Raw genomic sequence first — 72,089 nt, 5'->3', positions numbered from 1 at the left:
ACTAGATATTTTTAAAATAAACATGCAAATAAAATAAATTATAGATTGTGCTATAGACTTTATTCCCCAACTAAAGTTAACAAAGGATTAGATAAACTACTTATCAAGTAAGTCAATACTATCAATTCTAATATGCAAATGTTTCTTAGGATCTCAGCTTGTTCTTATCATTAATTGCTCTGAACATGGGACCATTATCAACAACCAACAAATTTTGAATAAGAAAACAAGACCCTTCTTCAAGAATAGTCTAAAAATGTTTTCTTTCCCATGAGCACGAATCTTAGAGCACTAAAAGAATATAATAAAATAATGTGTTAAGAAATTATAATGTCAAATACTTATAATATCAATTAAAATATAATATACAAAATAATCATAATAATTTAACACATGATTCATAAAGTATACCAAATAAATGATAAACATAAAATATTTATAATATCAATTAAAATGTTATAAAAAATAATCATATAATAATTTGAATAGTATTTAATTATTGTAGTATAGATAGCAACATGAAGGATCACGAATTTCAATAAAAAAATTATTGTATTTTTTGATACATAAGAAGAATGACTAACTAAATTAATGAAATTGAGTCTGATACACAAATTAAAGTAGACAATTACCTTCCCATTGAAAAATATCATTTCTAATGATCTAGTTATTACTGGGTTATAGTATTTAGGAACTCATCACAAACGTATCAAGAGAACCTTAATATGCTAATTTCACTACTAAAAATTCTTCTTTTACGACGCACATTCTAAGATCGTCTTAGAATGTCACACGATGGCAATTATGTAATTAATGAAAATGAATTTTTTTTATGGCGCACATTCTAAGATGGTTTTACGGAACCGTCTAAGAATGTACGATGGTGTAATTAGAAGGAACAAAAATGACGACCGTTTTATGTGTAAAAACGTCGTTGTTTTTTTCCCGTAATCACAGAATTGCCACTGTGTGTCCTTTGAAATTCCTTTCATTTCTCCCTCCACTCTCTCGCACTTCCTCTTTGACTCACTTCCATGGCTTGAGGTTAGTACAACACACTATATGGTTTCATACGCATGATTGTACTTTAGCGTAGAAGAAGACCTTTCACCACTGTTATTCAACATTCGAAGACATAAACTCACGCACTAATCACTACTACACAAATCACACACACATAGTTGCAAGAGAAAGAGAGCGAGATTCCGATGGCGACTCTAGATTTCGACGTTCCTATGGTTCCTACCGGCGAGCCCTCAAGTAACGTCGGTCCTTCTTCCAAGAAGCCCAAGCACTTCGAGATCAAGAAGTGGAACGTCGTCACTCTCTGGGCTTGGGGTATTTACTTTTTTCTCCCTCCTTAAACCCTAATTTTTCCGATTTTTTTTTTTGAAATTCACTTTTTCATTTTTTTTTTGTAGACATCGTTGTCGATAACTGTGCTATATGTTGGAACCACATCATGGATCTCTGTAAGAAATTTCACTTTTTCCAATTGAAAACAGTTCTTTTATTTGAAGCATTTCGTTCCGCTTCTTGAAAATTCTGGTTCGCTTATTTTAGGCATCTAGTGCTACTAGCGAGGAATGCACTGTGGCATGGGGTATGATCCAAACCCCTCTTATTTCTAATTTGATTTTATGTAAAATAGCTTTTAGAATCCTTTATGCTTATCTGTCTTCTTTTTAGGGTTAAAGAAGATAGATATAAGGTGTCAGAATATTATAATTTTAATTTAAATATATATATAGAATTTATATTTAAAATATTGTTTAGTTAGAATGCTTCAGTCTCAACTGCAAGGTAATGTGTTTGGAGTTGTTGTTCGTAATTAGAGGTTAACTTGTTAGTGCAATGCTTAAAGTGTGTTAATCATGAATATTTTATAAAGTAACTATACTTCCCTTACAGGCTTTAGTATTTGAGTCAAATCCATTGTTTGAACACATTAAGTTATAATCTTGAAGGAACACAGCTTTTTTATCCTTCGATTCTTCCTGGTGTTGTTTATGTATCTTGTGTTGTGTAAGGTTGTTATTGGGCTATGGTGGCTGCCATTGTCTCCGTGATCTTGTTGAGTAAGGCAAATGGGGTGATTCACTATTAGGGTTAGGCTTGGATGTAGTTGCTAGTCTGAGTTAATCTTTTAATATTTCTTTGTTTAATATTATCTAGGACACTTATTTTTCCTCCTTTGTTGTATTTTCCCCTTTTTATATCTTTTTTCATTTCTTCAATTGAAGCAAATTCAGTATCTTATGCATACTGTAGCACTACACTCTACACTTAGTGTTTTCTTTCTATTGGGCTCCTTAACCTTGGGTCACTGCCTCACTCACATTGATGTGGCTTTTTAGGTTATTAGATTTGGTATCTTTTTTCATTTCACTCTAATTGATGTGGCTTCACTCACATTGATTTGTCTCTACCTGGGCCCATCTAGTAATTTCAATTTAAATTGGGCCCATCTATTAGGGATGGAGCAATACTGCAAGAATTACGATGAAACCATAAATTTTACCTTTTTAGGTTAATTTAGGATTTTTCATTTGAAGGTACTAATATAATATTTATTTAAAAGGCTAACATCTTCTATCATATTATCAACTACAATTATGTGTATCAAAATTTAAAAAAAAATACACATATTGTTATTTCATTTTGTTTTTTTTTCTCAAGAAAGTGAGGTAGAGGAACACTCAATTTTTTGCATCAATTTCTAATTCCACTCTTTACTCTTCTACACTCACTTTTCAATTTCTCTGTAGGGCACTGGTCTTTCTCCAAAGGAAATTGAGATATGCGACTTTTTTGGAGGTGGCATTGCTTCCTTGAATGTTACTGTAGTTGCTTTCATTGTTGTCCATCATTTTGGAGGTTTCTTTTTCCCCTCATTAGTGTGTATTAAAATAAGGATTGACTTATTTTATTTATAATTTACCCTTCTTTGAGGCTTATGCCAACCCTATTTCCATTAGTAGGTTAAACTATTTATTTCATCCTTATATTTCTATTCCCATTTTAAGTTTTAGTCTCTATATGAGAATGTATAAGTTTATGCATGTCTAACTAAGTTCTGGTCTCCTTCACAAATACAGGAAGACTTTCCTGCAGTATAAAATGGCTACGAAAATTTTTTGGGTGATAAAGGTTGTTTCTTTTTGTTGAATGCCCTGTTTGGAAAGGAAACCAAAAAAATTGTGTTTATTGATTATGCATGTAGTTTGTATTTGCAGCCACCTCATTCAATCTACCTCTTGCCTGAGTACGTGATCATCAATTCAAAATTTATTTATGTGAAGGACCACCAACAAGGACAACTGGAGTATACCTAGCTTATGCTTATTTGGTGATCTCTTTATGCATGGGTGTTCGAACCCGGCAAGTGCACCGGATCGTGAGAGTAGTATAAAACGGTAAGAATCGAGTATCAAACTCTCGAGGAACTTGTGTTATTTGGTAAAACTATATTCGGCAAATTTCCCCATTTGGGGTCCTTTTGCAAGCTTATTCCCCAAATGGGGTCATTTTTGAACAATTTCTGCCATGGTGCTGTTTTCTACGTGGTCTGCATGCAAAATGCATGCAAAACACAAGCTCCATTGGCGACTTCGTGGGCATTGGACACGTGGAAGGCCAACCCGCCACTACTACTGGCGACTTCACGTGGAAGCGCGTCCCGCCAGGTCTTCTGGCGATTTCAAGCCTCTGCTGAAATTGCAGCTTTGACTGGCGATTTCCAAGGGCTACGAGGCTAGGGTGCAGGACGCACGGAAGCCATTTTCGAGGGAGCTGCAGACTGAAGTTGCAGAGCAGGGAATCGCCAACAGCACCTGCGATTTTGGTGAGGTCCTTAAACCGCCAACAGCACCAGCGATTTGGTTTCGTTAAATCCCCCCTTCCCCCGTAGACCATCACGCGAAAAAAAGGCAGAAAGAACGTGTGAGTGTTGTTGTTGTTCGTGTGTTGTTGTTCGTGTGTCTTAGAGCATCCAACAGGAAAGAAAAAGGAAGCTAGAGGAAGCTGTTGGTTCTTAAGTTTGAGAAGCTTTCTCCCAAAACAAATTCAATTGTAGTAAGTTTGTTTAATTAAATTTTTTTTATTTATATTCTGATTATAATTAGTAATGTATGTTATTAGTTTTGTATCTTAAGTTAGTTTTAGTTAGAAATAGTTTTGTGCAATAAATTTATTTTTAGTTTTAAATAATATTAGGTTTAGGTTTAGTTAAATATATTTATTTTATTTGTATTCTGATTATAATTAATAATGTATGTTATTAGTTTTGTATTTTAAGTTAGTTTTAGTTAGAAATGATAAATTAAGTTTAGTTTGATAATTATAGTTTTGTACAATAGATTTATTTTTAGTTTTAAATAATATTAGGTTTAGTTAAATATATTTAAATTTTGTATGCTAATTTAGGTTTATATGATACATTGTATAAATTTTTTATGTTAGATTACGTTACATTAGTTGTAGGTTTAGTTTTAGTGAAATATATTTAAATTTTGTATGGTAATTTAAGTTTATATGATACATTGTATAAATTTTTTATGATAGATTATGTTAGATTAGTTTTCTATATGAGATTTATATGATATTAGGTTTAGTTTTAATTTTGTATATATATTATGTTAACTTTTTTTGGTAAATATATATATTACGTTATATATTACATTACATTAAATATATATATTATGTGAAGTTATAGTTAGTTAGTTTTTGTAGGTAAATATATATGTTACGTTATATATTACGTTATATATTACATGGTATTAAATATATATATTACTTTATATATTTATATTTAGTTAGTTTTATTTTTAAATGGTAATCTATGTTATTTATTTAAATTTGTGTTTACTTAGTTTTAATTAAAAATGATAAATGATGTTATTTAAAAAAATTGTGTTTAGTTAGTTTTAGTTTTAAATGCTAAATTAGGTTTAATTTGTTAATTTAAATTATTTAGTGTAGGTTTAGTTTTAATTACAAATATTTAAATTTTCTATGCTAGGTTAGTTATATAATTTTGTATATGTATTATATAAATTTATGGCTATAAATATATATATATATGATGTTATTTTTTAAAATTTGTTTTTGCATGTAATTTATTTTATTTACGGAATAGATTTAAATAATTTTTTTATATATTTAAATAAATTTTTGTATATATTTAAATTTTGTTATATATTTAAATAAATTTTTTATATATTTTGTTATTTATTAAAATTTAAATTGTGTGGGATATATAATTAATTATTTTATTGTAAATGTAGTTAGTTTTATTTCTTTATAACTAATGTATAAATTATTATGTGAATTTATTGTTTTTTTTTTTGCAGTATCAATGGCATCTTCGTCATCATCTTCATCAAATATTAAAATTAAGTCTGGTCCGATTGATTGAGACGTACTATGGATGCAAGCTAAACATGTTTGGAACGGGGAAGAAGACCACAAATTACACATAAGACGAGTTGTCCCCACGTATCAAGGGGAAGAAGAAATTCCAGAGGAAATTATTCCTCTTCTTCGGCAATGCGGTTTTTATTGGATAATCAAGATGGGCTATTTAAAAATAAATGCTTCATTAATTACTGCTTTGATTGAAAGATGGAGGCCCGAAACACATACCTTTCACATGAGATGTGGAGAGTGTACGATTACTCTTCAAGATGTCTCAGTATTATTAGGTATGCGTGTTGGCGGGGCACCATTAATTGGTCAAACGAATCTTGATTGGGCTGAATTGTGTGAAGAATTATTGGGAGTCAGACAATAGGAAGGTGAACTCCAAGGCAGTGTTGTTAAATTAAGCTGGCTGGCTCATCATTTTTCACACATCAATAACCATGACGGGAACGCAGAATAATTACAAAGGTTTACCCGTGCATGGATTCTTAGGTTCATAGGAGGAGTCCTATTTGTTGATAAAAGCAGCAACAAAGTTTCCCTACGGTACCTACAATTTTTACGGGACTTTGAGTAGTGCAGCACTTATGCATAGGGACCTGCCGTGCTTGCCTATTTATATAGAGAGATGTGCAGCGCCACCGATTACAAAATAAAATCAATCGGAGGTATGTGCATCTTAATCCAAATGTGGGCATGGAAACGATGCACGACTTTGGCTCCAAAGAGGACTCCTCCCGTGATCCAAAATAAGCCACTCGGACACAGGTTAGTTGTTTTAAAAATAAGATTTCATTTGAATAGGTCTAATAATGTAACGCGTGTCCACTGATGATTTCATATTTTTGTTAGGTGGTTGCGACGTGGAAATCAGCATATTGGGAATGATGATCTGATTGTATTTCGTCGCAAGTTGGATATCATGAAACGACATGAGGTAAGAAGATCATAATGAATTCGTTAAACAATTAATACAATGTCATGTTTAAGTGAAAATTAACAACTTTGTTATTGTATGCAGTTTCTGTGGGAGTCTTACACAGCAACTGTTATGTCGTCGTTGCCTCTGATATGTTTGGTTGGTAGCGTAGCATGGTGCGCGGTGGTGCCACTAATTTGTTTCCATGTTGTTGAGTGGCACCAACCCGATAGAGTGTTGTGACAATTTGGGATGCAACAACCTATTCTCGAATGTCCTTCGCAACCACTAAATATCCATGGACTAACACTGAAAGGCAAACAATCTGAAAATTGGTTCCAGCTGTTGGCCCCAATGATCAGCCGATGGAATAATCGAGCTGAGTTTAGGGTCGACGTGTATCCTCGACAGGAGGGCCTATTGAGATTTAACTCCGACTACATGGTGTGGTATAGGCGAAAAACAAAGATGTTTGTCGACCCAAACAATGCTAACAGAGCTATATTGGTATTAATTTATTTTTCAATTTTTCACTTCAATTTATTTTTTAAAGCATGGGAATTAATGTGTCAACCCTAATAATTGCAGGCTGAAGTTGCGGAGACATTACAGTATATGGTGTCACCGCAAGGGAGGAACACATGGAAAGTGGATGATCTCGTGCCTTATGTGGAGAAGATCACGATTTTATCAGAAGAGCAAGAGAGAATCACTGAGCCAGCGGCACATGGTCCAACATCAGAGCATCGATTCCCACCGTAGCAGTTTCACATGCTTCAGTCAAGTGTTGAAACTCGGGTTTTGACAGACGAAGGGAGGTTGTGGAAGCGCAAGAATATGACAAACAAATTGAGGAGCGTGGCCATGGAATGTATTACATGCCACCAACATTTGCGGAGTATCCTTCACAGATGTATCAGTATTCGTTCCAAGGTCATCACACTGATATGTTTGCAAGCTCACATTCGTTTGGTGGTGTTGCGGAAACACATCCTCATTTTTCATGGCCGACTATGGCTCCTGCACAGCAACATGATGCCCCAATGGCCACACCTGACGCCCCATTAGCTCCGCAATGGAATGTACCCGGAGCAATACCTGATATGGGTGACTTATTAGATGTTGATTTGCGTCAGGAGTTCTTTGCTGAGGCTGAGGAAGTACAAGCGGCGAGGTATCGTGGCAGAAGAAATCCTGATCGTCAAGCGCGAAGATGGGATCGACCATGTGGCACATCCTCACGTCACCACGGACATGATAATGAATGATTTTAATGTCTCTGCTTATATTTGTTGTTTTATGTTTGTGATTTGACTTTGACACTTAATGTATGGTATCATATTTATTAAGGTTTACACTTCATTTGTTTAAACAACATCTATATATTGGTAGTAGTTCATGCTCACGTAACCACAAGCTGCAATAATGTGTGAACATGGATAGTGAAGCGCAAAATACCTTCCGCATTGACAATAATGACCATTCAAGTTAACAGCCCATTTTTGTCTACCACATTGCGTAATAGGATTGAAGGTCTCCTCAACTTCAAACCTTGTGGAGTGGATATCATACACACGAACGACGTGCGAACAAGCTTGTTCTTGATTTTTTCTAAGTTCTTTAACAAGCTTTGAACAATATACTTGTCCTTCATTTAACTGTTTTTGGGCTTGGCGGCCACGCTCAACAAAGTATTTTCGACACCTACTGTACATTGATTTGACCAACGTTGTTATGGGAATGTTGTGACAATCCTTCAAAACCTTATTGATACATTCTGAGAGGTTGGTTGTCATGTGGCCATATCGACGTCCTTCTCTATCATAAGCCATCATCCATTTTTCTTTTTAAATGCGATCAATCCATGTTGCTATGGATGGACTCAGTTCACAAAATTTTTCTAGATTTTGATCAAAAATGTGCTTGCAAGGAGTGTAGGTTGCATAAAATTAGTTATGAATAAAAATTTTAAGTATATATCAAAGTTAAATAAATGTGACCATGAAATATGAAATCTTACCCAATTTATTCAACATATCTTTTTGTTTGGCATTATTGAATTTCCGATTGAAGTTGCTTGCTATGTGTCGCACGCAGTAGACATGATAACCGTGGGGAGGTTGCCAACCAAGTACTTCATTAGCGACAGCAGACTTTATACTCGCGTGTCGATCAGATATTAGACAAATACCATTTTTATCTGTGACGTGTTCACGCAAGTGTGTCAAAAACCATGACCATGCTGTCAATGTCTCACCTTCCACCACCGCGAATGCTAGAGGAAGGACACCACCATTTCTATCTTGTGATGTGGCCATCAAGAGGGTCCCACGGTATTTGCCGTACAAATGTGTCCCGTCAACTTGTATGATTGGCTTACAGTACTTGAAAGCCTCTTTACATTGGCCAAAAGTCCAAAAAACTCTATGAAATTGACGATGTTCGCGACTAACCGTATTCCCAACGATAAAATCGTCATGTAGTATTTGAAAATGTGATCCAGGGGAATGATTTTGCATGTGTGTTAGCCACGATCCAAGTTTCGCATATGACTCATCCCAATCGCCATATTCAATTGCAATGGCTTTTTGTTTGGCCAACCAAGCTTTTTTGTATGACACCTTGTAGGCAAATTCACTGTTAATCCTCTCTTGAATCAAAGAAATTTTTATTGATGGATCTTCTCTGATCATGCCTGTCAATAACATAACAAAATTTAAATGACAATTAACAAAAAATTAACATAATATGAACATAAAATACGTACCTACTACACAAGTGGCGATTAAATCAGAATCAAGTTTCTCGTGATCTTGTGTGATGGTCATATTCAAACATGTGTGTGGTCCACCCCATTGTGTGACTTTCCACGTATCTGTTTTTTTAGATAAAATTCCCCTCATATAGAAAGGGCAAGGACACTCTGCACTTTTATTCAAGCAACAAACCACATACTTGTTCGATTTGCTTTCAACAACTTTGAAACTTTGATGCACCTTCATAACATATTGTTTGATTGCATTTTTTACCGCATCTTTACTATCAAATTCCATGCCAACATATAATTCTTGGCCAATATTAAAGGTCGAAGGCAACTCCAAACCGCAAATGTCCTCCTCATCAGGATAACTCCAGTTGATATTGTTATAATGCATAGCATCATTCCAAAATGGATTTTCAATTCGTTGTGCACCTAACAGTTCAAAATAAAAATTCAAATCATACTTATTTAGCATTAAATAGAATTTCCATCAAATAATAAATGTATTGTCTAATTTTTTTGTACAGCAAATTATACCTTCTGCTAGGTGAACAATCCTTACTGGTTGAGGAATGTTGGTGACTTCATCGTCGGTATCAGATATACCGTCAACACTGTCATCTTCGTCTAAAGACTCTTCAACGTATGAGTTAGACACAAGATCATCATCGTCTTCGTCAATATGTAAATTGCTCATATTTTTTGTCGGTTGTGTCTCATCATTAGATAAATAATTTCCACATGATGTAAGCGAATTTGCAGAATGAAACATTGAACCACCAGCCACATCCTTTTCTATGTACAATTCCAGAATTGACATTTGTTCTTGTTGTTTAAAACTTTCCAACATCGTTTTAACGTCTTCGTCATCACAAATTTGCAAGGCAATATATTTTCCTGACACTAAAAATCTACAACTAATAGCATAAATAATTTCATTATTTTGTAACTTTACCTTGTCTCCAATTTTTTTCTTCAAAGCATTGAAACTAATTCCACGTTTAATCTGAATGGCTTTTTTACTGCCTTCAAATATTACACCATCATTATCTTCATATACCCTTCCATTGAAATACAACACTGTTATAACTGAATTCACCGTGTACCTACAAAAACAATATTTTAACACGTCAAATAATTTATAAAATGGGTATCACAAAAAAAATTTGCTTGAACTTCAAAATAAAACTTTATTTTTTAAAAAAATTTCACTTCAAATCAATTTCACATTAAGACACTTTAAATAATTAAGATGTAGTAATTTTAATGTAGTAATTTTAAACTAATCAAGATGTAATCAAAATTATTATCTTTAAATAAATTAAACATCAACACACTTAAATAAGACAAACAATTTTATAAAACTTTAAATCCTAACTAATAAAATGTAATCACACAAAAGGTTCCTTTATTGGAACTTCACATTCAATTTTTGTTTTAAAAAAATTTAATTAACCATTTCAAGATACTAATTTTAAAGACAAAATAAAATACATCATACTTCATATTGGAATTTTTTTCTACACTAACATACTTACTATAAATAAATATAATGCCAAACAAAATTTATTTTAGACACCATTCAACTTCAACGCTTATAAATTTTTAACACATACCAACAAACCATAAACATAAACCTAATCTAATTAAAAAATTACTACAACTTCATATTTAAAAAAAATTACTACAACTTCATATTAGAAAAAAAAATTACACTCAAAATACTTACTTCAAATAAATATGATGCTATAAATATTTTTTATTTTAAACACAGTTAAAAGTATAATATTCAACAATTTTTATTTTACATACACAAATTTTTAATATTGATAAAAAAAATTTATTTTACATACACAAACGAATAGGCATATAACATAAAACTAATTTATAAAAAAATTAATTCAACAAAATACTGAGCAAATTTAAACGAGGCTAACAGTGCTTGGTTGGGACTTTCAAACCTTGAATAAAACTTTGAAGATTGATAAATTTAAACGAGGCAAATTTGGACGATTTTGAAAACTTCTCAAGAACGCACTGAAACTCGAAGCAATGAATTGGTAAGTTTTATAAACACTGAGCACGTATATAAAGGCCCCAGGAGGTGCAAATCGACATTGATATGGACGATTTCCATGGCCTCAGCAGTGTGCAAATCGCCATTGGAATGGGCGATTTCCATGGCCTAAGTCGTCAGACCAAATGGCAACTCTCCCCTAAGCCCAAAAAGTCAAAAAAATCAGCTGCACTGCATCCTGCACGTCCTGCAAAGTTGCCTGCACCCCTACTGCTAGCCTATCGGAAATCGCTAGTCAGACTTGCGATTTCTCCACAGCCATGAAGTCGCCAACACTGCTGGCGGGACAAGCTTCCACGTGAAGTCGCCAGCAGCAGTGGCGGGTTGGGCTTCCACATGTCCAGTGCCCATGAAGTCGCCATTGGAGCTTGCGTTTTGCATGCATTTTGCATGCAGACCACGTAGAAAACAACACCATGGCAGAAATTGTTCAAAAACGACCCCATTTGGGGAATAAGTTTGCAAAAGGACCTCAAATGGGGAAATTTGCCACTATATTCAGTGAATAGGCGTCTTGTATGAAAAGATAAGTGTGGACTATGAACAGGTATGTAAACTAACTATTAAAAAGGAAAATCATGTGAGTAATGATGTGTGAAGACAAGTAGACAATGTGTTGATCTTCCTATTAGGTGCCTGATGTTATAAGGATATTCTCTACTTAACACTGCTCATGTGTTCTATGGTGTCTCTTGAAATGCTAAACCCCGATCCCTCGTGATACTCTAGCCTAATCCTGATCAAGCATCATCCTCAGATCCCTCTTGTTGGACTAAACTTGACCAGAATCGCATTAAGACAAACATACAAACAACTAGGTTACCGTACCCCGATCCCTCGTGATAATATGATAAACTAGCCCTCATCCTAACAAAGCATGCATCTACATGATCAAGGAAAAAGCATACTAAAATGACATACTGATAGCACAGAGAACACATAAAACATCATTAAATAGATATAAAGGTATTTACATCAAGTACCTACAAGGAAGAACCAACAGAGGATTTAGCTCTCCATATCTGGGAAGCTTCCTTTACAACAAAGAGAAGAGAAAAATGAAGGATTGAAGAAATACAAGTAGTGGGGATGTCTCCTCCACCTCTAGAACCTCACAATCACTCACAGACTCATCTCATGCTCTCTGGATGGCTTCCTCTTCTAACTCAGTTATATGCCAGTCTTCGCACAGCAAAAGCTCTCAAAACTCTCTGGAACTTGGACCTTTCTCTCTCTAGAAATCTCTAAACATGCAGAAGCTTCGAGAAATGCCCAAACTCTATTTCCATTTATAATTTCAGGCTTAAATAGGTGGTCTCATTGGTGCTTTTGCGCACATAAGTGAATTTCGGGTTAGCGCGCGTCTTCTCGCTTAGCAGATGCATGCAAGCGGTGCGCTTAGCGGGATGATCCCTCGCTTAGCACGTGTGTCCAGCTCATCCTTCTTCCAGATTCTTCCTCACGCTCAGCCACGAGAGTGGTGTGCTCAGTGGATGGCTCGCTAAGCCGGCAGATTGGCTTAGCGAGAAGCTAAAAATCAGCACTTCACAAACTTGCCTAATTAACCTGAAATTGAAAGGAAATGATTATTATGTACAAAATGGGAGTACTAAGTACTTATTACCTATATTTAACAAAAAGTAATTACAACACTACAAAATAACCATAAATGGGAGGAGTTAGATACAATTTTCACATATTTTTTACACAAAAGTTAGTCATATTCATCGACTAACAATGGGTTGGAGCAACACACAACCTATGTTTACCCAAATAATAAAGTGTCCCCTAATAGATAAATACATAGAATACATAAGTAAAAGGGACATCACAATTATATTTTGTAACCGCAAATTTAAGGGCATCTCATTCTACCCCTTTACATGGATTTTCTTCCATCATAGTATGTAATTTAGATCCTCATATTTAATATGCTATACTTCCCAAGAGAGGTAATAGTATCAATAACAAATGTTATGACCACCAACATGGTGTGACTTGATTGACAGATAGCCTTGTCACTCAACTCAAGCATGTGGTTAGGAATTTGATCCATAGGTTTGTCTGCATTTACCTTAGCAAGCATTGTAAGTTTATTGGTAAATGAAAAAAATATTAATTTTCAGTAAGACCTGTTTCAAAATGTCATTCTATTTGTGGTTTTATTCTTTCCTATTATTTTGACAGGCATTATGCAGAAGGATTGAAGCTGGTCTTCAGCAGCAGATTGCTCTTCCACGGGATTCCTACCTTCAGGTATAAGTTTCTATTTGTTTCCTATGTTCCATTTTGTACTATCCATGGGATTCCTACCTTCAGGTATAAGTTTCTATTTGTTTCCCATGTTTCATTTTTTATTTCAGGGTCATTTCAATAATATATTTGAGTAACTTAGAGTAGGACCACGCTGCTATTTGGTTGTAAAGGATTACAACTACAAGTTGGTTAATTTTATCGTTTTTACTATACTTTCTATATCTATTACTTGATGTAATCGTCTTTTAAGAAGTACCAATTAACTGTATTGTCTGAACTGATTTCCTGTGAGTCTCTTGTACACTTTGGAATCCAAAGACACAAACTAGCTATGCTCCAATATTAGCCGCTATGCTTCAAATTCTCTTTTAAATGAGGTAATTCAATGGTGAAGTTCTTCAATAAATGATTATTATTGTCAACCTTATTATGCACTTGTTCTTACTTTACTTGCATGTGCAGGACATTTTATAATGAGAAGCACACATGTCTCCAACAATGGTGGTATGAAGTGGTGAGAAGGGTGAGACACCAGGAAATCAATATTAGAAAGGAGTGACAAACCACTACAAAAAGTTGTATAGAAACTAAATTTTACAATTTTCTTTATTGGGACTGAAATTTAAAATCAAGACAATTGTATTAGATACCGGTTTAACTATTGTAATATACATCTTCTGATGACTTTCACAAAATGATTGCTTCAGTGGTACATCCCATGCATATTTTTTTAGTTACCGTTAGCTTTTGGAAAATTATATTCCACCATCTTTATGGAAGGTTCATTCCAACTCTAAACATTTGCTTCTGACAAAGAAACACAGACAGTAAGGCAGTTAAATCAACTAAAGTATCTGAACTGCCTTTAATTTGTTACACAATCTAACTGATTTTCGTTATGATATTTAGTTCTGCATAGTACTGTAGTTTCTTAATTCTTTTTTATTTTTTCCAGTTTGGGCAGGTTTTACTGAGAGATCTCGTGATGGAAGGCTTGCATTAAACTAGATGAGGGGCCTCAACAAGTCACTTATAGAAGGCTTGCATGGGTCTGTCCGAAGCTTGTATCACCACATATGGAGCATTTCATGCAATCTTGGTGCACTTCTTTGTCAATGTAAGTTGTACCACTTACGTGTTTTATATAGTAATGACTTCCACAATGAGCACATAACAAATATATTTGGTTCTCTTTAGTTTGTTGCTATAAGAAAATGTTTTTGAAATTCATAAATGATTTTTCAATTTTTGGTGCATGATAAATTTTATGAATAAATTACTCGTCATTATAGAAGTTTGTCTTCAACATAAGATGAGAAATTGGTTTTAGTGTTGTTTCCTTGGGACCGTGATCAATTCAGTTTCAACGGAGGTGGCTGAGATAAGAGATGGATGTTTTTCTTTCAAAAAAAAGATGGAGAATACTTGATTGAGTGGCCTAAAAAGCATTTGAGATTCATAATGACATTGTGTTCTGTTTCTCTGAAACTTGACTTTGGGTCATGTTGAACAGAATTTACAATAAAACAGTGCAATATACTGCAACCATGAATTGTTGTTGAAATCCCATATCCATTATAGATATGACTAAAGTAGAGCTTATTTGGATGATTTTATTTTGGTTCCTTTAATGTTAGTGACATAGTTCCATTGCACTGAGTTATTAGAAGTTTACAACAATATTGGGTTGAAGAGTAAGAAAGGCGTGCTATGTTTGGCTCACATTCATGGAATGATGCTATGATAATATCAATGCATTCATGATATCAACTTTTTAACATACTATTTACTTATGCTCTTGAGTGTCTCAAGTGTGCCTCTCGGGTGTAAAAAAAGACTCCTACCTTCTAAGACGGTTGTCACGAAACAATCGTCTTAAAAAGCATATCTTCTAAGACGGTTATTACATCTGAATCATCTTAGAAAGTCTGTTAGACCCTACATTCTAAGACGATCCTGATGTAATAATCATCTTAGAATGTTTACTCTTCTAAGACGGTTTTTAAACAACCGTCTTAGAATGTCAGCTTTCTAAGACGGTTATTACATCAAAATCATCTTAGAAAGTCTGTCAGACCCTGCTTTCTAAGACGGTCCTGATGTAATAACCGTCTTAGAATGTTTGTTTTCTAAGATGATTATGATGTAAAAACTATCTTAGAAAGTTTACGTTTTCAACGATGATGTTTTTTAAAATCGTCGTTAATTAAACTTCACTTTTAACGATATTGATTATAACGACAGTCAAGAACCGTCGTTAAGAGCCCAATTTAATCGTCGTTAAAAAACTTTATTGTAGTAGTGTTTCTTTAGAATGTATAGAGAAAGAAACAAAGAGTCTTTATCCTATCCTACTGATCCTAACTCAACTCTCCCTTAAGGATAACAAATACACTCCAACAAGATATGATTAGAGACAAGATGACGCTATCAAAAACCTATTGGTTGTTTTCCTATCATATCTTTTCATATCATAGTTGTCAATCCCGTGATAGCAAAACAAAGAAGCTAACCCTAAAGTGGGATAACAAATAGTGGGGTGATCGTATTCTATTATATATATATTATTTAGTATTATTATTATTATTATTATCAAGTTTAATTAAATTTTTAGTCCCTCAAAATTTTTTATACAACTTTTAATTTTTTGTCCACAATTTTAGTTCTTCTAAAAGCTTTTGTTTATTTTTAGTCCCTTGTTTATTTTTATTGCTCAAAATTAGTTCTTATTTTATCAATTTTTAGTCCTTATTTATTTCATATTTTTGAACTACTTTTTAGCAATACAAATAAACAAAGGACTAAAAATGGACAAAAACTTTAGAGGGAAAAAATGATTAAGAAAAATTAATGAATGACTAAAAGTTATAAAAAATATTTTGAGGAACCAAAATTTATAATATGAAAAAATTGAAAGAATAAAAACTTAATTAACCTTTATTATTATTATTATTATTATTTAGTCACAAATAAATAAAAGTTTACAAATAACATTTAAAAACTCACTATCTTTGACTCAAATTTTGGGTACTACTTAAAACCTAAAAACCCGAAACCAACGTTGCACGAAAAATAAAGAAAATTTTTATTTACACCACATCTATATTAAATACATACTCTTCTTTATTTTATTTTTTTATATTTTTTCAACCTTTAACTTACACCCCATGTTAGTCAATCTTATTTTCATCATTTTTTATTGTTCTTTACACCCTAATTTTAAACTTTATCTAAAATCTTATTTTAATCTTATATTTATTATTCTTCATCTTAATCCTATATTCACTATATAATATTGTGCATTTTCCTTCATGTGATAATGCATTTCAAGGCACATACATCACTAACTTCATCTATTATACACCTTAATTGTAATTTGCAAAGCAAAGCTTTTGATAGTAGTTTCTCTCTTATAAGTGCATTCGATTAAGCATTCATTTCTTAATCCATGTCTACAACATCAATGATTACAAGCTGCAACAACTCTTAAGTGCGCTGGTTTGATTTAGTATTACTAAAAATACATAAATCAAGTCTAAAACTGTGTTTTTAAAATTGTGTTATAGTTCTGGAAATATATTTCGAAATAGTATACATTATACCAGAATTACATTTCTGGAACAGGTATACATGTTAATCAGTCCACAACCCATTCTTAAAAAAAAAAAAAAACTTATTCCACTTAGTTCCCGCAAATTCTAAATATTTGATTTAGTTCGATTCTCATCTCCAATTACCATTGGGAAATACGCATATAAAAAGTACAATTGCAGAGATTATAATTTATCCCCTTACAATGTTGATTCAATTTCATATAAAAAGTTATGTTTGATTATATACCTATCCTTGCGAATGAGAGAAACTAAGGAACTCATTGAACAAAAGGACTCCAAAACCCTAGAACCCAACCCATCAAGTTATACTTCTATTAGCCAACGACACTAAAAAATAGAAGATTTGCAAAATACTTTCAATTGTGTAAACTATTTTTATTATATACTTACATGTATTCATAAAGAACCATCTACTAAAACAACAAGTCTTCAACGGTCTTCTTGCCAAAACTATATTTTGAGTCTACAGAGTTAAGTAAGCCTGGAGCCTTAATGTGATCTTCGATAATAATATCTGTAAAAATTTGAAGATCAGTTATATGATATTGTATCCAAATCTGACTATTATGAGTGAGCATGGATGGAGAAAGACAGAGAGCCTTACACATATATATTTATGTTGTAGATGGAAGCATATTTTCTCAGGAGTCGTTCTATGGTGTACCACTCTGAACGATCAGATCCATCTTGATAACCAATTCGTGGCATGTGTATTGATGCTTTGAAGAATGATCAAAAAGATTTTGTATGAGCATGTCTAATCATGCATGAATTTAATTTTGAAGTATTTATTTAATGCATTAAAAGACTGCAATATTAAGTATTAAGGATTTCCTTATTTACTCTATTATTAGGTTTCCCATATTATGTATCTATTCTTATTATAAATAAAGGTATTATCTGTCGTAATCACACACAACATAGTAAATTCCTTTCTTACATGGTATTAGTAGTTTAGGTTTTCTTTTCGATCCCTCTTTTTTTATCAGTCGCGGCCATTTTTTTTCAATCACTTTCTTACCGTAAACCTCCTACCTCCGATGAACCCAACATCGTCGACCTTGTTGATGTTCAGTCCCCATACATCGTCGCACTCTAGCACTTGAAACTCACACGCCTACACCATCATAACACATGATGTTGTTTTCTAGTGTACCCATCGTCGGCAATCATTCCCGCCGCCCTTCCTCTACTCCAACGCACTTGCTTGGACCCGTTAGGCTCGTGTTTGACACTTAGGCTCAACTTCTTCTGTTTGGCTCCATTTGGTGTTGTTTGACCACAATTTGGTGTTGTTCGGCCCCATTTAGTGTTGTTTGGCCTTGTTTGACTCCTACATTTCTCATGCCTTCCTTCCACCCTACTTCCGCTTCCTCTGTTGTGACTTCCACCAACGCATTGTTGATCTCGTGCGAAACATTAACTGGGACAACAAATTATAGCACATGGACTGATGTTGTTCAGCTTTGATTCCAAGGCCATGGTTGTGCTGATCACTTGACGACTAAAGTGAAGGATATTCCCACATCAGAACAAGCTCGTTGTACGCAAGTTGACGCTTTATTGTGCAGCGTCCTCTAGTTCTCTCTTGCTCCCAACCTTCAACCACAATATCAAGCTTTTCCCACTTGTTATGAGATATGGAGTAAGGCTAAAAAGGTCTATTCCAACAATGTCCATCGTCTCTACAACATCATAACCGCCTTGATGACCACAAAATTGGAGAACATGGATATGCAGACCTAACTTAGTAAGCTTGAATGTTTAGTTGCTGATTATAACCCTCACATGCCTTTTACAAGTGATGCAGAGACATTCAATAAGCAGCGCAACCAGTTTTTTTATGGTCCTTGTCCATGCTGGCCTCACACCTTGTAAGTGGATAAGAATAACTGACCTTAGTTTTTCTACTGCAATTAGTTAATAGTTGGCTTTAATTAGTTGACAGTTATAACTGAATCTCAGCAGTATAAATATTGCTACTACTGTAAGAGATTTCAATGGCTTTGTATATTCTTCATGTTCAATAATACAAGTCTTGATTCTCTCTCTCTTTTTATATATCTTTTCTACATGGTATCCAAAGCTATTTGATCCTTTTTCATGGCTTCTGCATATCCTAGTGCTACTCATGTTAACATCGACACAAGTGTTGTTCCAACCGATGAAGCTCCAACTGGCAAGATTCCAGTTAGTTCTAATTTTCCGTTCTACTCTGAGATTATCTTCAATTTTGGCATGACTCCTCACTCTACACCTATCATGCTTATATTGAAGCAATTGTCGCAACATTTATGGTTATATTGAACCAACTGTCACAACAAGGCTCGCGATCAAGCGAAGTTAGTGAATATGGCTCAATTCTCTCCCCTGCCCAGACTGCAAGAGAGGCAACTGCCTTGCTACAGATGTTACAATTTCTACTGTTGAGTACAATGAATTGATCCAAATTCGTGCAGCCCAACCCCTTGCATCACCTATTATTTCTGTGGCTCAATCTAGTAATCATGTAGCCTATATCTCTTAGTCCCTTTTTCTCGGACCCTGGATCCTTGACTTTGGTTCCTCCTATCATGTGATTGGTAATCAAAACATTTTCCTCTCATTTGTCCTTTTCAAATTCTCTGTCATCTGTAACACCTGCAAATAACTCTCAAATCCCAGTTCATGGCATTGGACAAACCCTCTTCCTAACTTATCCCTAAATTTTGTCTTATTTGTTCATGGTTGTCTTTTTAATTTAATCTCAATTAGCAAACTCACTCTCACTCTTGACTATTCTATTTTGTTTGTTAACAATTATGTTCTTGTACAAGATTGACACACTAGGCGAACATTAGAGCAAGACATGAATCTAGAGAGTTGTACCAACTTTCACCGCCAGTGACCTGTGTCTCCACTATCTCTCCAGAACTTGCTCATCAGCATCTCAATCATCCTAGTCTTGACAAACTACGCCCTTTAACTCCCAGTCTTTTATTGTTAAGTGCCTTCAGCGTGAGTCATGTCAGTTAGGCAAACATGCTCGTCATACTTATAGTCCTCATGTCATAAACGTGTTGCATCACCTTTTGCTTTAGTTCACTCCGACATTTGGGGTCCTATTTGTGTTTGTTCAACCTTGGGATATTTCTATTTTGTTACCTTCATTGGATGATTATACTTGGGTTTTCTAAATAAAAAGACGTTCTGATATGTTTTTGCATTTTTCAAGATTTTGCACATGAAATTCATGATCAATTTGGGGTTTCCATTGAGACTTTACGCACTGATAATGCCCATGAATATTTATCTTCCCATGTCTTTGGTTCCACTTGTTATGTCCATGATCTTACACCAAGTAAAGATAAGCTTCCTACTAGGTCCTTAAAGTGTCTTTTCCTTGGTTACTCTCGTCTTCAAAAAGGTTATCATTGTATTTGTCCTCAACTTCCACGATATATTGTATCTACTAATGTTGCCTTCTTTGAGAATACCCCATTTTTCTCAAATTCCACCACTAAAGATATTCCTCGAAGTACACCCTAATGTTCCACCTATTGTGCCAACCCCAATTATTGTCCCTCCTACACCACCACTAGTTGTCTACCATGACCACAACCTCCACCAGTGGTGCCATCTCTTGGTCCTCCAGCATCATCTGTTGCTCCAAACATCCCTCCACCAGCACTGCTTGTACCAAACCTTCCAATTGCTTATAGAAAAGGTATTCAATCTTCCCACAACTCTAACCCTTAATATGCCTTTTCTCTTAGTTATAGTTGTGTATCTCCCACCTATTTCTCTTTTGTCTCTTCTTTGGATTCTGTGTCTATCCCTAAGACTACAGGTGAAGCCATGGCTAATCCACAATGGCAATAGGCAATCCTGGAGGAAATGGATGCCTTAGACACCAACACTTGGAAACTTGTCCCTTTACCTATTGGCAAGACTAGATGGCAGTATTGATCGATATCAGGCTTGCTTGGTGACCAGAGGATACACTCAGATTTTTGGTCTTGACTACAAGGACACCTTTTCCCAGGTGGCCAAAATCACTTTTGTGCGTCTCTTTCTTGTTATGGCTGCCATTCAACATTGACCTCTTCACTAGTTGGACATCAAAAATGCCTTACATGAGTTGCAAGAAGTTTATATGGATCAACATCCAGATTTTACAGTTTAAGGTAACACTTGGTTGGTGTGTTGGCTTCATCTTCTCTCGATGGTTTGAAGCAGTCTTCTCATGCATGCTTTAGTCGCTTTAGCTCTGCCTTTTTCCAGTTTGGCATGACCCATTGTGAGCCTGATCTGTCAGTGTTTTTCATCCATTTTCCATTTGGTCATTGCATCTATCTTGTTGTCTATATTGATGACATTGTCATTGCTCGCAATGATTCTAAGGCTATTCTTTGCCTTAAATCTCATCTCCATAGTCAATTTCAAACTACTAAGGACATGGGTCCGCTCAAATACTTTTAGGGATTGAAGTTTCCCAATCCTCCTCAAGCATTGTCATTTTCCAACAAAAGTATGCTCTGTATCTCTTAACTGAGGTATGCACGATTGTCGCCCTAGTGATACTCCTATGGAGCTAATGTGAAGCTTCTCCCGGGTCAAGGGTTGCCATTGGAAGACCTGGGAAGATAGCATTTTTTGGTGGACAAACTGAATTATCTTATTGTCACTAGACCCGACATCACTTTTGCAGTCGGTGTGCTTAGTTAGTTTATGAAAGAACAGATTGATTATCATTGGAATGATGTAATGCACACACTTCGATATATCAAGAATGCATCGGTAGTGGATTGTTGTATGAAGACAGCCAATGCTAAAGTTGTTTGTTACTCTGATGCTCATTGGAGGAAACTTGATCTCTTGGAGAAGCAAGAAGCAAAAAACTGTTGCTAGATCCAATGTTGAAGCTGAGTATCATGCCATGGCAGCAGCTCCATCTGAGAGATCACATGGCTTAGGTAACTTCTCTAACAAATAAAATTTGTAGACATTCAGCATACCAAACTATTATGTGACAATGAGGCTGCTCTCCACATTGCTTCAAGCCTGGTCGGTCTTTCATGAGTGAACAAAACACAAAGATTGATTATCACTTTGTGCAAGACAACATATTCTCAAGAGAAATCACCATCGAGTTTGTCAACTCCAAAAGATCAACTAGCAGACATGCTCACAAAATCCCTCAAGGGCTCTCGTGTTGATGATATTTTTAACAAGCTTGGTTCATATGACATATGCTCCACTTGCACGGGAGTGTGAAATATACGTTTAGGATATGATTGATATGTTTTAATTGTATAGCTAAAATTAGGGATTTCCTTATTTACTCTTCATTATTAGGTTTTCCTTATTATGTATCCATTCTTATCATAAATAAAGGTATTGTGTGTGACAATAACACACAACCCAGTAAATCCTTTCTTACAAGACACAGATTACTTCACAATAATGAGATTATCCTACACTTTAATACTACTGTAGATATACTTTCCTTTCCAGCTTGTCTCTTCTGCTTATATGATTGATATAATACATGGTAGTAAGTATGCCAGATCAAGGTATTGCAGCAACAAAATTCGGTATTTAAACACAGATGAACCATTAGTATTCATTTGGAATATTATGCTTAGAATAAATTGCTAATGATCATGCATTCACATGCACAGTCCTCAACCATGCATGTAAGAAATAAGAAAAAGGCAATATGATAAATTAAAAGGAAATGGAAGACAAAACATGAATTAAATAAATTTGGAAGCATGTTACCAGAATTCTGAGCAGCTGAGTACGCTGCCTTTGTTAAGCTGCTTTCCAAGTGGGGAAGTGAGATTTCACTGCGACGGATTTTGTGCCTTGGATTATAAGACTGAACCACAGCTAAAGCAACCATTTTGGGAGCATTTCCATCCATTTGTTCACCACAACAATCTACAAGTAACAAGGCAGAAATAAAGAGGCATCAATCATATACAGATATCCACCACATCACAGATTAAACACATGCAAGAAAAGCTCTTGGTAAATTTTTTTACTAAAAGCTGTTTTGAACAGAAAATAAGCTAATCCAAGCTAGCTTATATTTGTGCTTGTGATTTTAGGGACTTTTAGGGAAGAAAAAATTATAGGAGAGGAATAATTTGATTTCATTCTGACCTAAAATAATAACTAAATCAGATCAAATCAGAAGAATAGTCTGACCTAAACAATTATTCTGACCTAATTATTCAATCTTCTAGATTACTAATTCCAAAAATATACATACAGCTGTTGACAGTGTTCAAAACAGTTCATAATGCATTTGGTGAGAACCTAAAAAAGATAAGCATTTTCCCCTTAACATCACAATCAAAAATGCCACTAATCCAAAGACACTAAATTTGGCAATTGGCTAATGTTACATGTCAAAGGATAATTTTCTGATTATTATTGATAGAAGAGCATGTGCTCTTAAATAGAATACAAGGTAATCTAAAAAAGGAAACTCTTAAACTAATGTTCATCATTGTACCCACTGTCAATTCCTATAATTAAGGGTCAATGATTCCTGGTCATAAATACGTAATATGCAGCTAATCAAATCTCCTAATTATGGGATTTAAATCCTATCTATAAACGGAAATAAAATATACAGTGGGGTTCTGACATTACATATTATTTTAATATAAAGAACATGCATCACACATCAAGTAATTTGCAGTAACAGATATAAGCCCTACCCCACCTTTCAGAGGACAGTAAGGTACCCATATACTCCAGAAGATAAAAAGAAAACACCTTGACGGAAGTTTAGCAGTCAGCATTAGATGTTTAGGAGATCAATTGTTCATTAACAACACCTTATGATTACAGAGAATATTAAAACAATATATATTCTTGCACAAACAATGTGGAAAATGGTAATAGGAAATAACATCCCCAAGAAATAGCTGCAGTGGTTGGTAGTGTGGTGGTGACATTGAAAGTGTTATATAATAATTGAGACAATTTCTGTTCCGCTGGTCAAGAAATTAAGATTGCCTGCTTGTAGGTCAGGTTAGTATTGATATTTATTCACTGGCACATAGAGTATGCGGTCAATATATAGACTTGACATAATTATTCTGTCACTATCAGTTCTCACCATCAAGCCTTATAAGATGCAGATCACCAAGATGCAAATCCCCATGTTCAGAAGCCCATTGATATGCATCACCAATGCTTGTAGAAAGTTTGGACAGTGCATCAAACATTCCACCGTGACCCCAATGTCCAGAGGTGTCAACGCAGCTGAAAAACAAGATTTTATATTCAGTAAATAATAAATTCAATGACTTCTTCAACACGGAACAGTTTGTGAATCATAGTTGTTGGAGCTTGTGATACTTCTAATCTTAATTTCTTTATTACCATACTTTCTTTATTGGCACAGATTTATTTCCCTGTAATTTAATATCCTTTATTTCTTGTAATTTCAGGAGAAGAAAATGATATTTTCATTATTGATTGATCAAAACTATGAGTTAATAGGCAGAACTGGTCAGGAGAAATCCTAACCACCCTGGTTACAAAATAAGTATAAGGATAAGATGGGGAGAATCAGATCAGATCAGAATAATCTGATCTCGATCTTAACTACCCAATCCTTACACTTCGCATCAGAAAGTAACATCCTTCATTGCAGGATTCTTCTCTATGTTCGACACCTTCATTGTGTGCCCGTGTCCCTTTTATTTACCTTGGCCATATCTAATCTATAGCCAATACAGGATTTCCACACATCCTTTCAAACCTAGAATTAGACATTTCGAGCTTGGAGACATTGGAGTATTGTAAGAGAACTGCAGTTATTCAACTGCAGTCTCAGGTAGTTAAGATTAGTTAAGTCTTAGTGAGTTAGTGTAGTTAAGACTAGCTACTAAGATAGTTAGTTAGTGACAACTAATTACAGCTGTCATGACTAACAGCTTTGTCCATATAAACAGTTTTGTACTCTTGAGTTTGTTGGGTTAATGAAACTGAAGTTTCTCTCCTCTTTCTTTTGTATTATCAAAAATATCTTCTCTCGAGACTCTATTATGGTATCAGAGCCTAGTGTGATCAACTATGGCTTCTTCGAACAATTTGTCACCTCCTCTTCCGCATTTCCAAACTCCATTGTTGAGAAGCTCGAAGATTCCAATTTTTTATGCGGCAACAACAGGTGGAACCAGTGATCAAATCTCATCGTCTTCAACGGTTTGTAGCAAATCCGATAATTCCTTCGGGGTTCCTCTCTGATGAAGATAGTGCAATCGGACATGAAAATCCTGCGTATGAAGCTAGGAGAAGCAGGATCAGGTGCTGCTCACATGGCTGCAGTCGACTCGTTCAAAGTCAATCCTTTCTCGAGTGCTTGGAAGCATTCACTCTTATCAAGTCTAGGAGAAAATCCATAACTATTTTCACAAACAAACATGAGCAAGAGCTCGTCAATTGCGGACTGAACTACACGTGACAGTGCTTGCAGACAAGCCTATGCATGAATTTCTACTCAAAATCAAGGCTATTTCTGATTCTCTAGCCTCTATTGGAAGTCCGATCTTCGAAGGTCTTCTTCAAGATTATTACTCTGTGAAAGCAAGTTTGAATCTCTTCCGATTGACAAGGTTGAAGCATTGCTGCTCATGAAGGTCGTCTTCAAAGGTTTCAGAAGCATGCTTTCTCTGACTCACCGGCAGTCAACAACACACAGGCTAATCCTAGTTTTCCGTCTGCACATGGATATGAAGGCTAAATGTGCCAAACAAAGCCTCACAACCTAATTCTGAGAATTTTGTGTCTAACTCTAGCAATGGTTTTGATCGCGGAGGTAACTTTAATCGTGGCAGTCGGCGTGGTGGTGATCATAGCTCAGGGACCTTGGTTTCGTAGCAAGCAAGTGTGATCCAATCCTTGTTTATCTACAAAGCTCAATCTCAAACAGTTTATCTTTTGGTTTATGTGGATGACATTATTATAATTGGTAGTTCACCTCAACTAATTCAACATCTCACTGCCAAACTTAACTCCACTTTCTCTTTAAAACAGCTAGGAAAGTTTGACTATTTTTTCGGTATTGAGGTCAAGACTCTTTCTGATAACTCCTTAGTACTTACTCAGAGTACATATATCAGAAATCTCTTACAGAAAACTCACATGGCAGAGGCACAACTCATATATTCTCCTATGGTTACTAACTGTAAACTGTCTAAGTCTAGGGCTGATATCTTTTTTGATCCTACTCTCTATCGGTTTGTAGTGGGGGCTTTGCAGAACTCTACAATTAGTCAACCTGAAATAAGCTTTGAAGTCAACAAAGTTTGTCAATTCATGTCTAATCCCTTAGACATTCATTGGGTGGCAGTCAAACGTATTCTAAGGTATCTCAGAGGGTCCATTTCCCATGGTCTTCATCTCAGACCTGCTATTCTAGGCAGACCTCTCTCCATTCAAGCTCTCTATGATGCTGACTGGGCTTTTGATGTCGATGATCGTAGATCAACATCAGGAGTGGCAATTTATCTGGGTCCAAATTTGGTGTCCTGGTGGTCCAGAAAACAAGAAGTTGTGGCAAGGTCAAGCACTGAAGCAGAATACCGCAGCTTAGCTCAGGCTACAGCTGAAACTTTATGGATTCAAACTCTTCTGGCAGAACTAGGAGTTCCTTTCACCATACCAGTCATCTTTTCTAATAACTGAAGTGCTGTAGCACTAGCACATAATCCAGTTCTTCACACTTGCACCAAGCACATGGAGATTGATGTTTTCTTTGTTCCAGAACAGGTGCTGACAAAACAACTTATGGTTCATCACATTCCTGCTCTTGATCAGTGGGCAGATACATTGACACAGCCTCTTTCTCCAGCTCGGTTTTTTTGTCTCAAGGGCAAACTCAATGTACTTGAGCCTCCCCCAAAAGCCTCAACCACCTTGAGTTTGCAGGGGGGTATTGGAGTATTATAAGAGAACTGCAGTTATTCAACTGCAGTCAATCTCGGGTAGTTAATGTAAAGTTTCAAGCCAAAAGATAAGGTGCATGCATATTGTTTCTTGCTATGGCTGTCATGCGTCATTGGCCCCTCCATCAGCTTGATATTAAAAATGCATTCCTTCATGGTGACCTTGAGGAAGAGATCTATATGGAGCAACCTCCTGGGTTTGTTGCTCAGGGGGGTCTTGTGTGTAAGCTGCATCGATCCCTCTATGGGTTGAAGCAATCCCCTCGGGCTTGGTTTGGTAAATTCAGTCATATTGTTCAATTCTTTGGGTTGAAACGAAGTGAAGCTGATCATTCTGTTTTTTATTGTCATTCATCCCCTGGAAAATGTGTTTATTTGATAGTATATGTCAATGATATAGTGATTGCAGGGAATGATGCTACTAAGATTGTCCAGCTAAGGGAGCACTTATTCAGTCATTTTCAAACCAAAGACCTAGGGTATTTGAAGTACTTCCTTGGTATTGAGGTGGCTCAACCAGGAGATGGTTTTGTGATCTCACAGAGAAAGTATGCTCTTGACATTTTGGAGGAGACAAGCATGCAGAATTGTAGACCTGTTGATAGCCCTATGGATCTGAATCTGAAGCTCATGACAAATCAAAGTGAAATCTATCATGACCCCGAAAGATATAGGAGACTTGTGGGAAAACTAATTTATCTCACCATTACCAGACCTGATATTTCCTTTGTTGTTGGCGTGGTAAGCCAATTTATGCAAAATCCCCGTGTTGATCATTGGAATGTTGTTACACGTATTCTTAGATACATAAAGAGAGCTCCGGGACAAGGATTGCTTTATGAAGACAAAGGTAACACACAAATATCTGGATATTGTGATGCGGACTGGGCTGGATGTCCCATGGATAGGAGATCCACATCAGGATACTGTGTCTCCATTGGAGGACATGTTATCTCTTGAAAAAGTAAGAAGCAAGCTGTTGTTGCTCGATCTAGTGCAGAGGCTGAATACAGATCTATGGCTATGGTTACATGTGAACTTATGTGGGTTAAACAAATTCTTGAAGAGTTGAAATTCTGCAAAGTGGTGCAAATGAAGTTATATTGTGATAATCAGGCTGCTCTTCACATTGCTTCAAACCCAGTTTTCCATGAGAGGACCAAGCACATAGAGATTGACTGTCACTTTATTCGGGAGAAGCTATTGTCCAAAGAGATTGCCACTGAGTTCATTAATTCTAATGATCAGCCAGCTGATATTTTGACTAAGTCCTTAAGGGGGCCTAGGATTCAGTTTATATGTTCCAAGCTTGGTGCATATGATTTATATGCTCCAGCTTGAGGGGGAGTGTTATAATTATGTGTATCTTTTGATAGATTTTATAATTAGAAACGAAGCTATTAGAGAGAGGGTTGGAGTAGCGCCTATTGTAGAGAAGATGGTGGAAAATAGACTTAGGTGGTTTGGGCATGTAGAGAGAAGACCGGTAGACTCTGTAGTGAGGAGAGTAGACCAGATGGAGAGAAGACAAACAATTCGAGGCAGAGGAAGACCCAAAAAGACTATAAGAGAGGTTATAAAAAAGGATCTCGAAATTAATGGTTTGGATAGAAGTATGGTACTTGATAGAACATTATGGCGGAAGTTGATCCATGTAGCCGACCCCACCTAGTGGGATAAGGCGTTGTTGTTGTTGTTGTTGTAGCTTACTTAGTTTCCTGCTTATCTTGTTCTAGAAGACAACAGTATGACTTGTCTTGTCAAGCTGTCTCTTTCCCCCTTGATGTATATAAATATGTTATTTTGAATTCAATAAAGCTAAGCTAGTGTGAGAATAGTTTTTCCACACATAAGTCACAGCTTCAAGTGCTGCAAACCAATCTGAACTTTCTAGGGCCTGTTTGACATTTTTAGGTTCAGAAAGAGTAAGAATCAATGAAGGATGGAGTCTAGGATTATGAATTCCAGACTTGGATCTAGTTTGCATAGGATGAGTGTTAGTAGGAACTGAAGTTGGAGCAGGTATAGATTCATTATGAGACTCTGTATTGGATGACTAAGTGTGAGATGAAGTAGACTCAGATGAAGGTTGATTTGAGATAGAAGCAAAGCCAGAAGGAATAGAGGGAGCAGAAGGTGAGTGAGAGGAAGGCAGTTGTGAAAGTGAAGGTGTAGGAGTTACAAGAGGAGGAGACAGATCAGGGTTAAGACTGAAATAGGAGGTAATGTTTTGTGCTGGGCTAGAAGATGAAGGAAATAGATCCAAATAAGGAAATCTCAGCTCATTAAACAGCACATCCTTAGAAATATAAATTCTGCCAATTGAAGACAGACATTTATAGCCTTTATGAGATGAGGAGTACCCAAAGAACACACATTCCTGAGAACGAAAATTGAGTTTATGAGTATGATAAGGTCTTAACAAAGGAAAACAGGCACAGCCAAAGGTTTCAACGAAATGGAAGTCAGGATCTTTGTTGAAAAGAGTGACAAAGGGAATAGCAAAGTTTAGAGATGCGGTAGGCAGTCTATTAATTAGGTAGACAACAGTAGTAAAGGCATAGTCCCAAAATTGTAGAGGTAAAGCTGCATGATGTAACAAAGTGAGACCTAGATCAACTATGTGTCTGTGTTTTCTCTCAACCACACCATTTTGATGAAGTGTGTGAGGACAAATCAATCTGTGAGAGATACCATAGGAGGTTAGGACCCCCAATCAGATTAAACACTTTTAATTTTGGTATTAAGCTGCAGTTCAACTAAAGATTTAAAATCTTGAAAAACAGATGTAGTCTCAACTTTGGTTTTAATAGGAAATATCCAAATATATCTGGAAAAGGCATCAATGAAGGATACATAGTACTTGAAGCCAGAATAGGAAGTTAAATGAGATGGCCCCCATAAATCTGTAAAGACAAGTTCTAGAGGATAGTAAACAAAAGTAGAAGAATGAGATGACAGCCTGTGAGATTTTCCCATGCAACAAGAAGCACAAAAGTCTGAAAACGTTTTATTAGATGGTGAAATATTACACTGATTGAAAACTAACTTCAATACATGACTATTGGGATGGTCAAGCCTAGCATGCCATAGACTAATAGTGCTAGGAGGTGAATTTACAGAACTAGAAGCTACAACATAACTTTTATTAACAGTAGGAGATGTGATCGAACCAGAAGTGGAAGTTGACAACAACTAAGAAGAGTGATCTTGAAATCTGATGTTATGGAATGAATAAAGACCATCAGCACCAACAACACCCTGAAGGAGTACTTTATTGTGATTTCACAAGACAAAAGTGAGGATGAAACTCAGAAAACAGAGTTATCCCATGCAAACTGACTCACACTTAACAGATTTTTGGAAATTGAAGGAACATGCAATAGCTTATTAAGTTTGAAAGTAATATGAAAGCCATAAGGAGACACAAAGGATGAGGAACCAGTGCTAGAAATATGCAAACCTTCACCATTTCCTATAAATATTTGGTCAGGTCCATCAAAGTGTGCAAACAGTTTGATATGTTGTGATTCACCAGTCACATGGAAGCTAGCTCCAGAATCTAGAATCCAGGTTGAACTAGCTTGACCATTGCCATGAGAAGCTGAGTTTGTAAGCACTAGGTTGATTGGTTGGCTGAGCAGCAAGCTTGGGATTAGGATTAACCCAAGTGTTTGAAGATCTACTCGAACCAAATGAATAAGAAATTGGTTGAAGTGTAGTTGGATTAAAAAGGGTGAGTGACTCATGAGGCTGAAAGCTTATGTCAGTTCGAAAATGACATACATTAGTAGTATGTATGTCCATATTTGAGACAGATTTGGCACTGGAAGTTGGCAAATCTGTCACCACCACGACCCCTTCCGAGACCAGCGCAGCCACCACCACGATCAGAAAAGGCACCACGACCACCAATACCTCAACCATACAACCCTCTAGAGCCACCAGAATCACTAGATTTATATGAACTTGAATGCGAATAACCTTGAGTATAATTCAAGGATGGAAAAGTGAGCAATTAAGTGTCTCTTATGTAACGAAAAAGACAAGTCTCGTGACCGTAAAGCAGAGCTTCAATCTCAACAATGGATGGAGTTCATTTCTTGCTTTCAATCACTAAGATAACTGACGCATAATCAGAAGGGAGACCTTCCAGAATTGCATCAACGTACTCCTTATGGCGAACTGGAACACCAACATCGGCAAGCTCATCGACATAGCCTTTAATCTTATGGAGATATTCATCCATTGATTTTCCTTCAAGCGAAACTGCACGCATCGCAGTTCGCAGCTGGCGCGCTCTTGATTTAGTGTGAAGACTGAAATGCTCGTGAATCTTCTCCCACACTTGATAGGAGTGATTCGAGCCTAAAACACATGAGAGAACAGACTTCGAGAGAGTGGATTGGAGCCAAACAAGGAGCATTTGGTCCTGAACTTCCCAAGCCTCGTATTCTAGATTGATGCGATCGCCAATTCGTTCATCTTCCGTGAGATATCGAGGCGGAACAATCAGATTCACCACAAAACGTTGCAGTTTGTGTGATTTGATTATCGGTTCGACATGTTGTCGCCAGTGTAGGTAGTTGGAATCATCTAGCTTCTGAACTATGGAGGTTGGAAAAGAGTGCGAAGTAAAACCTTGAGACGCGGAAGCCATGAATGTGGAAGAAGAAACTGGAAAAATCGAAGAGAAGAGATTTCACGAAAAATTGGCTCTGATACCATTTTAGATTTAGAGAATAGAGAAAGAGAGAAAAATATTGAGAAATGATACTGATATTATTGGTTCAACATGTTGTCGCCAGTGTAGGTAGTTGGAATCATCTAGCTTCTCAGCTATGGAGGTCGGAAAAGAGTGCGAAGTAAAACGTTGAGACGCAGAAGCCATGAATGTGGAAGAAGAAACTGGAAAAATCGAAGAGAAGAGCTTTCACGAAAAAATGACTCTGATGCCATTTTAGATTTAGAGAACAAAGAAGGAGAAAAAAATATTGAGAAATGATACTGATATTATTGAGTCTGAAGCTTAGTTACAAAGATAGTTACAAAAGAGGTATTTATAGACCTCTAGGCCTTCAGCCTAAGCACAAAACTGAATAACAGAATTCTGTTATAACAGGATAACTGAATAACAGAATTTAGTTAGTGATACATGTGTAGTGCTGTTAGCAAAAGCTAACAGCCCTTGCAAAATTTTAGAGTTATTTACATATACTCTAATAGTTAGTGTAGTTAAGACTAGTTACTAAGATAGATAGTTAGTTAGTGACAACTAATTACAGCTGTCATAACTAACAGCTTTGTCTATATAAACAGTTTTGCACTGTTGAGTTTGTTGGGTTAATGAAATTAAAGTTTCTCTCCTCTTTCGTTTCTGTTTTCAAAAATATTTTCTCTCAAGTGTTAGGAAGTCCTACATTGCCTGCCTCAGTTCTTGGGGTACAGCTTATATATCTATTGGGCAACTTCACTTAGTGCCAATTGGTTTTAAGTTGAAATCAAACATGGCATCAGAGCCTATAGCCCATCTTAGATCTTGCCTATTCTAGTAGACTCGCCTGTATTGGCAGGCCTCTATGGAGAGGGGGTGTTAGGAAGTCCCACATTGCCTGCCTCAGTTCTTGGGGTACAGCTTATATATATCTGTTGAGCAACTTCACTTAGTGCCAATTGGTTTTAAGTTGAAATCTAACATCAAGATTCTATTAGGAGCTTGTAAGACTAGTCTTTTCACACCAATGTTTCTCATCTTCTCTTGCTCAACATTTATGTTATATTATAGACTTATGGTAGAAACTACTTGCCAGAGTAGAGCTATATTATAGGAAGCGAATCTGTCCTATTTACAATAATGCTCAACAATAGTGAATCTTTAAAATGCTTTCAAAAACCTCCTTCAGATTGGGACAATCACGCAGAACAAACAAGAAAAGAATCTACAGTTCTACTATAAAATGTTTAAATTTCATGCAATAGACAATGCTACCACATAAAAGAAATCGCAAACAGAAATAATTTCATTGGTTCAGATGAGCAAAAGCTTGGTGCATCAGAGCAAAAGCTGCAGCAAGGCAAATAAAAAGTTGACCTGAAAATTATAGCAGGTTCAGATGAACAAACATTTGAAGGAGCTGTACAATCTCCATACACAAAATGAACAGACCCAGAAGCTGAAGCGATGTCATTGCCCGTTGGGCTGATAGCGTCTTTTACATTCAATGATTGATATCCAAGAGCTTCCCACCTAGCTAGCTTCTTTTCCTCTGCCTTCTTCCTTGCAGACTCAATTTTTAGACTCTTTTCCTCATCTACATTTCTTCTGCTCCTCAAGTCTGTGATTGAGTCACAACTTGATTTAGACACTTCCTCAAATTTTTTAACCCAAGAAAGATATGAAGCCTCATCAAGACCAAGATCACAAGAGAGAGAAGCAGAATCTCTTTCCTTAACAGCATCCCCTTTTAAAATGTTTGTTGGATTGACCTCAAATTTCCTTTCATCATTATCAAGTATTTGTTCATCACGCATAGCAAGCACCCTGTCAGCCATAGCACAAATTTCTGGTATGTTCATATTCCTATGATTTCCATCATTGATCTCAGTGGGATCAAACATATGTAACCCAAATATGATGGATTTCAAATCACCACTTCCAACTTCAGATGGTTCTTTATTGTCATCTTTGAGAATGTTATCACCTATAACATTGAGGCTCAGCAGCAATTTTCTCTCTGCCCTGCGCATAATTACCTACAATGTAGCACATGAGTTCCTAGAGTTTATCTAAATACCCTCCACTATTACAGAATATAAAATTATAACAAAAACATACTTCCTCCACTGTCCGCTCTGTAACAAGGTTTATACACAATACATGGTTCATCTGGCCAATTCTGTGTGCTCTCTGCAAAGCTTGCTTGTCCACCTGAGGGTTCCAATCTTGCTCGTAGAATATAACCTAGAAAATGCCATGCAATAGTAAATTCTCAAAATATGTTTTAAACAGAGTACACTTACTCTAATTGTTGTGATACATTCCATAATTAGCACAGAATTTATTTTGTAATTAGTACAGATTTGATTAGTACAGATTTTGTTCCATTGTATTTTGATTTGTACTGATTTTGTTTCATTGTATTTCTTTCCTTAATTAGGTCGCTAGCAGCTTATAAATAAGTCATGTATTCACTCTTTGAAATACAGAATTATAATAATATTTAGATTATTATCTTTCAAGTCTAATACTTGCAGGTGATAACATAAACTTACAATAATTAAACCCACCTGTTAAAGAAATGGAAGTCCTATTCCAGTGGATTTTATGATTAACTTAAAAAGCTACTTCTCATTCTCCCATAATTAATTCCGTGAGGGTTTCCAAACATGCAAATGTATATCACATTTTTCAGCTTTAAGATGGAAAACATGAAAATCGTGTATAAGAAAATAATAACAAGACAAAAGGTCTGTTTGGAAGAGCTTATTTACAGCTAGTTTGCAAGGTATCAAAAAAACTGTACACAACTGTGATTTCAGCTACAATGTCAACATTTTAGGGATCCCTGCAACTGCAATTAAGGCCGCATTTGTCTGCAATTTCCAGCAATAAGAAGGATCACAACAAAACCGCGACCACGCCTATTGTTAGATTTCAACTTAAAACCAATTGACACCAAGTGAGGTTGCCCAACAGATATATAATCTGCACTGTGAGAATTGAGGCAGACGATGTGAGACTTCCTAACACCACCACCACCACCACCACCCCCCCCCCCCCTCCTCCACAGATGCCTACTAGAATAGGCAAGAACCAAGATGGGCCATAAGCTCTGGTACCATGTTAGTTTTCAGCTTAAAACCAATTGACAGTTTGACACTAAGTGAAGTTGTCCAACAAATATATAAGTTGCACCCCAAGAATTGAGGCAGGCGATGTGGGACTTCTTAACACCCCCTCCCCCTCCATAGATATAATTTAAAACCTTTCTTGTTTGAACTTATCTTATGACATAAGCACTTGCGCAAGTTCGAGAGAGCTTATGATAAGTCCATAAGTTGTTTTTAGCTTATTTCAATAAACTCTCCAGGATAGCTTATGAAAACAGCTTATATGAAAACACTTTAACTTTATTTCCTCTTCAATTATAAAAAATAAAAAAAAAAAACTTATTAAAGTGCTTATACGATAAGCACTTATTCAATAAACAATTAATTAAGTTGTTTACCCTAATAAGCCCAAACTATCACCTGCTTACATCAACCTGAACAGCTAGGATGCATGGACCTGACATAGGACACGAATAATATATGAGCCAAATACTGAAATATGACAAATCCAAGAAATCATATGACCTGAGTTGATTATGGTACAACATGAAAAATTAGTATAATCATATAAGCACAAATCTTTAAAAGAGTGAAGCAGACTTTTTACAGTTAGGAATACTTAATACAACACAATTATCAATGCAATACAACATATTTTTAATCACTCTCTACATTATTTGGCACCCTTATTTTTTGTCTCTAATGTTTCAATAAACAGTATAATCATCTCCATATGAACCTCAAATATATGCAATCAAGACAACCAAAATCAACACCCATGGAACCCATGGACTGCCACATTTATATGCAAAACAAGAATGCAACCTTGAACAAATGGAATCCTTAAAAATAATTAACATTTTCTATATACAATATTTAAAAAAAGGCAAGAAATAAATCAGTAGTCAGGTTCCAATTTGATGAAGGTTGAAAGCTTGACAGAACTCACAGTATCAGCAGCCACAAGATTCAAACCAACTCCCCCTGCTCTTGTTGAGATTATAAAAACAAATGCTTCATTTTGGTCAGCTTCAGAATTCAAGCCCATATTAGCTGATGAGCTACTGAAACTTCTTATAGCAGCAAAGCGCTCCTCAGCCCTAATCGATCCATCAAGACGTTCATAAGAATACTTTCGCAACTCCAGAAAATCCTATATTAGAACAAAAAAGTATTTCATCCATATATTCCTTAATATGAGGCACTTAACACAAAGGTAGAAAATCTTACTTGCAAAATGTCAAGTGTATGGGTCATTTGAGCAAAAAGGAGAACCCGGTGTCCAGAGTAATGCAACTTCTGAAGAAGTTGGTCCAGAATAAGCAGTTTACCACTGGCCTGATAGAGCAAAAAGCAATGTGGCAAGCATGAATGGTAGTGCAAGAGCTCAGCTAAGTGTATATTGTAAATAGAATCCTGTGGCTCTCGGACCTGTTATTTTGCCTCTTTAAGAAATTAAGTAGCTAAAACTTAGAATAATAGAAAATCCATGTTTTATTTCCTGCCCTTTGACTTAGTATACAGATTGGACAGTAGAGTTTGACAAGTTATGTCTCGTTGAAAAACACGAGCTACAGAGAGGGAGATCAAACAATGTGATAGAACAAACCAAATCTCTCGTTTATTACTCTTGTGGTACAAATGTACATCTAGGGATTAGAGCCTAGCCTCCCTAACCAACCCCCATGATTACTCCCGAATGAGTAATTCCAGGCAGTCGGTCTCTATTTATAGCTAACGACTAACTAACTAACTGCCTTTAACTGACCTAAACAGTTACAAGGCTAACTACTAAACTGTAACTGATCTTAGTCAGCTACCTAACCCTGGTTCTGGCTGCTGCTCTGGCTTCCTCTTATACTTGCCATGGGTCCTTCCTTCATACACTTGCTTAACAGGTAGCCTAACAGAATGTAAATGTTAAACTCAGTTTAGATGGTGTGAGGTGGCTAATTGGACGTGCCTGACAAAGACTTTTAACCACTACATTGTTTGACTTGAGAAAATATTTATCTATTTCCCATCCTTTTCTTATATTTTTTCCCTTCAAAGTGAGAAATGCAGCATTAAAAACAAATTTAGAGTACAAGATCAAACAGAAACAAACGTATAATCTGACAGCAACCAATATGACTTAAAGACTCAGGGTAGGATAAGTCCAAGGGCCCAAGTTATCATGTATGAAAAAGTTGTAGTTACCTGAACCAGATGTTCACCTTCTTCATACGGTTCGGACTCAATACCTGGAAAGAGATAAGGATGGCTGCATGCTTTTCTTAGTTGTATCACCTAAAAATGTGAATCACATTTGCCAATTGCTATCAGCTTTAATATGAAAGGATTACAGAAAAAAATAACAAAAGCACAAAAGGAAGTTGACATAGAATGACAAAATCAAATAAGAACAGATATAAATCCAAATACAGAAAAATAGAGAACTACTTCATAAGATTAGCAGTATTTGTCATGCTCCAGTCACATTCAACGGTACTGCACACCTAACACAAGATTATGAACTTAATATTCTACAAAAGAATACCATACTTTACAAGTAAATTTCTTTCGGAAAACGTGTGAAGTAGAAAGAATAAACATCTGATGTGTCCCTCCAGTTTCTACTCCTTCCCTCCCCTCATCATGCCACCACTGTCATCACATCATGTTAATCGTACCCATTCCTTGCGTAGTTTAGACGGGATCTCTCTCTCACCCACTCCCTGTTTCTCTCTCTTCCCTTCTCTCTCATCTCTCTTAGCCAGTGTGACCCTTCTTTGTTTGTTTATAAAGACAAAGGACATATCATCTACATTCTTGTTTATGTAGATGACAATATTATTACTCGTACCTCCAATGTTCTGGTTCAGCAACTCACCACCAAGCTTCATTCTCATTATTCCCTTAAACAGTTGGGGAAACTTGACTATTTTCTTGGCATAGAAATCAAGTCAGTGACTGATGGATTTATTTTACTGACTCAAAGCAAATATATCAGAGATTTGCTTCAGAAAACCAAAATGGCAGAAGCACAATCTATTTCTTCCCCTATGACTATTAATTGCAAGTTAACCAAAGCAGGCTCGCATTTACTTACTGACCCGACTCTCTACTGATCAATTGTTGGTGCTCTCCAATACACAACCATTACAAGGCCTGAGTTGAGCTATGCTGTGAACAAGGTCTGTCAGTTCATGGCTAATCCTACGAATTCTCAGTGGACATTTGTTAAACACATTCTAAGATACCTAAAAGGCTCCATTCATCATGATCTGCATCTTAAGGCTGCTCTTCTTCTCAGCCTTTCACTATTAAAGCCCTATGTGATGCTATTGGGCATCGGACCCAGATGATCAAAGGTCTACCTCTGGTGCAGTGATTTATATTGGTCCCAATTTGGTCTCTTGGTCCAAGAAACAACAAATTGTGACTAGATCTTCTGCTGAAGCTGAATACAGAAGCTTGGCTCAAGCTACAACTGAAGTTACATGGATTCAAACTCTTTTAACAGAGTAGTCTATTCCTTTTCAAATTACAGAGATCTACTATGACAACGAAAGTGCAGTGGCTATCACTCATAATCAGCTCTTCATTCTCGGACTAAACACGTGGAGGTTGACATCTTGTCAAGGAGAAAGTCTTAGCTAAAGAACTCAAAGTGTATCATAATCCTGCTATAGAACAATGGGTTGATGCCCTCCCTAAGCCTCTCTCACCAACTAGGTTTCACTTTTTCATTTCGCATCAATGACAGTTTTCTATTTTTCCCTCTCTTTTCTATCTCAAAATCTATTAAGTATGCTACCATCACAAGACCTGAAATTAGTTTTTCAGTCAATAAAGTCTGCTTGTTTATGTCCAAACCCTTTGAACAACACTGGACAGCAGTTAAGAGGATTCTACGATACCTTAAAGGGACTATTTCATGGGGCTTACTCTTTCAACCTGCTTCCTCTAAGCACCCTTTCTCCTTTCATGCTTACTGTGATGCAGATTGGGCCTCTGATCCTGATGATAAGAGGTCTACTTCTGGTGCAGCCATCTTCTTTGGATCAAACCTGATTTCCTGGTGGTCCAAGAAGCAAACTGTTGTTGCTCGATCAAGTACTGAAGCTGAATACACAAGCATGGCGTTGGCTGCAGTAAAAGTCACTTGGATTTTATCTCTTCTTTCTGAGCTTAAGGTCTGCCTCTCCTATATTCCTTTGTGACAACACAAGCACAATGGCTTTGGCTCATAATCCTGTCCTTCATTCTCGAACTAAACATATGGAGCTTGATGTGTTTTTGTTCAAGAGAAGGTGCTCACCAAACTACTACAAGTGGTCCAAATTCCTGCCGCTGATTAGTGTGCAGACAGCCTCACCAAGGCTCTCACTCCTACCTTCTCTACTTTCAGAGACAAGCTCAAAGTGATTGAGAAGCCTTCAACCATATCGGAAAAATCCAAGTCACACATCGGCCAGAGATAAGGCCAAGAAAGAATATATAAGAGGCAACTCTCACCCTATGAGCTAACTTTTGGGGTTGAGTTAGGCCCAAAACCACATTATAAGATGATATCACAGAGCTAGCGTTCGATCCTTAGCTTTCTTCATGGCTTACTGTTTTCTCCTTGGGTTGAATACAATGATCAACTTCACCTCACTTTAGATTTCTGCAATTACTTCGTTTCTCTGCAACTCTTCTAGATTTGTTTATGGTATCAAAGTCTATCATAAATCCATTAAATGGGTCATCCAACATGTCATCCACACATCAAGCCCAATAGTGTTGGGCATGAAAGGGGTGTATTGAAAAACCCAAGTTTCACATCATCTAGAATTATGGCCAAGAAAGATATATAAGAGGCAACCCTCACCCTATAAGCTAGCTTTTGGGGTTGAATTAGGCTCAAACCTATATTATAAGAAGTCAACCCCTCATGAGCTTCCGGGGGATATTAGAGTATACATACTCTGATAGATTTATTTTTCTTAAGACAGACTATTGACAGTTGTTGCACAATTGTAATCAACTGTCGTAACTAACTAACTAACTACAGTTAGTTAATTCTGTTAAGTTAGTTAGGCTCTATATCAACAGAGCTTGTACTCATTTAATGATTCGGTTGAATAATATTCTCTCTCTCTTCAATCTCAAATCTCTCTCTCTCTCAATATCAAACTCTAATATAAATTGTTTCAAAAATTGAAACTAAACATTTTTTTTCTAAACTAACAGGTAATTTGAAATACAGCACCATATATAAAATCAATCTAGCATCAACCTTCAAGAATAGTGGAAATAAAAAATTAGCATAAAATCATATTGGGAAAAACCCAAGTCCCATATAGGCTAAAAATAAAGTCAAGTTAGAGTATATAAATGAGGGACAACCCTCACCCCTTGAGCTAGCTTTTGGGGGTTGAGTTAGGCCCAAACTCACATTCTAAGATGGTATCAGTGTATAAAAACTACGTACCCCATTGTCCAGATTCAAGATTAATTCAAAGGGTCACCCACCATTGTTATCCATGCACCAAACCCAAAAGTGTTGGGCGTGAGGGGGTGTATTGGAAAAAACCCAAGTCCCATATCGGCTAAAAGTAAAGCCAAGTTAGAGTATATAGTGAGGGTCAACCCTCACCCCTTGAGCTAACTTTTGGGGTTGAGTTAGGCCCAAACACACATTCTAAGAAATCACTTCAAGAGAGAGAGAGAGAGAACAAGGGCTTGACTGACAATATTCTGTAGTGACTCATGATTTGAAGTTCCAAAAGATAGTGCAAGTAGCTTATGAAGTTCCTTCCTCAATATTGACATGTAGACCTTTTTCTGCAGGATGACAAGCGGTACTAACCTGTTGTTGGATAGAAATTTAGTATTCAATATGACAACATCTTAGCCATCAGAAATTACAGCTCAAATTGCAATAAAATGTTCAAGGTAGTCTCCAAGTAGAACAAGATAAAACTTACACAGTTGTCACAGTGAGAGGTGGTAGTACTAAATTTCCACACTCGATAAGCTTTGACTTGGTACGTCGAAGCATAAAGGCTCCCAATACACTTCTCAAAATTTTAAGTCTCTCCTTTACCTTTGGAGTATCATGAACTGTTTAGAAACAAAACTGCAACAATTAGAAAGGGATTAAACTTGAAAGAAGTTAATTTTGCATCATCACAGGGACCAGGGTACTCAATGACAAACCTTGTATCTTATGGTATGCTCTTCTAACATTTTTCTAGAATTGCAAGAACCTAACAAGGATATTTTATAATTTCCTAAAGGCTAGTAAAGCCTTTAAACAAATTACATCACTAGTTATTGATCAAGTTAAACTCAAGAATCTAGAGTATTCAGATTCCATAATTGTGCATCAAACTTCAAGAAGAACAACAATAATTCACAATCCAGCAATGCTAAATTAAATAAGAATGACCTGGTGAAAGATCACTGATGTCCTTAAACATAGAGAGGAACTGATCCGGTGTACCAAAAACAGAAGGCATGCAAAAATACATCAACGCCCACAATTCAGAAAGGTTGTTTTGAATAGGTGTGCCAGTCATCAACAACCGTCTTGGCATTATATAGCAATCTTTGAGAACATTAAATAAAACCTGTAAAAGTTTCAGAATTTTAACAAGAACAAATAATCTTAGAGGGAATATTCATAAAATATTCTAGCCAAATTACCTATATCATGTACAAAAAATAAAAGGAAATAGTTACAGCAATCAAAAAAACATTTACAGCTAACTACCAATTAACAAATAATCAAACATAATCTCAGCCTATATCAACCATATTCACAACAAAATCTCAGCCTCAATCTTACATAATCATAATCTAGATAGAATATTTCAATTGGAATTGTGTTCTGTGATTTTAGGGACTGCTGGGGAGAAAAACAATAGGAGAGGAAGAATAATTCTTGTATATTATTCAAGAATATAGACAAGGCTGCCAATTACATACTAAATGCAGAAATAAAAGTAAATAAAAAGGGATCAGATCAAATCGGAATAATCTGATCTTGATCCTAATTATTCAATCTTCTAGAAAATTAATTCCAAAAATAAACATCCAGCTATCTAATTAATTCTTAATATAGACATACAGCTGTCAACACCCCCCCTCAAGTTGGTGCATAGATGTCCAACATATCCAACTTGCTTACAAGAAACTCAAAGTTGGGACTAAACAATCCTTTTGTAAGAATGTCAGCAACTTGCTGTGAAGAAGGAACAAAAGGCATGCAAATTAGGCCGGCGTCCACCTTCTCCTTTATGAAATGTCTATCAGTTTCAACATGCTTGGTTCGATCATGTTGAACAGGGTTCTAGGAGATACTGATTGCAGCCTTGTTATCACAATACAATTTCATTGGAAGAGTCATAGGAAGCTGCAATTCTTCTAGAATCCTTTTAAGCCATAAAATCTCACAAATACCTTGGGTCATTGCCCTATACTCAGCCTCGGCACTGCTCCTGGCCAATACATCTTGTCTTTAACTCCTCCAAGTAACCAAGTTTCCCCAAACAAATTTGCAGTAACCGGATGTTGATTTTTGATCCATAATAGATCCTGCCCAATCTGCATCTGTGAATACTTCAATAGCTTGCTGTCCAGTTTTTTTGAAAAACAATCCTCTGCCTGGAGTACTTTTAAGGTACCTTAAAATTCGGTGGGCAGCCTCCAAATGTTCCTCGTGTGGTGATTGCATGAATTGGCTCACTAAACTGACTGCAAAGGCTATATCTGGACAGGTATGGGATAGATAAATTAACCTCCCCACTAATCTCTGATATCGGGTTGTGTCTACAGGGTCTCCTTTGCCTTCACTCCGAAGTTTCTGGTTGGGGTCTATTGGAGTATTTGCTGGCCTACAACCCATCATCCCAGTTTCTTTGAGTAGGTCTAGAATATACTTCTGTTGAGACACCACAATCCCCTTTTTTGATCTTGCAACCTCCATTCCCAAAATATATTTTAGGGATCCAAGGTCTTTAATCTCAAATTCACCCGCATGAGATGCCTTCAAATTATTTATTTCTCTATAATCATCCCCGGTAATTACAATATCATCCACATAGACAATTAATACAACTATCTTTCCTTCAGAAGAGTGTTTCACAAGCATGGTGTGATCACTCTGACACTGAGAATATCCCAGCTTCTTAATAAACTGGGCAAATCTCTCAAACCATGCTCTAGGTGACTGTTTCAAGCCATAGAGAGACTTTTGAAGCTTGCAAATCTTTTGATTGAGCTGAGATTCAAAACCAGGAGGTGAGTCCATGTAGACTTCCTCCTCTAAGTCCCCATTTAAAAAGGCATTCTTTACGTCAAGTTGCTGTAATGGCCAGTCTAAATTTGCAGCCAATGATAAGAGGACTCTAATGGTGTTAAGTTTTGCAACAGGAGCAAAAGTTTCTGAGTAATCAATACCATAGGTTTGTGTGAAGCCTTTGGCAACTAGTCTGGCCTTGTACCTCTCAACAGACCCATCTGCGTTATACTTGATAGTAAACACTCATTTGCATCCCACGGTTGTTTTTCCTCTTGGTAGGTCCACCACTTTCCAAGTCTGATTTTTTTCTAGAGCTCTCATCTCCTCCAAGACAGCTTCCTTCCACTTAGGAACCCTTAGAGCTTCCTGTATATCTCTTGTTATTTCTATTTTTGTCAATTCACAAGTAAAAGCTCTAAAGGTAGGAGACAATTTTTCATAAGATATAAAATTAGAAATAGGATGATTTGTACAGGACCTTACACCTTTTCTAACAGCAATAGGAAGGTCAGAATTGTCAAAAATAGGTTCAACAAGGTCAGGAACAGTAAGAACAGATTCAAATTCCACAGTATTTTGAATGGGTTGAACAAAACTAGAAGGATTCTTACCTGATGGATCCTCGGATGACTGGCAGTTTCGAGAATCATTTGGTTCTATTCTTTGAAGTCTTTTTTTCCTTAAGTAAACACAGTCAAAGGGTTGAATACCTTTGTTACCAACTCTAATTGTCTCATTTTCAACTTTTGGTTTTGACAATACAGTTTCTAAAATATCATTTTCATGGCTGTCTTGACTTGACTGGTTTGATTCACCCAAATTTTTTGCTTTCCCAATGTCTGCCTCTTCTAAATTTTCTAAAAAAATCCAAACTTTCTGAGAAATCTAAATTTTGTATTTGAAAATATTGAACATCTTCCTCTTGTCTCCCCCCTGAAGACGATCACTAAAAAAAGGAGTTTTTTCAAAAAAGGTAACATCCATAGTAACAAAGGTTTTCTTGGAAGTGAGATCAAAACATTTGTATCCCTTTTGGTTGGGAGCATAGCCAACAAAAACACATTTTTTTGCTCTAGGCTCAAGTTTCCCTTGGTTTGGTTCATGAATATGTACAAAAACAGTGCACCCAAATATTTTAAGAGGTAGAGTACACGAGAGTCTGTTATTTGGAAAAGCACTTATGAAAACATCTAATGGAGTTCTGAAATTCAAGATTTTGCTAGGCATTCTATTTATCAAATATGTTCCAGTGAGAATTGCGTCACCCCAAAGATATTTTGGTGCCTTATTTTGAAACAATAATGTCCTAGCTACTTCAAGAAGGTGTCTATTTTTCCATTCAGCCATTCCATTTTGTTGTGGAGTGTCAACACAAGAGCTTTGATGAATTATCCCATTTTCAAGAAAGAACTTGCTTAAGTGCTTGTTAAAATATTCCCTTCCATTGTCACTACGAAAAACTTTTATTTTCACTTGAAATTGTGTTTGTATCATTTGAAAAAAAGTTTTGAATATGCTTTCAACCTCAAATTTTGTTTTCATCAAGTAAACCCATGTTATCCGAGTATGATCATCTATGAAGGTTATAAACCTCTTTTTCCATTTGGTGTAGGGTCCCGACAAGGTCCCCAAACGTCACTATGAATTAAGGTGAATGGATTAGATTGTTTATAATTCTTAGGGGAATAAGAGGAACGATGATGCAAAGGAGATTGCAGGATAGAGAGAGAATGAGGGTTAGAGAGAGAAACAGAGACAAAGATGGAGAGAGAAACAGAGACAGATACAGAGATGGAGAGAGAGACAGAGAACGAGAGGGAGACAGAGATCGAGAGAGACACAGAGTCAGAGAGAGAGATAAAGAGAAAGGGAGTGAAGGAAGAAGAGAGGGAGCTTGTGCGAGAGAGAGGCCGTTCGAGCGCCAGAGACCTGAGAAGGAACCTATATGGAAGGGCTCGATACAGTTTGAGTAAGGAGTGTAGGGGGAGAAGATGTCAAGTCATGGCTGAAAGAAATTTCACCGGAGAAGATGACAATCACAGAGTCACTGATAATAAACACCAGGAGGATCCTTGGATCGAAGTAGGAGGTAGGAGGAAGCCTTGGAGACAGACAAAAACTGAACAAGGAGCTGATTCATGTAGACAGAGACAAACTTACGTATACCAGACAAGGGGGAAACACAGACCCCAATCATGGAGGAGTAAAAAGGACATAACCTCCTTTTACTTCTCCCATTTTCCAAATTCCGTTAGTGAGTCATTTCTCTGGAAGTTATTCCAGGAATGGGGAAATGTATGGGAGATTTTCGTACCTAGGACTAAGAACAAACAAGGCCACAGATACGGCTTTGTTCGTTTTAAAGGTGTAGAGGAGGAAGGTAGATTGGAGAGACAACTTGACAATAACATATTCATAGAAGGTATGAAGTTGTTTGTTAACAAACCAAAGTTCCAGAGAGGAGGAAAAAGAGACATCCAGAACCTGGTGGGAGAAGGTAAAGGAGATAGGAAGCAACTCACGATCCCCATGGAACCCAACCAACGGAGACCCAACAGTTTGCCATCCACCAACATGAAATCATATGCGGAAGCTGTTAAGCGCAATCCGGCGATGAAAGAGAAGGAGTCTATGATGCCTTTGTCGGGGAAGTATAGCTCAGAACCTCCTGTTACATCTGTAACTTTTCATACTTCAACGGAGGACAACAAATGGTTGGACCAAGCTTGGGTGGGTCGTATCAAAAACAGAGGTATGTTTGAGAGGGTGGTGGAAGAGGTTCAGGAGGTGGTAGGAGAGGAGATGAAGGTATCCTACTGGGGGGACGACATGATTATCCTTTTTGACATGGATGAAGCCAAAGCAGGAAAGATCAATCTCAGAGAACAATCTAATGGAGAGACACCCTTATACTCAATCCAGAAATGGACACCGGAGATGAAGACCGAATTCCGCTTAATATGGATTCACATTTGGGGTGTTCCCTTGGAGATATGGGGTGCGGAACATTTTGCGACTTTGCTATCGACATATGGAGAACTTATCGAGCTCGACGAGGAGACGGAGGATCGCTCGAGACTCGACGTCGCGAGGGTTCTGTTACGTACGGAGGAGAAGCCATTTTTCTTCAAATCCATGGTGGTTACGGTGAATGGTACAGAGCATCAGTTGGTTTTAAGGGAGGACATGCCTTGTTTTAAAGGAAAACGGCAACGGCGACCGGAATCGGAGATTTTTCTGCCATCGCCGTTCACAACAGCGGTGGAGGATTCGGACGACGGCATGACAGTTTTCACTCCCGACGGAGCTTCGTCAAACTGCCTCAGGGACAGACGCCGCCGACGGTGGACCAGGGCCATCAACCTGTGGCGCACGGAGTCCGAAGCCCATTGTGACGACGACGCGTCACTGCATCGTTTGGAGGCGCCATCTGCTGTGGGCCTATCGCCTCTCCCCGCGCGACACGTGGACTACAACGGTCCCCTCCATAGCCACTTGCATGGACATGGTATTCTGGAACGTAGGGATTCCTCCCTTGGCCAACAGTAGATGCTTCTTAAGGAAAAAGCAGGTGAAGGTCCCAATGAAGTTGACTCTGGTAAAGGGGCTGACCTTTGGGTCGTACAGCATGATCCAGAGGATATTAACCTAGTGTCATACCCCCTGGTCAAACCAAATTCAAATCTCTCATACAAAGAGACTTTTGAAGTAAACAACACCGTTCAGAAAAAGGCATGTAATGCGGAGTTACAGGATTTGGGCCTCATTACTAATGGCCCAACATCAAAGGGAGAGGAATCTGTCCTCAGCTTAAAGGTCTACTCTAGAAGAAAGGAGGGTGTAGGAAGAAATTTCTTGGCCCATTTAAACAGCAACTCTGCTGCAAAGGCCAAAAGGGACGTATATAACACCTTTTCCCTGGATCTTACAGAAAATGACACGCTCAATAAAAAAGATGACATGGCAGGGGATGTTCAGGTAGCGGAGGTGGCTTCAATTCAGCACCAGCATTGTCTCAGCCCTATTCTTTCCAGTAGTTTCAACAAAGCTCCTCTAGAAAACGAGGAAGACTTTCATCTTCAATTAGCCAGAGATTTGGGCCTTTCTTTTGAAGAGCATAAACACAGTTCTGTAAACATGAAGACTGCTAAGGTTGCTAGTGAACATACAGCAGAGGTAACAGCTGTGATGGGAAAGGATAAGATTGACTCATGAATACTCTATCCTTTAATTCTAGAGGGCTGAGTAGTGGTGTCAAGTGGTCAGCTATCAGAAAACTGACCTTGACCAACAATCTTGATATTCTATGTATCCAAGAAACAAAAATGGAAGCCATTGATAGGAGGACTTGTCAGTATTTATGGGCTGACTGTAATGTTGCTTCGGAATGTGCCCCTTCAATTAATGCTGCTGGTGGCCTCCTCTGCATCTGGAATAATGATTCTTTTTCAGTTGATAGAAAGGTAGTGGGGGCAGGATTTATTTTGTTGGAAGGAATGTGGATCAAAGACAATAAGAGGATCTCCATTATCAATGTGTATGCTCCGTGTGACATCCATAGGAAGAGACAGCAATGGGATGAAATTCTGCAGCTGAAGACATCCTCTCAAGAAGGTCTATGGTGTGTAGTAGGTGATTTCAACTCTATAAGACACCAAGATGAGAGAGTGAGTGCAGCTCAGTTTGTGGGTCCTGACCCCAGCATTTCTGAATTCAATTCTTGGATTTCAGAGATGGCATTAGAGGAGGTTAGGTCCATTGGAAGGAAATTCACTTGGTTCAGACCCAATGGCAGTGCCATGAGCAGATTGGACAGGTTCCTCTTATCTGATGAGTGGTTTCTGCAATGGCCAGATTCAACTCAGTTTGTGCTTGATAGGGATTTTTCTGATCACTGCCCTATTCTCTTGAAGTCAAAGAACATTGATTGGGGGCCAAAACCTTTTAAGGTTATGGATTGGTGGTTGAAGGACAAGGGGTTCCAGCAGCTAGTGGAGCAGAAATGGGGCAATTACCACCCTCCTGGTTGGGGAGGCTTTGTCCTCAATCACAAAATAAAACACCTTAAGCAGAGTATTAAGAGCTGGAGTTTGACAAATGGGGAAGCTAATGCTAAAAAAGTCCAGAATATTAAAAAGGAGCTGAATGATTTGGAGACTGGCCTAATTGATAGAGCTCCATCTCAGGAGGAATTGATTCTTAAGAAATCCCTTCAAGATCAATTGTGGGATGCAGCTTATGCTTATGAATCTATGCTAAGACAAAAGGCTAGAGTAAAGTGGTTAAAAGAAGGGGACAGCAACTCTACTTATTTTCACAGATTGATCAACCATAGAAGGAGAAAAAATGCCATCCAAGGTATCTTCATAGATGGTGTGTGGGTTCACGAACCCTGCACTGTTAAAAATGCAGCTATCCTTTATTTCAAGGACAGATTTTCAGAGGAAGCTCCTAGAAGACCAACCCTTGATGGTGTCCAGTTCTCTACTCTTGATTCAAGAGATAAAGAAAGCCTTGTGACTAGATTTTCTGAAGTGGAGATCAAATCAGCAGTTTGGGACTGTGGGGGGGACAAAAGCCCTGGTCCAGATGGGCTAAATTTCAACTTCATTAAACATTTTTGGGAGATCCTGAAACCTGACTTCATCAGGTTTATGGATGAATTCTACATCAATGGTTCCTTCCCCAAAGGAACTAATGCTTCATTCATAGCCCTCATCCCAAAGATTAATGATCCTCAATCTTTTAATGATTATAGACCCATCTCCCTCATAGGGTGCGTCTATAAAATCGTGGCTAAAGTTCTGGCCAAGAGGCTGGCCCTTGTTCTACCTCACCTTATAGATGATAGACAGACAGCTTTCATGAGAGGAAGACACATTCTGCATGGTGTCTTGATTGCTAATGAGGTTATAGCTGAGGCTAAGTGATGCAATCCTACCCCGCAAGGGCATTGGATAGAAGACTCCAAGTAGAATGGGCCAAAGATGCAAGAGAAGGCCCTAGGGTTCTTATGAGCCTTAGGGTAGATTACGGGCCCATGGGCTAAGTACGAGCCCACTTATTTTTGTACATATTAGAATAAGGTTTCATTAATTTTGGGTCTTGTATTTTGGGCTCCATAATGTAGGTAGGGTACCCTAGAAATATAGGATTTTTCAGCCCTTGTATTTTAGGGCACCTAGACTAGTTTTTGTATTAGGGGTAGTTTTGTAATTTCACATGCACTAAGTGGATATTTGATGTGTGTGGTTGGAAATAAATTTAATTGAATTGGTAGAAGCCCAATCCAATTAAATTTTAGAGGGGAGGTGAGCATTTGCTTACTACACCCCATTGCCACATCATATAGTCACACTTTGTGCATGTCCTTCACGTTTTTCATGCCTCATGACACCTAAGCACACTTAGTGAAGAATCTTGGAATTGATCTTGGATTAGTGGGCTGAACCATAACTAAAATTCACTAATCATAATTAGTGAAATTTTGGCTCCAAAGTTTGGCTCCACAAATTCAATTTCAAATTCAAGTGAAATTTGAATTTCCCTCCTATTTTGTGTGACACTTAGGCTATAAATAGAGGTCATGTGTGTGCATTTTTTTCAACTTTGATCATTTGAATATTAAACTTCAGATTTCAAAGCTCATTTAGAGCACAAAATTTCGTGCTCTTTTCTCCCTCTCCCTTCATTCATCTCCTTCTTCCTCCAAGCTCTTATCCATGGCCTCCTATGGTGGTAAGCTTCTTCTAGACTCATCTTCTCCTTGAAGTGGCGTCTCCTCTCTCTCTCCCTTTCTCCATTCCGCTGTCATTCATCTTCCAAGAAGCAAAGGAATCCATTGATGAAGAAGATCCTAGGCCTACAAGCTCCAATGGAGCTTGCATCACTAAGGCTAGAAATAAACCTTGCTTGGTTTTCAAAGCGGATTTTGAAAAGGCGTATGACTCGGTTTCATGGGGATTTCTCGACTACATGCTCATGAGGATGGGCTTTTGTGATAGGTGGAGGAAATGGATTAATGGTTGTCTGTCTACAGCAACCATATCCATTTTAATTAATGGAAGTCCTTCTAAGGAATTTGCTCCTAAGAGAGGTCTAAGGCAAGGTGATCCCCTTGCACCCCTTCTCTTCAATATTGTAGCGGAAGGCCTCACAGGTTTGATGAGATCAGCTGTGTCCAAGAATCTATTCAGCAGCTATAGAGTTGGAATTTTAAAAGAAGAAGTGAACATCCTCCAATATGCTGATGATACCCTGTTTTTTGGAGATCCCACTCAGCAAAATGTTAGATCTTTAAAATGCATTCTGAGATGCTTTGAAAACGTTTCTGGCCTCAAGATTAATTATTCTAAAAGCCATCTTGGCTGTCTGGGCAAATCTGGAAGTTGGTGCAGGGCTGCAGCTCAATTCCTTAACTGCAGTCACATGGATTTTCCTTTTTCTTATCTCGGAATTCCTCTAGGGGTGTCCTCGAAGAGCTGGAGTGTGTGGCAGCCTATTATAAGGAAGTTTGAAGATAAACTTGCAAAGTGGAAGCAAAGAAGCCTATCTATGGGGGGCAGAATCACTCTCATTAACTCAGTTTTAGCTGCCTTACCTATCTATCTTCTTTCTTTTTTCAAGATTCCCAAAAAAGTGGTGCACAAGATTGTCTCCATCCAGAGAAAATTTCTGTGGGGAGGTCAGCAAGAGGCCAGCAAGATACCTTGGGTAAAATGGGGTTCAGTTTGCCTCCCCAAGAACAAAGGGGACCTTGGGATCAAAGATTTATCCATCTTTAATGAGGCTTTACTTGGCAAATGGGGGTGGGAGCTGGCCAATAACCAGAACCAGCCCTGGGCTAGAATTCTAATCTCCAAATATGGTGGGTGGAAAGAGATGATCTCTGGCGGTAAGAGTAAATTCCACTCTCAATGGTGGCAAGACTTAAAGGCTATTTTCCAGCAGCAGCACAACAACTGTTTTGTTGATAACCTCAAGTGGAGAGTGGGTTGTGGCACCAAAATTAGCTTCTGGAAGGACAAATGGCTGGGGGATAATTATAATCTTCAAACAAAATATCCTACTCTTTTTTTAATAAGCAATCAGCAGACCTCTTCAATCAATTCTATGGGGAATTTTGTGGAAGAGAGATGGGAATGGAAGCTAACATGGAGAAGGAACTTTTTTGACTATGAAATTGACATGGTAGCTGACTTCCTAGCTGACATTGAGTCAGGCAACATCAATCATTCCAGCAGGGATTTCCTTTGCTGGAAGCCTGATCCTAATGACCTATATTCCACAAAGTCTGCTTATAAAATGCTGCAGGAGGCTCATGATAATGCTAATGAGGACAGGGTTCTTAAGATCATGTGGAGCCTGAAAATTCCCCCAAGAGCTAGTGCTTTTTCATGGAGATTATTCAAGAACAGGCTCCCTACTAGGGATAATCTCAGAAGGAGGCAAGTGACTCTGCATTCTTATAGCTGTCCTTTATGTGACCTTGAAGAAGAATTTGCCAATCATCTTTTTTTCAACTGTTCCAAGACTAGGAGTCTCTGGTGGGAGCCTATGAGATGGGTTAATAGAGTGGGTCCTCTCTCCACTGACCCAAACAATCATTTTCTGCAATTCTCTCAATGGAATAGACCAAGCAGCACAGTCAAGAGATGGGAATTTCTCTGGATAGCTCTGTCATTGTCCATTTGGCACCACAGAAACGGCATGATTTTCAATAATCAGCCTTTCAATCCAGAAAAGGTCATGGATGAGGCTTTATTCCACACCTGGTCCTGGCTTAAGTGTGTGGAGAAGGGTTTCCAATTGCACTTTAATTTCTGGTCAACTAATCTGAAGGAGGCTTTTTCCTAAAGGGGTTGGGTTGGCTTTGTATTTCGTCCTATCTATCGATTCTCCCTCGTGGGGTTTAGGCTTTTTATGCCTTGTATTCATATCTATATTTTCAGTACACCTAGTACTGAAGTTCATATATAATATTTGATTTTTGCTGTGCAAAAAAAAAAGAGGAACGATGATGTTTTGCAAATTGACAAATTTCACAAGAAAACAAATTTGGATTTTTATTTTTAAAGAGGTCAGGAAATAAATGCTTCAAATACAAAAAATTGGGGTGACCTAGCCGATAATGCCATAGCATTATTTCTTCATCTTCATGAATCAGAATTGAATTGAGACAATTTTTCTGGAGTTTCTCCTTAGGACCAGACTCATCTTCAAAGGGATAGAGGCCATCAACCTCTTTAGAACTGCCAATCATCCTCCCCGAACTCAACTCCTAAAATTTACATGTAGAGGAATCAAAAATAGCCAAACAATTTAAGTCATGTGTTAATTTACTTATAGACAACAAATTACATGATAAATTTGGAACATGAAGGACATTGTGAAGGGTTAAAGTTTTAGATACAGGAATAGAACCAACACCGGCTATAGTAGAAAAGGTACCATCAGCTATTTTGACCTTTTTGTGACCTGCACAAGGACTATATGTGGAAAACAATTTTGAACAATTTGTCATATGGTCAGAGGCTCCAGAATCGATGATCCATGGAGCTTTGGAATCAGGTTTGGAACTAAGGAGAGCAGCAGAGAAAGAGATACCTTTTTGAGCCAAAGAAGAGGATGGAGTCACTGACATTTTTGTGGTAAAGAGTTTATACAGGTGCTCTAGTTGTTCCTTAGTGAATGGAGATGACTCGGAGTTGCCTTTCTGCTCCACATTTTCAGCATTTGAGGTTTGGAAAGCCCGACCCTCTCCAGTTGGTTTCTTTTTTGAGTTGGGTGGTTTTCCATGGAGTTTCCAGCAGGTTTCCTTAGTGTGCCATGGTCTTCTACAATGATCACACCAAGGTCGCTTCTTTTTTTCTCCTTCTGGTTCGTGTCCCTTTGCAATCAGGGCTGAACTTTCAGCTTCTTGCATCCTTATACCATCAGAGTTTCGCAGCATGATTTTCCTCCTGGATTCCTCCCTCCTAACTTCAGAGAACACTTCTCGCATTGACGCCAGTGGTTTTCTGCCCAAAATTCTATCACACACCTCATCCAGTTCTTGATTTAAGCTTGCTAAAAACACGTAAACTCTATCATTCTCTTCTCTCTTCTTGAACCTGGTTGCATCATTAGGATTTTCCCAATCATCCTCATAGCATTGGTCCAACTCCTGCCAAAGAGTAACCATGAGATTGTAAAAGGTTGTCGCATCCTTGTCTCCTTGTTTGGATTGCCACAGCTGAGTCTTCAGTTCATAAATCTGAGAAGAGTTTTCTAGATCAGAATAGCAATCGCGGACGGCCTCCCACACATCTTTCGCAGTTGGGAGGAATAAGTATGGCTTCCCAATGGAAGAGTCCATTGAGTTGATCAGTCATGCGATGATTAGTGAATTTTCTGACTTCCATCTTGGGAGAGAGGGGTCGGTCACTCCTGGTTGAGAAGCGTCTCCTGTCAGGTAGCCCAACTTTCCCTTGCCATCAAGGGCCAGTTTCACGGATTGAGCCCATTCAACATAATTTTACTATTCAGCTTTTGAATCACAAGCTGTAAATTGGTACCCATGGACAGAGAATCAGATATGATAGGGGATGATACAGTTTCATGGCGGGATACCACAAGATCAGAGTCGAAGCTCTAATACCATGTAATTTTAGGGACTACTGGGGAGAAAAACAATAGGAGAGGAAGAATAATTCTTGTATATTATTCAGGAATAAAAGATTTACATATATAGGCAAGACTGCCAATTACATAATAAATGTAAAAAGGAAAGTAAATAAAAAGGGATCAGATCAAATCAGAGAGATTTGATTCTGACCCAAAATAATAATCAAATCAGATCAAATCAAAATAATCTGATCTTGATCCTAATTATTCAATCTTCTAGAAAATTAATTCCAAAAATAAACATCCAGCTGTCTAATTAATTCTTAATATAGACATACAGCTGTCAACATGTTCCTAAATTTTCTTGTGTCAAGAAGCTTCAAGAAGTTGTTCTTGATGAACTTGGAGAAGTTTTAACCAGCTCTTCAGGTTGGTGACTGGTGATCACTCCAGCCATCTTGCTAAGTTGTCATCTAGCAATGCTCATCTCTAATCTCTTTGATGTCTCTAGCATCCTTAGGTTTCCTTTGCAACCATGTTTTGTGGAGAACACATTATATTTTCTAAAGGGTTCATTTGTGACAATCTTAAATAGTGAGCTTTAAGGGGGGTGTTAGAATACATGAAAATTGAAAATTATCTCATAATACCATTACCATTATCTTTGATTATCCCTTTGAACTGGCTTTTATATTCCTTATATTTCACAATTTGTTTCCTTACTTAATTAGGATTTGGAGTCGATTATTAGTATAAATACTTAAATAGGCATAAGTATTTTACATTTTGTATCTGATCATCACATTGAATCAATATTAGTTTCACATTATTCACTTTCAGCCTCTATTTTCTCTTTCCTCTTTCCCTACCTTAATCCCTATAGTTTCTTACAATACGTACCAACTACTGCTTCACTGAAAAGAAAGTAATTAGACAAGTTTAATATACAGAAGCATTCTTAATTGAAAACTACAATACATGGGGCATTAAATATTCAACGTACACTTGATGGGTTTTTAAGTCTCTGAGCTTCATCAATAATTGCATACTGCCATGATATTTGAGAAAGAAAATCCTGATCCATCAGTGCAATGTCATATGAGGTTAACAGCACATCAAAAGGCAACAAGACCTGCCAAAAAGTTCCACCACAACTAAAATTAGTAGACAGACATTCGTATGACAACAGAAACATGGTATTTTATTAAAAGCCATCCAGATTCAATGAGTGTATGAAAGTATAATGCACTCACATTCAGTGTTGATGACTGCCCTGTTACATATTCATGTATTTTCATGCGTAGATTGCGCCTGCATTCTTTATCACCAACATATTTGAAGACTTTGAGTTTAGGGGTAAATTTGACTATCTCTGACACCCAACCATCTGTCACACTTAGAGGACATATAACCACTGAAAAAATAAAATAAAAGCATGAAAGAGACAAGTATTTATCAGAATACACATTACAAGAAAAAATTAAAATTTATCAAATCAAATCAAGCAAAGATTCCTTCACTCACAAAATGGCCCAAGTGACAACCGGCATACTTTTAAATAGCTTAAAAAGGAGATAGCTTGCAAAGTCTTGCCCAGTCCCATCTGTCCATATCAATAATGAACACATCAAAATAAACAAATCTAGAATCACATTTGATTTTGCATTCCAATGACAATATTGTGAACCTTGTATCCAGCTCTATATCTGCTGAATTAGCGAAAATCAAAACTTGGGGAATATTCAGAAGCATGTACACTGCTTAGCAGTTAACCATTTTTAAGATAATGCAGCTCTTTGTATATGAAAAAATGAGAGACAATTATTTACGTGACATGAGTAAATTCACCCTCAATTAGTTCATAAATACAGATTTTTACGTGACATGAGTAAATTCACCCTCAATTAGTTCATAAAAGAATACTGAAACTTTATAAGCAAGTAAACAGCTATTTCGAGAAGCATATGATATCTAATAAACATGAAACAGCCCTTCTGCTGGGTGCAATATGCTAATTTCACATAACAATAGGACAATATTACAGGGAACGAAAATGTCAAATAACCAATTTAAAAAGGTGAATTTCATGACTGTAATACCAACTTGAGTACCAAGAAGATATTGACTGAATGCTTGAGGAGAGTGATTCCTCAGCTCTTTATTTATAATAATCAGAATTATACAATCAGAATCAATTCAATAAAAACAGTAACTAAGCAACAATGTAAATCTGGAAAGTAAAATATATCTCAACAATGTAAATCAGGAAACTAAATCATAACAATGTAAATCGAGAAACTAAATCATATTGCAACACTCTCCCTCAAGCTGGAGCTTATAGATCATATGCATCCAGCTTGGAACAAATGTAGGATATCCTCTGCCCTCTAAAAGTGACATGGTAAAAATATCTGCTAGCTGACCACTAGGGTTGACAAAAGAGGTGGTGACTTCTCCAAAAATTATCTTCTCTCTCATAAAGTGACAATCAATTTCAATATGTTTAGTCTGTTCATAGAAGACAGGATTAGATGCTATATGTAAGGCTATTTGGGATTCACAAACAAGTTTCATGGACCCAATTTTGCAAAATTTGAGCTCACTAAGGAGTTGATTCAACCAAATCAGCTCACACATAGTAACTGACATAGCTCAATATTCAGCCTCCGCACAAAACCTTGCCACATTATTCTGCTTCTTGCTCTTCCAAGAAATGAGATTACCACCAATTAGGACACAATATCCCGAGGTTGACCTGCGACCACTCGGTGAACCAGCCCAATCCGCATCAGTATATGCAACTATATCAAGGTGGCCTCTGTTCTCATAAACTATCCATTTTCCGGGAGACCCTTTTATATACCTCAAGATTCGTATGACAGCATCCCAATGACTTTTGCAGGGAGAATTGAGGAATTTACTTACAACATTGACTGCAAAGGTTGTCAGGTCTAATCATGGTGAGATAAATCAGCTTCCCAACCAATCTTCGATATCTTCCTGGATCAGAGAAGGGCTCCCCCTGATCTGGTATAAGTTTGGTATTTGGATCCATGGGAGTGTCAACAGGCTTACACAATTTACCATCCCAATGTCTTCCAGGATGTCACGAGCATATTTCCTTTGGGAAATGGCAACACTGGTCTTTGATTGAGTTACTTCAATCCCCAGCAAGTATTTTAGCTGACCCAAATCCTTAGTCTGAAAGTGCTGAGACAAATGATTTTTAAGATCCCGGACACCCCTGTGGTCATCTCCTGTAATAACAATATCATCTACATACACCACAAGATAAATGCGCAGGTTAGTGAATTAGCTACCACCTGTTGTTTCCATGACCACCAAGAGATCAGATTTGGACCTAAGAAGATGGCTGCACCTGAGGTGGATCTTTGGCCATCAAGATCAGCTGCCCAGTCAGCATCACAGAAAGCATGCAGACTGAGAGGCTGATGAAGAGAGGCTGGTACAAATCTATGTCCAACGTGCAGAGTACCTTTCAGATATTTGAGGATTTGCTTTACTGCAGTCCAGTGGGACTCCAAGGGTTTGGACATGAACTGACAGACTTTGTTCACAGAAAAGCTAATCTCAGGTCTGGTGATAGTGGCATATTGAAGGGCCCCCACCACTGACCTGTACATAGTGGATCTGGGAGGAAGATCATTACCAGTTTTAGAGAGCTTCAAGTTAGTCACCATAGGAGAAGAAATGGGTTTTGCTTCAGCCATGTCAGTTTTGTGCAGTAGATCATGAATATATTTGCTTTGAGTGAGTAACACAGAACCAGTAGGTGTATGATGAACTTCTATGCCAAGAAAGTAATCTAGTTGACCAAGTTGTTTTAGAGCAAAGGTGGAATTCAGATGACTGACCAGAGACTTGATGAGATAATTGGAGCTTCCAATGATGTTGATATCATCAACGTACACTAAAAGATACACCACATTTCTGTCCTTTTTGAGGATAAAGAGAGAGGGGTCACATTTGCTGGTGTGAAAACCATAATGCAGTAAGGTGCTTTGAAGCCTTTCAAACCATTGCCTGGGGGCTTGTTTAAGCCCATAGAGTGCCTTATCCAGTTTGCAAACAAGAGATTTATCTTGGGAGGAAAAGCCAGGAGGCTGTTGCATGTAGATGGTGGACTGAAGCCAAGCAAGAAGAAATTGGTCCTGTTCCTCCCAAGCACTATACGCATCAGTATCTTCGACAGAAGCATATTTCTGTGGAATTATTGGATTAACGAGAAAAAATTGAAGGTGATGACCCTTGATCACAAGTTCAACTTGTTGAATCCAGAGAAGATAATTTTTGTTGTGTAGTTTCTGAGAAATCGAGTGCGCGAAGGTTTTCAAAGCACTCGCTGTCAACACATTTGTCGACATAGTAGAGGCAGAGGGAAGGAGGAGAAATTGGAGTTGCGGAAGCCATGAAAAAAGGTTTTGTATCGACCAAAGCTCTGAATGCCATAAAGAGGTAGGAGAGAATTTGATAGAGAAGAGATTGAGATTGAAGGAGAAGAGACATTATTCAACCCATCAGATAACGTAATACAGTTTGGACTATATGGCAGTTACAGTTGTGAAACTTCTTAGTTAGTGACAGCTGTCACACAACTATCCAAACTACATTAACTAACTACTAACCAATAACTAACAACAATAAACTAACAATACTGACTAACTATGGACTAACTACTGAGTACAGTAGGAAGTAAAAATATACTTCAAGTAATGTATACTCCATATACAAACAAATCCACTAGACTCCCCCTAAACAACAAACCCAGGAGGTTGCTCCATATAGACTTCCTCAGCTAAATCATCATGTAGGAATATATTCGTGATATCCAACTGATAAAGAGGCCACTAGCGCATAGCTTCCATGGACTGTAAGAGGCGAACAGAGGCCATCTTGCCAGCCGAAGGTGTCACTGTAGTCAATTCCATAGATCTGAGTGAAGTCCTCGGCAACAAGTCAAGCCTTTAACCAATCGATTTGTCCATGGGGTCCAACTTTAATGGTAAAGACCCAACAGCAACCAGCAAGAGATTTCCCTAGAGGTGGAGGGACAAAAGCCCACGTCTGATTAGTTTCTAAAGCTTGCATCACATCAATCATCGCTTGTCGCCATCCTGGATGTGAAAGTGCTTCCTGGACAATTTTAGGTATAGAAACAGAGGAAAGGGCAGACACAAAGGCATAGTAGGAAGGTGAAAGACGATGATAACTTGAGAAATTATAAATGGGATGGGGATTGCGAGTAGTACAGTAACCTTTGTGGATGGCAATGGGTAAATCAAAGTCAACCGCAACAGGATGAATGATTGGAACAAGAGATGATGCACCGCTTTCTTCAATAAGGGATGCGGGGTCGAGGGTGACGGTGATAAACAAGAAAGGGAGGTGTTGAGGGAGGGGAAAAAACTGTTTGGTGAGGCATGACAGAAGGAATAGGTAATACCTAAGAGACAGACTCAGAGGAGATGGGTGAGTTGAAAAGGTCTATCTTCGAAGAAGGTGACATCAGCAAACATGTAAAACTGGTGGTTGGCAGGAGGGTAGCACCGATAACCCTTTGAGGTGCATGAATAACCAAGAAAGATGCACTTGAAAGCACGAAGCACGAGCTTTCAACTTATCAAGACCTGGATGCACAAAAGCAAGTAAAGCCAAAAACATGAGGAGGAATATGAAACAAAGACTCGTCAGGAAATAAAATAGAGTGAGGAACTCTATTACTGACAAAAGAAAAGGGCTTTCTATTAAATAAGATACCCAACCGTGAGAACTGCATCCCCCCAAAATTTTAAAGGTGCATTTAAGCGAATTAAGAGGGTACGTACAGTGTCAATAATATGTCAATGCTTGTGTTTAGCAACTCCATTTTGTTGCAGTGTATGTGGACAAGAGGACTAGTGAATCATACCATGAGTTACCATAAAATTGTGAAAAGATTAAAAAAATACTCTTTTGCATTGTCACTATGTAAATTATGAATTTTATTGCCAAATTAAGTATGAATTTGAAGACAAAACTTTTGAAATACGGAAAACAACTCTAATCGTTCTTTCAATAAGAAGATCCAAGTATTCCTAGAAAAATCATCAATAAAAGTGACATAATACCTAAAACCTAACATAGATGGGACATGACTAGGGCCCCAAACATCTAAATGGACAAGAGCAAAAGGAAAATTTGTGTGGTGAGGAATGCTGCTAGGGAATGTAGCCCGAATGTGTTTGCCAAGCTGACAAGATTCACACTCCAAGGACTGAAACTGGGAACCATCGCCTTCAATTTATTCAGACTAGGATGACCTAAATGACAGCAGAGAAGATTGGGATACTCAGTAGTGGTGCACGCAACAACTGTTGGTGAGTGGAAGTAGTAGAGACCAAGTGACTCATATCATGTGCCAATCATTTGTCCCATACTCCGGTCCTACAAATAGAATCAGAAAGAAAAGTAATAGAGCAATTAAGAGTTCAGGTGAGTTGGCTAACACAAACACGGTTAAAGGGAGACTTAGGCGCAAAAAGAACAATGTTTAAGGATAAGGAGAGGGTGGGGGTGGCCTGTCCTATAGCAATAATAGGGGTTTTAGATCCATCGGTTAGGGTTATGTGGTGAAAGGATTTGGTTTCTTACAAATTGAAGACAAGTGAAGGATTACTAGCTATGTGATCAGAAGCAACAGAGTCCAATATCCAAGATCTAACAAAAGGTGAGTGAGAGGCAAGCTGTAGAATTACCAAAATGAGCAATTGCAGCACAAGCTTGTCAGGTTGCCTTGTATTGGAGGTAGTCTTTATATTCAACATTTGACAAAATATTTTGTTGGATCTTGGTCTCTAGTTATTAGGCATGACAATGGGACCCAAACCCAAGGGGCCCACCCCGGACCTGCCCCGCTTTTAACGGGGAAAACCCGAGTTGACCAGGGTCGGGGTCAAGTTTTCCCTGATAGCCAAAGTCGGGTTTGGGGTTGTAGATGGGATTATTAATACCCGCCCCTAAACCCGATCCGCTAATAATTAATTTACAAAAATATCATTACATATATATAACACACTAAAACATGAAACTATTGAATTGAATTTTATGTTAGTGTTGGATTGGATTTTATGTTGTCATGTACAATCTAAAAATATGTTATAATTGCTATTTAAAATTATATTTTTCATTCTACGAAAAAAAAAAAAAATTTATAAAATTTTATAAGCATGTCGGGGTGGGGCGGGGAGGGGAAAACCTGATCCCATCGGGAGCGGGAATGGGGTAAATCTACACCCCCGTTGGGTTTCGGGGGTGGGGGTGGGGTAAGAAAAACCCAACCCCGACCAGCCCCGTTGCCATGCCTACTAGTTATTCAGACTCTAGGGACTAAGAATAAGCAATGGCTGCAGACTAATCAAGGAATCCAATCAAATGATAACATGTATCTTTGGTGTGTCCCATAAGTTTGCAGTATGAACACTATGGGCATCCACCTTTGCCACTATGACCACTTCCTCTACTAGTATAACTGCCTCAACCTCGGTCACATTCTGCAGCAAAAGCTGAAGATTCTCCACCTGTGGAAGAACCAATACTGATACGGTTTCTTGGAAAGGAATCCAAAGAAGTCATCCCATGAGTTCCTCTAAGATGGGAACACTGGGATTTGTCAAGATCTGATTGCAAACAGACTCAAACTCTTTGTGGAGGCCATGGAGTTCATACACCATACGCACATTGTCCAAATTGTTGATCATCTTCTTTGGGTCATCGGAAATTATAAGTGTCTTCAACTCATCAATAGTAGACTAAGCTCTACAACAGTAAGAAGGAAGATCATTGTTCATGTTCAGTGTAGACAAATTATGAATGACATCATAGTGGTGTTGGACATTGTTTGAGTACAAGTCTCAGGCTTTCATCCATATGCCATAACAAGTCTTGTAGTTGTAAAAGTAGGCCATGAGTGTAGGATCGATAGACTGTCATAGGAGAACAACTAACTGCGCATCTACCTTCTTCCATAGGCCACAATCTACATCAGGAATTGCATCGGGTGTCTTTATCAAGTAATCTGATAGCCCCATAGCCGCTTGCCACTGCATATAATTCTTGTTGAGTTTTGCTAACGTAATAGAGGGAGAACCAGAAAAGACAAAGGAGACCGGATTTTTGGACTAGGGATCAGTCATCAGAATTATGAACAGTACCAAGACACGAGTGAATAGTGGCAGAGAAGCCAAACAGGTCAAACAACACTCATGGGGATAGTAAAAGTGTCAAACCACCCCTGAAACAAAAAGAAGGAAGCCCGACAAGCAGTACGGAGGAAACCGCGTCTAAAAGGGTGGCGCATGGGCTTCACGCGCCAACAATGGAGCGTCAAAAAATGAGTGTGTGGAGGTGCATGGATGACCGAATGGAGCCATCGGTGCCAAATCTGAACAGATCGGCACTATCTGTCCCAAGTGCCGGCAGTTCACCTAGATTAGAAGTGGTCATCGGGACAACCCACGTGGCAGTGACGTGCTTGGATCGGAACCAGGCTCTAATATGAACTTGATTACCAAGAAGATGTTGACTGAATGCTTGAGAAAAGTAATTCCTCAGCTCTTTATTTTATAATAATGAGAATTATACAATCAAAATCAATTACATAAAAACAACAACTGAGCAAGTAACTGAGCAAGAATGTAAATCTGGAAAGTAAATCATATCTCAACAATGTAAATCAGGAAAGTAAATTATATCTCAACAATGTAAATCAGGAAACCAAATCATATCACAACACCAATAAGATAACAAAATTTTCCCTTTCAATTTACATAAGCTCTGTCACAGAATTGAAGAGTGTACCTCATCACCTGCAAATAATAGAAATATTATAATCATAACCTAATAAAAAATTGTTGCTTCACAAATACTATCGAACCCACCTAGACTAAAATCTTCAAGAAAGAATTATGAAAACAAAAACATATTATCAGTCCACACTGGATATTATGTTTTCATTGTTACAAAGAATTAAAACAATGAAGGGTGAGCCTTGATGCAATTAGTGACTTGTGGCTTGGTAATGGGTATCAAATCCTGGAACCAGCCTCTACCTTACAAGGGTAAGGCAGCGTATATACACCCTCCCTAAACCCCACCAAGTCAAAACCTCATGCCCTAGGCCACTCCCATTGTTACAAAGAAATGCGAAACAACTAAACAGCAACATTGCCTTATTGTATTCAAGCATCAGAATATGGCATTGCACAATAAAAAGTTCCTCCTCACCAAACACTGAGAACACCATATGGATATCACTCAAACTCTTAAATTAATTGAATAAAAGAAAGCCCATAACCACAATTCAAATAATATGCCACAATCCACATTACCCTGGGTCCTGCATTCATAAGAAATATCAAGTTTGGTCCTTCAAGGATAATGTCAATAGTTTTAATTTGATGGCATAAATTGACATTGAAGGACAAATTTGATGTGTTTATAAAAGGAGACCTAAAATGATGACATGGGTGATTACAAACTACAGGAGAAATGTTAGCAAGCAAAACACTTTTTTCAACAGTCTCTCTATTATCAAGTGAAATTCATCTAGTTCCCACAAAGAGAGTAATGGGAGCACATAAAATTCGTCCCAAAGTATATTTTATAGTAATTTATACAGTTTTGCAAGATTATGTTTCTCACTTATTTTTCATAATTTTTTATAATTATTATATACACACACATCAGGCCGGACCAAAATAACTACCCCAAATCCCAAATTTTCTTAAAAACACTCAGACTTTCCACGCAGCTAAACAAAGAGAACTGAAAACCAATAATTTCACCAAGGATAACGAATTTCGGTTTCCGCCCCAAAGAAAAAAAAAAAAAAAGAACCGGCACCACCATAGTTCTTTCAAATTCTGAGACATTCAGAGCAACCAAACACAATCAAAAGGGTTATAGTCTCACCGAGGACGACGTTGACACCGAGTTTGTACCTCCGTATGAGCCACGAAACCCCTTCCACCTGGTGCGGCTTGAGGGTCACCCTCAGCCCAAGCTCCTCCTGGTAAAGCGGCGCGTCTCCGGGGCGTGAGTCTTCGTCGAGAATGAGTCTGGCGACAACCTGGAGCCTCTGCTCATAGCTAAGATTCATGGCGTCGATGGTGAGAGCGAGTCCGAGTGAGTGGCTTCGAGTCGGTGACTCGGTGTGGTTGGGGAAGCTTTTTGAACGAAGTAATCAAGGAAGTTGCGAGGGAATGAAATGAGTTCCTAGAAAGAACTGTTTTTACACGTGGACAAGCACGTAATTTACTTCTTTTTACTTTTACTATTTTTTTTGAGTAAATTAGATATGTCATGATAGAGATGTAAAGAAATTGACTATGTCTAGCATGTCCCACATTAAACCTACACAAATCTTTTAAATATTGTCTAGATATTTGACAATAATAAATCATATGTCTCGATAATTTTAATTAAAAAAGGCTAAAATATATTTTTAGTCTCATAAATATAAAAATATTTAAAATATGTCCCTACAAAAAAATTATCTATTTTTTGTACTCGCAAAATTTAAATTTGTTATTTTTTGCTCAAAGTTAGGTTCCGATACATATGAATCTATATGTATGTTGTTGTTGTAGTTTTTACATCATTTTTTTAGCCTTTTTTTAATAAAAATTGTCAATGGACATGACTTTTAGAGGGTTTGTGTAGGTTTTAAAAAAATAGGAAGATGTATGTAATTTCCTTAAACCTTAAGGGAAGCATTTGTAATTTTCTAAATCTTAGGGAAAACATGTGTAGGTTTTTTAAAAGGAGGGGAGGCATGTGTAATAATTATCTTAAACCTTAGGAGAGGTATGTGTAATTTACTCTATTTTAATCCCTGAAAGTACATCGTAGTGACAGATTGATCTCTAAATGATGGAAAATTAAAATTTAGTTTTTAAATATGCAAAAAGTACAACAAATTTATCATATTGTTGCATCTTCTCCGTTAATTCAAACATTTTTGCCTATGTGGCATCTCTAGACCCCATTATCATAAAAAAAAAAGTCACATGTGTTGCTTATTCTAATTTGTCAGCATATTGTCGATGGTCTAATTTGTCAATTTTAAAAATTGATGTTTTTTTATTTTAGTCTTTGAACATAACTTGTCATTTTAGTCTAAGAAATTAACTACTTACTAACATTTTGGTAAAGGTGTTTAAAATCAAATCAAATTGTTGTTTGAACACTGTCAAATCGATCCAAAAAAATCTAAAAAGCACTTAAACTAAAATTGTAAAATCCAAAATTTTAAAAAATCGCATTTTTGTGGTTTGGTTTGTTTTCAGATCTACAAGTGGGACCTACAAAAAATTGTGATTTTCAATCAATTTCAATCAATCATAAAGAATGTGTTAGCTAGAGAGTGTTTTGCTAACATTTCTCATTTTAAATTTAAAATGTTTATAGTATGTGATTTGTAGTGTACATTTTCTATAATAAGTTTGAACTGTGATTTTAGAAAATTATAAGTCTTTTTCTACCAAAACAAGGCTATCGTATGAAGAAAAACTTTGCAAGATAGATAACAAATTTTTATAGAAACACTTTCAGACAATAGAAACAGATTTTGCAAAACAAACAGAGTTTTCTAAAACAAAATCAAATTTAAATCTTAGGTTAGGCATATAAGACACATATATTTGTATTGGTTTATCTTTATGACTGGGATTATGTCCTGTTCTTGGCAAACTACCAAGTTCCTTTAACTTGTCATTGTAACTTTTGGCTCTACAACTCAAGCTAAACCCCAAGCTTTGAAAAAAGATGATGGAACTCAATAAACCAAGAGGGGAGTGAATAGGTTTTCAAAACAAAACGTACTTTTAAAACCAGAGTTACAAAAAGACTTCTTTTGTATGGATCGTATCACAAAACTTTATGAACAGAACTCAATCAATACTTAATTAATCCACCCTTATACAACATCCTTCATTAATATCATTTCTTTCACAAAGATAAATCTTGAGCCTTTTAGAAAAATTGATTAATACTTGAATGAGAGAAAAAGATCAGATCGAGGGAGTTAGGCATGTAAAAGGCAAAACATCTTCAAGCTTTTTCCCAAGCTTCAAGCTTTAGTCTTCATGTTATCCATATTGCTCTCCTTATCTCTAACAAGCTTGATACAACCACTAGGTTGAGCAATGACTAATTCCCAATCATCTAATAGATGGATATATAATCTCAACACTTAGTCTTTTCTTCCAAGGTATTCAAAGCTTTTTATAATAAAAAAATCAAATAAGAGCACGTAAATTCATGTCCATGTCTTCAAAGCTTTTGGTATTTCTCAAGTGTTTGTTGTCTATAAACGGATAGATTTCTTCACTTGAGCTCGCATTTGAAGATTGTGGTCGTTGGAGCATTTAATGCTTACATTAAATGTATGTACTCCTTCATGCTGGAAAATCACTCTTGTGTGATTTCGTGCTTATCACTTTAGCATAAAACTACTTGCTTTAAGTCAGACCAGATCTATCACTAGCAGTGCATGTCTTTTGATGATGTTTGGCAACTTCTAAATCTTGAACTTCATTTATTCTTCATAGGATTCAACAAATCCTAGGAGAATATCTCTACGAAATGAATTAGACACAGAGCAATAAATGAGTTCTTAAATTCCATGATGTATTAGATCATGGCATGTCTCTTCTATCGTCTAATAACACAGATGCAAATGTATGAGACATGGTTTGATATCGCATAAGACGTGACTTTTAACCTTTGTATTTATTTGCATCTAATCAAAGTAATTAAGGATCCTAATTCGTCTTATGACATAATTGTTTTTTAACTTAACAATCTCCCCCTTTTTTATAATGGCAAACAAATACAAATTTAAAAGTTGAAGGCAATCTTATAAGATATATCAGTAAGAGTCAATGAATATTATCAAATGTATAGTAAAAGATATGACAGATAAATATATACATCATAAGATTTTGAGATAAAATCTTATTAGAAATATGAAAAACATCTCATTTTATTCATAAATAATTTTCACATCAAGAAGATGTGTTTTGCATACAAAATAAAATGTATCAAGACAAAAATAATGAAGACATATAGGCATAAAGGTCCCCTTGAGTGTTTTCTTCATACTTTAGCTCCCCCTCATATGATGCACTTAGCTTTTACTTTTTCTCCTCCTTTTGCCTGACAGCTTCTCCATCAAGTTTCCTCAAAAACTCATCACCAGAAGAATTTGAATCTGAATTTGATGAGAGATCAATAGAAGCAGGGAATACAGGATTGCCTGGAGGCGCATGAGTTCTTGGAGGTTCCCATCCAATGATTTTTTTTTTGTAAAAGTAATCCCCAATGAGAAACCATCTCCTAGCTTCTTTCTCGGCATAACCATGATCTTTAAGGGCTTGAGCAAGTGCTTCCCTCGTCTTTTATAGTTTAGCCTATACTAATCTAACATACTCCTTTGATCATATACTTCAACAACCATGGCATCAGGATTAATTGCAGCTTCAACATCAGAATCCATTTCTTCAATTATAAGTTGCACACAATGAGTGAAAGTCAATCTGGAGTAGAGCAAGAACACCAAAAAGGAGAAGGTGCAATCAGACACAAAAGAGAACTCCCATATCCAAGGGCAGACCATGTTGAAAAAAATTATTGAGTAAAGCAGGTATGGTTCAAGGTCTAATAACAACTCTTTATCTCATGATAAATTGCATCTGTATAGGCTTCCCATCAGGTTCCAAACTAGAGCAATGAGCCTTGAGTCTGTAGAACATCTTCATGGTAGACCAATCCATGCTTGTAAGCTTAGTCTTCTGCTTCAGAGCTTCAAGTTCATGTCTGAAAAAGTTTTTCAAGACGAGCTTTGACATATCTGGTTGGTGCATCATCTTCATCTTCTTCAATCAGTAGCTCCTTGCCTTTGTAGTAGTTGGTCTTTTGATACAAAACAAGCTTATCAACTACTATCTGAAACCAGGTCTCTAAAGTACTAAACATGAAATCGTGACCCAAGCATAAAAGGCAGATGAGTATTAAGCCTCTGCATCCTCCTAAATGAAGCTTGGCTTGGAAGTTTGGATACACACACGTACGCACACTCCCCCCCCCCCCCCCCACACACAGAGGATGAAATTCTATGATTAAAAATATATAACTACTGAAATTAAATTCATGCATGCATAGATGACATAACACAAAATTTTCTATATCAGTCTAAGCTATAAATTTTCAGGGTGTTACAACTGTAACTTATTTTAATTATTCTATTTTTAAACTAATTATATATTCATTTACAAAAATGTCCTTCACTTTAAACTCTTATTACTTAATTATCCTTTTTCTTATTCTATGGAATCTAAATCACCATTATTCAACCTTAATTGTCCCCACTTAATTTATAACTTTACTTACATTAATTACTAATTTTATTTCAAGCTTCTAGTTTCTATTTCTAGACCAAAATTCAATTATTAACATTTAGGTTACCTAATCACATAACAAAGCAATAACACTGTTTATCACACAAATGAAAATTTGGGATGCTACATTTGGCGTTTTTAAACAATTTTTAAGTTGAAATATTTTATTGGTATGATGAATTATAAATATCAAATTTATCAATACTATTAATGTTCTTAATTCTATGATCAAAATTATCTAAATGAAAATAGTTAATGAATATTCTTTTTTAATGTTAATATATTAATTTTAACGTTAGTTAGAAGATTTTATATCTAATAAAGTATGGAATAAATTAATGGTTATAATATAAAATAAATTGGTTGATAACATAGGAGATATACGAATTTTGATATCAATTTTTTTGTTGTCTTTGTGCTCTTAATTCTAATTCAAAATAATTAATGAATAAAATTACTCTTTTAGTGTTAATATGTTGATTTTAATAAGGAGATTGTTTTTCCCATCAACTATAATGATTAAATTTTTTTGGTCTTAACCATCTTGTTTATCACGAGAAAGAGATTCTCATTAACTTGAAATTAGATCAAAAGATAAATAAAATATGACGAATTTTTTTTTCCACAAATGATCAAACTTAATTAAATGATATGTCTTTTATTTTATGGTTTGCTATATTATGTTAATTTTGGAAACCACATGTTTTTAATCTTAATTTTACGATTAAAACTATTCACAGGGAATGATAAGTGAGTGTTACAATTGAAATTGAGAACTATTGATGGTGATAAAAAATTTATTAAAGATTTTTTTCCAATCAAAATTAAAATTTCTTTTACTTAATTACTATTTAATTACACAACAAAAAAAATTAAATCAACATAATTTATACTATATTTTTTCCAAAAAAAAATAGTGTCTAAAATTAATTTTTAACCAAATAATTATTCATTTTTCATTTATCATCTTCTCACTTAAATAAATTATTTGAGATTTTCTTTTATACATTAATATCTATCCACTAATCTATTAAAATAAAAATTATATATCACAAGGATAAATACTTTTTTTTATAAAAGCAAGTATAAAATATCCACTCAAATGAACAATTTATCTGAAATCACATGGATGCATAATTTTTATAAAAACAAGTTAGAAACTTTACTTTTATTTCACATGAATAAATTTTTTTGACTAAAGATTTTTGTCATATTAAGATTAAAATTTATTAGTCCAGTCAAAACTCACGGGAATAAACATCACACAAAATTCACGGGGATACAATCATACATTAATCAGCCCAAGTGGGAAAATTTATACTAAATTCATTATGATAAACTTTTTAATAGCAATTTCAGTTTAATAAAAAAATAAATTTTCTCTTTCATAATTAATATATATTTAATTACATAACAAAATCAAATCACAGAAACACAATTACTATCATTTTCTCCAAGAAAAAATAGTGTTTCAAATGATCTTTAAGTAAATAATTGTTCATGGGATAAATATTTATCTAAAATAACATTAATATCTAAATTATTATAGTGAAATTTTTTGTTGCTATAATAATTTTATGTGGAATGTATTATTTTTATGGTTGTCTCTTTTCTAACTTAAATATTTTATTATATATTTTATTTTACAAACATAAAAATATGAAAAATATAAAAAATGGAGATGAATATTTTTCATTAAAATATATATAAAAAAATTAATGTTAACTAACCGGAATAGATATATAAAATGTAACACACAGGACAAACATTTTTTTTATAACAAGTAAGAAATACACATTATTTGCTCAACACAAAATTTAAAATTAATTTTAAACATATAAATATTCAATTTTTTACTTATTATCTTTTCAATTAAATAAATTGATAAATAATTCTTCTAATGAGAAAATTTTTAAATTTCTTTTACACGTTGATATGTATACATGATACATCAATATATTAAAATAAAAGTCATATATAAATATAATACATAGAGATGATTGATTTTTTTTTAAAATAAATTTTGATTAAATTATATTTTTATTATAATAATTTTCATTTGAATATTTTTTAAAATTTCATCTCTTTTCTGTTTAAAATAAATTTTTTAATGTCTTATTTTACAAACATAGAAAGTATGAACTAAGTATAATCAAAGAGGAGAAATGTTTTTCTTGAAAATATGAAGATAAATTTAGTCTTAACATATAAAATATAACATATCAGCCGTGGTGCATCTAGAATTTTTTCTTTGTGGGTGAAAAATATAATTTATATATTTTTATAAAAGAAAATATTACATGTTTTTACAAAATATGATGATAAAAAAATTAAAATATTTAATTCTTGTGTAGATGTTTATTAAAGGAGCTGGATTATTAAAAATTAAAAGAATAATATAGCAAAATTAATATAAATATATTTTATTTTTTATTTCTAATATTTTTTATATTTATTTTAACAAAAAAATATTTTATGGAGATAACATTTATTTTTTGTGTGGGAATAATTACCCCAACACCCTATTGAATAGATCCACATCAGGATATATATATATATATATATATATATATATATATATATATATATATATATATATATATATATATATATATATATATATATTAATTAATTAAGAACAAGTAAGTAAATTTACACTAAATTCATGGAATACACTTTTTCACTAAATATTTTTTAATCAAAATTAAAATTTCTTTTACATAATTAATAATATATTTTTAATCACGTAAAGATCAAATTAAATCAAGATAATCTCTATTATTTTTCTACATGTAAAATTAGTTTCTAAAATAATTTTTTAAACAAATAATTTTTCATTTTAATTGATCATCTTATGACTTAAATAAATATTCAAGATTTTCTTTTACCTTGAAAAATTATATATATATATATATATATATATATATATATATATATATATATATATATTATATATTTAAAAAAATTATATATGAACGAAAACACATAGGAATGAATATTTATAAAAGCAAGCAGAAAATTTTATCTTAAATGATAGAGATGAACAATTTAACTGAAACCATGTTAATATATAAATTATTATGGTGAAATTTTATTTTTTATTATAATAATTTTAATTTAAATGTATTTTGGTATGGCTATCTTTGTCCTAACTTAAATACTTTATTAGAAATTTTATTTTACATACATAGGAAGTATAAAAAATATAACAAAATGGGGAAGGGATATTTTTCATGAATATATCAAAATAAATCTATAGTTAACTTACTATATAAAATATAACACACAAAAATGAACATTGCTTATAAAAATAAGTAGGAAAATTTACATCAAATTCATGGGAATAAACTTTATTACTAAAGAGTTTTTATTCAATCAAAGTTAAAATTTCTTTTACATAATTAATATATATTTAATTAGATTGCAAAAATTAAATTAAATCGACATAATCATTATGTTCAAACAAAACTAGTGTATAAAATTAATTTTTAACTAGATAATTATTTGTTTATTTATTATCTTCTTACTTAAATAAATTATTCATGATTTTTTTTCTGCGTGGACAAATTTAAATTTTCATTTAATTGTACATGGAAATATATTAAAATAAAATATAGCATATTATGATGAATACTTTTTTTTATAAATGCAAGTAGAAATTTTCACTTAATTCATGAGGTGAACAATTTATATGAAGTCAAAATAATATTTAATTTATTATGGTGAAATTATATTTTTTATTTTAATAATTTTAATTTGAATGTATTTTTCTATGGGTTTTTTCTTCATTTAAATAATTTATTGAATTTTTATTTTACAAAAATGTGAATTATGTAAAAATATATAACAAAAAGGGATCAATATTTTTTATGAAAGTATGAAGAAAAAAAATATAACAAATTACATTATTGGTAATACAAACTTC

General features: G+C 36.1%; 2 protein-coding genes across 3 annotated transcripts; both read right to left on the bottom strand.

Annotated features, from left to right (window-relative positions):
- Positions 1 to 17,181: 17,181 nt before the first annotated feature.
- LOC114412890 (probable helicase CHR10) lies at positions 17,182 to 63,972 on the bottom strand. Of its 2 annotated transcripts, XM_028376993.1 has the most exons (17): positions 63,678 to 63,972; positions 62,565 to 62,572; positions 55,233 to 55,311; positions 54,962 to 55,122; positions 54,712 to 54,840; positions 41,250 to 41,430; positions 40,786 to 40,921; positions 40,550 to 40,667; positions 37,031 to 37,120; positions 36,062 to 36,169; positions 35,781 to 35,984; positions 33,837 to 33,962; positions 33,093 to 33,754; positions 24,166 to 24,311; positions 22,812 to 22,973; positions 17,653 to 17,767; positions 17,182 to 17,562 (listed from the first exon to the last, which is right to left on the bottom strand). In XM_028376993.1, exons 1-17 carry the CDS (start codon positions 63,862 to 63,864, stop codon positions 17,538 to 17,540), a joined length of 2,637 nt encoding a protein of 878 aa, XP_028232794.1. In that variant the 5' UTR covers positions 63,865 to 63,972; the 3' UTR covers positions 17,182 to 17,537. The 2 variants fall into 2 exon arrangements, with proteins under 2 accessions (XP_028232794.1, XP_028232802.1); XM_028377001.1 differs by lacking the exon at positions 17,653 to 17,767.
- Positions 49,959 to 53,830, bottom strand: LOC114412904. The gene is made up of 2 exons (XM_028377012.1): positions 52,710 to 53,830; positions 49,959 to 52,383 (listed from the first exon to the last, which is right to left on the bottom strand). Exons 1-2 carry the CDS (start codon positions 53,458 to 53,460, stop codon positions 52,349 to 52,351), a joined length of 786 nt encoding a protein of 261 aa, XP_028232813.1. The 5' UTR covers positions 53,461 to 53,830; the 3' UTR covers positions 49,959 to 52,348.
- Positions 63,973 to 72,089: the final 8,117 nt, after the last annotated feature.

This window comes from Glycine soja, chromosome 1 (genome assembly GCF_004193775.1).
Source record: "Glycine soja cultivar W05 chromosome 1, ASM419377v2, whole genome shotgun sequence".
NCBI classification, from domain to species: Eukaryota; Viridiplantae; Streptophyta; class Magnoliopsida; order Fabales; family Fabaceae; genus Glycine; species Glycine soja.
Note: the sequence above shows the minus strand (reverse complement) of the source record. Positions and strands in the feature narration are given on the sequence as shown.

Bases quoted from the DNA above. Each gene is read 5' to 3' on its own strand.
- LOC114412890 (XM_028376993.1), bottom strand. From the start codon at position 63,864: ATGAATCTTAGCTATGAGCAGAGGCTCCAGGTTGTCGCCAGACTCATT. The intron at 33,755-33,836 runs GTATGTTTTTGT...GCTACATTGTAG, and splicing joins CAGAGCGGACAGTGGAGGAA to GTAATTATGCGCAGGGCAGA. The intron at 17,563-17,652 runs GTAAGGCTCTCT...AAATTTTTACAG, and splicing joins TACAACATAAATATATATGT to ATATTATTATCGAAGATCAC.
- LOC114412904 (XM_028377012.1), bottom strand. From the start codon at position 53,460: ATGGACTCTTCCATTGGGAAGCCATACTTATTCCTCCCAACTGCGAAA. The intron at 52,384-52,709 runs GTATCTCTTTCT...TGTAAATTTTAG, and splicing joins CTCTTCTTTGGCTCAAAAAG to GAGTTGAGTTCGGGGAGGAT.